At 45.9% G+C, this 72,089-nt stretch overlaps 1 pseudogene; it reads right to left on the bottom strand.

Annotated features, from left to right (window-relative positions):
* Nucleotides 1-47,753: 47,753 nt before the first annotated feature.
* LOC141112205 (rho GTPase-activating protein 1 pseudogene) lies at nucleotides 47,754-49,599 on the bottom strand (annotated as a pseudogene).
* Nucleotides 49,600-72,089: the final 22,490 nt, after the last annotated feature.

Genomic DNA, 72,089 nt, shown 5'->3' with positions numbered 1-72,089 from the left:
TCCAGGGCGGCGTGGACTCCAGTCGGGAGGCGGGGTCTCGGAGGTCGGACAGGTCATGTCCCAGTGGGGATGTACGGCTTCCAGGAGGGATGCGCCTGGGGGGCTCACTACGCTGGCAAGCCCATCTCAAGGGGACCGGTCGGAAGATGAGGAGTCGGAAGAAGGTGAGGTGGAGACACGCCAGCAAGATACGGTGGTGGAAACCAGATCAGCGGCTGATGGGAGGTCTCCGGGTCGGCCCGGTAAGTCCAGTAATAATGTTTCTGTCACCAATGATTTACAAAATATATGGGCCATGGTTACCTCGGGTACGGCAGGGGTAGTCGCCTACCCGCCACGTTTGCCGGGACAGGGCCAGGACCACCAATTGGCGGGACCAGGATCCGCCGGTTCGGGGTCCGGGGGACAACTTCAGGAGCTGTTGGAGGGCCTGAGGGCACTAGTGGGGCGCTTTGGGGAACAACCTCCTCAGGCGACCACGAGTTCAGTATCGCAAGGAGCGCAAGGAACTGGTGGGGGTGTGTCTGCAGGGGGGGAGGTAGAAGTTTCCTCAGGGGTGTCTGCTGACAAGACCCCGGAATCGGGGGTCGGTAAGGAAAGGACGGGAGAAAGAGGGGCAGCGGAGGCTGCGGGTAGAACGGACATAGTCAGGATCGCGGACGCAGCGAAATGCGAGGTATACGTCTGTTTTGAAGGCCCGCTGGGTGCGCATCTGAAACAGGAGGTTCGGGAAAAAATTCAAAAAGGGGAATACGTGGAAATCTTTTCCTTGTTGCCGTTGGAAAAGTTTAATCTGGACAGGGTTAGGCCAGATGACTCCAAGAAGGAAGAGGAGGAGAAGAGGAGATACAGGTTGATTCCAAGGACGTTTGTTAACTGGTTACAAGCGTTCGCTATCATGGCCAGCATCATTGGCGAAAAGAATCCCGAACATTGTTCGGGGTTGTTTTGTTATATGGATGCTATTGGGGAGGCTCACAGAGTTTATGGGGGAACGGCTTGGCTGCGCTATGACGAGCAGTTCCGGCAACGCAGAGCGGTTCGTCCGGCCCTGCGTTGGGACCATAAGGACATTAGCCTGTGGATGAGACTGATGTCCTCGGCCAAGGCCTCGCCTCAGTTTTTTCAAGGGGGGGCCGGGGGTACACACTCCCCAGGACTACCGGCCGGCAAGAAATGGGGAGTGTGTTGGCAATACAATGAAGGGAACTGTAAGTTTGGGGGATCGTGCAAATTCAAGCATGAATGCTCAGATGCTTCAAAAAAGGGAAACGTACCGGGGAGCCTGCTAACAAGAGGGATGACGCCGGTGAAGGTGGAAAGGATGCTGCCTTTCCTAAGTAAGTATCCGGATAAGGAAGCGGCATCGCTAATTACCGCAGGTTTTCGGGAGGGGTTCAAAATACCATGTGCCCCATGGCAAGAAATTTAAAATCAGCGTTGCAACACCCGAGGGTGGTGGGAGAAAAATTGGCAAAAGAAGTGGCATTAGGCCGCATGGTAGGGCCATTTATGGAGAAGCCATTACCGGATTTAGTGGTGACCCCACTGGGGGTGGTGCCCAAAAAAGAACCAAATAAGTTTCGGTTAATTCAGCATTTATCCTTTCCAAAAGGGGGCTCGGTCAATGACTTCATTGACCCTGATGCCTGCGCTGTATCCTATACTTCATTTGATGCAGCGGTGCGGTGGGTTAGGAGGTATGGAAAGGGGGCACTGATGGCAAAATCTGACATAGAAGCGGCGTTTCGGCTACTCCCAGTGCATCCGGACAGCTTTAGGCTGCTGGGTTGCCACTGGCAAGAACAGTTTTATGTTGATAAATGTTTGCCCATGGGTTGCTCCATTTCTTGCGCCATGTTCAAAGCGTTCAGTTCCTTTTTGGAGTGGGTGGTTAGGGATGTGTCGGGGCTGGACTCGGTTATCCATTACTTGGATGACTTCCTTTGTATAGGTCCTCCTTCCTCCAGTGTGTGTGCGATTTTATTGGCAACGTTGCAGCACATTGCGGGAAGGTTCGGCGTGCCATTGGCAGCCGAGAAGACGGAAGGCCCGACAACCGAGATTAGTTTCCTGGGTATCGTTATCGACACTATAACAATGGAATGCAGGTTACCGCAAGAAAAATTAGTGGATTTGCAGAAGGAGATCCGGGAGATGCATGGAATGCGGAAGGTGCAATTGCGGACCCTGCAGTCATTGCTAGGTAAGCTAAATTTCGCTTGTAGGATCATACCCATGGGTAGGGTGTTTTGTAGAAGGCTGTCCGCAGCCACCGCGGGAGTTAAAGCCCCCACACATTTTATTAGGCTGACTCGGGAGCATCGGGAGGACCTGAAGGTATGGTATCAATTCCTGTCAGTGTACAACGGAAGATCAGTGTGGATGTCAGGTCCGGTAAGTAACTTTGATGTGGAGTTAGTTACGGACGCGGCGGGGTCTACGGGTTACGGAGCATATTTTCAAGGGCAATGGAGTGCTGAACCTTGGCCACAATCATGGGTGAAGGCGGGGTTTCTTCGTAACCTGGTACTGTTGGAACTGTTTCCAGTGGTGCTGGCTATGGAGTTATGGGGGCGGTCTTGCCAGAATTTAAAGTTGAGGCTTAATTGTGATAACATGGGGGTTGTGCAGGTCGTCAATCGCATGTCAGCGTCTTCCCAACCTGTCATTAGGCTGATGCGACAGTTGGTATTGCGGTGCTTGCAGTTGAATATCTTTATATGTGCTGTACACATACCGGGGATTGACAACTCATTGGCTGATTCGCTGTCTCGCTTTCAGTGGGACAAGTTCAGGGAACTAGCTCCGGCAGCAGAGAAGGAAGGGATTCCTTGCCCGGAGTGGATCTGGGAGCTGGCATTGGAGTCGCCGCAGGATGGATCCAGCAGTCAGTGAGTAAGTCCACTTGGATGGCTTATGTGAAGGTATGGAGAGAATGGGCGGGTCTAATCCAAGAAGCTGGGGTGGATAAGGATGGGTCCGAGGTGAGATTAATGGTCTTGTATTTTGTGTCCAGAAATATGGAAAACGGGGTTGCGGTGTCGTCCATCGAAAAGAAGATGGCGGCTTTGTCATTCCTTTTCAAGTTACAAAGGAGGGAGGATTGGACTAAGGAATTTTGGGTTAGGCAAGCCCTCAAGGGGTACAAAAAAAGGACAAAAAAGGAAAGATACAAGAAGGCCCGTCACTTTTGCAAACCTGATGTCCATTTGCGGGCAGTTAGGGTCAATATGTTCTTCCAGTTATGAATGTTTGCTGTTTACAGCAGCTTTTTCGTTAGCGTTTTTTGGGGCTTTCAGGATTGGGGAATTGGTTAGCCCGGCACGGGGGACTGCGGGTGGCATTTTGGTGCAGGACGTTAGGTCACACAGGGATAAAGTGTGTTTGCAATTGCGGAGGTCAAAGACTAATCAGACGGGGAAGGGGGTGGACGTATGGTTGTTTGCTCTGCCAGGATCTACGGTATGCCCGGTAAGGGCGGTCGAGGAATTGGCATGGGTAAGGCCGACGGGTGGAGGGCCATTTTTGCATCATGAGGACGGGTCCTATTTATCTAAGTTTCAATTTGTAGTAGTATTTAGAAAATGTTTGATGAAGTTGGGATTGGATGGGAAGGCTTACGCTTCACACTCCTTCCGCATCCGGGGGTGGCTACTGAAGCTGCCAGATGTGGGTTGGATGAGGCAGCCGTGAGGAGGATCGGTAGATGGGAATCGAGAAGGTTTCGCACCTACATACGACCTCAGCTGATCGTAGAATAAAAAAAAAAAAAAAAAAAAGAATGTCCGGGTAAGTGGGGGGTTTTGTTAAGTTCGTTATAAATGACGTTACCTTGGTTTGTGATCTTTATATTTCAGAGGGAGGTGCTCCACGCCTCGTTTGGATTCTTGGGCACTCTTATGTGTGTTGGGGGGCCCGGAGAGGTGATGCGAGACCCGATGGGCGGCAGCTGGGAATATCAAGGAGAGAGGCATATATCAGGTGGCTGGGGAGACCGGGTATGATGTGGGGTAGAGTCGTTACGGAAGTGGAACGTTATGCGTGGTTAGACAGACCACCATATGTGTTGGTCATTCATGCAGGAGGAAATGATCTAGGGGTACGTACGGTCAGAGAATTAATGGCAGACGTTAAGTCGGATTTGTTATATATCCGCACGGTTTTTCCCAATACCCTTCTGTTATGGTCCGACATGGTGGCACAAACCACTGGCGGATGGCAAGGTCTGTTGAACGGCTTAACAAAGCACGTATACGCGTTAACAAGGTGGTGGGGAGGTTTTTGGTGCAACAAGGGGGCATGGTGATAAGGCATAGAGAGCTGGAGATTAATGTTGGCCTTTATTTACGCAGGGATGGTGTTCATCTCACGGATGTGGGGATAGATCTGTGGACCATGGGGCTGCAGGATGGAATCCAAAGGGCATTGAGGGTGTGGAGGGGCCCTTAAGGATAAGGTTTCATCCTTTCGGGCTGTGGCTGTGTTTTTCTGTTGGTCGGTGGCGGTAGCGGTAAACAAATGTGGTAAAAAGGGGTGGGGGGTCATCGATAGTATGGCCCCTCCGGTGTATTCCCGAAATGGAATACCGGTATGTTTACACTGCGGGCAAGGGGTTGTCTCCGAGCGGCACAGCTGGAGGCCTATCAAGTTGGAAATGGTTTCAGCAGTGTATTGTTTTGATATGTGGTAAAAGGGGGTAGCTCCGCCATTGACCAACAGATTGCGGTTAATAATATGTTGTTTGCACTGAAGTTATATGGTATTTATATATTTAAGGTTATTGGAGTTATTTATTCATTTTGTTTAATAAAAAGGCTGTTGTGGCCAGTTTATACTCCAGTAAGTTGGTGTGGTCTCGTTAATTAAGATAAAGAGGTAAAAGGGTTCGGAGTAAAATGGTATAGCAGTAAGAGGAAGTAGGTGGGTACATCTGGAATACACTGGTCAAGGCTCAACCTATGTGCTAATCTATACAATCTCTAAATGTGATGGCAAAGTGATCTGTTTTATAGGCATCCCATATACCCCTTTCCCCAACCAAGTTGTACCCTCAATAAACAAAAACAAAGCAAAGCAAATGACTGATCATTGTCTCTGAGGTGATATATGGGAGTCTGGCAGTGGGGTGATATGGTGGATATTTGTTACTAGTGGCAACTACTCTCCTACATTTGGAGGTCCCACCGAGATCCGACTTCACAGTTAACCTGCTGGCCGTTGCCCCTAGCAACCGCAAATAGCCAAGGGGGGACTTTGCCTGTTTTGCCACGTTTGGGGTACAATAAGGAAAGGACTATGTTTGCTTCCAAAATTGACTTTTGCCACATGCCATTGCCCATAGCAACCAAATTCAAACTTGTCGCCAAGTGTTGTCATCCATAGCAACCGTCCAGGATCAGCGCTGCTATCACGCCCCTGCACTCAGTTGTCGCAATGGACACTCACCACCGCGATAAGCCCTGCAACCAGTGACTGTAACCATGTGCTATCACCCGTGGCAACCACCGCGAGCAATCGCGCTCTGGATTACAAATATGTCCAGCGCTCTGCATTGTACATTGCATTGCATTGCAGAAAAAAAAAAACATTTTGACTTTATTAACCCTTTCATAACTAAGCCTATTTTTGAAATTTGGTGTTTACAAGTTAAAATCCGTATTTTTTGCTAGAAAATTACTTAGAACCCCCAAACATTATATATATTTTTTAGCAGAGAATCTAGAGAATAAAATGGTGATTGTTGCAATATTTTATATCACGCTGTATTTGTGCAGCGGTGTTTTAAACGCAAATTTTTGTGAAAAGGGACACTTTCATGAATTTTTAAAAATCCAAATAGTAAAGTTACCCCATTTTTTTTGTATAATGTGAAAGATGATGTTACGCAGAGTAAATAGATACCAAACATGTCATGCTTTATTATTGCATGCACTCATAAAATGGCGACAAACTACAGTACCTAAGAATTTCCATAGGCGACGCTTTAAATTTCTTTTATGGTTTACAGGTTAGAGTTACAGAGGAGGTCTAGTGCTAGAATTATTTCTCTCGCTCTGACGATCGCGGCGATACCTCACATGTGTGATTTGAACACCGTTTATATATGCGGGCGCGACTTCCATATAGATTTTCTTTGCTGTGCGAGCTTGCGGGGACAGGGGCGCTTTAAAATTTTAAAATTTTTAAATTTTTTTCTTATTTATTTTATTTATTTTTATTTTTATAAATTGTGTTTAAAAAAAAAAAATTTTGATCACTTTTATTGCTGTCACAACGAATGTAAACATCCCTTGTGACAGTAATAGGTGGTGACAGGTACTCTTTATGGAGGGATCGGGGTCTAAAAGACCCCCGATCTCTCCTTTGCACTTCACAGTATTCAGATCGCCAAAAACAGTGATTCTGAATACTGTGTATCTTTTTAAAACCGGCGCCATTGGCAGCCAAGCAAACGGGAAGTGACATCATGACGTCGCTTCCGCGCTTACAATTAGAAGGCTGGAACGAAGCTGCCCACAGCTTCATTCCAGCCCGCCCCCAGCCACCGGAGGCACCCGATTGGTCAGCGGGCCCGATAAGAGCAGCGGGAGGCGGCGGGAGGGGGGGACGTCCCCTCCCGCTCCTCCGGTATAACAGCCGAGCGGCTTTTAGCTGCATCGGTTGTTATATCTGGATAGCCGATCGCCCGCTGTAAACAACGGTACCGGGATGATGCCTGCAGCTACGGGCATCATCCCGGTATAACCCCGGAAAGCCGAGTACGCTCATCTGCATATGGTCAGCGGGAAGGGGTTAATCCTGCTTACACTGTAAAAGGAGTTGTGAATGTCTGCTGTTGCCCCTAGTAACAGAATGGGGGTGTCTTTGACGGGATGCTGCACAGTCAGTCCCACACAGTAGGATGTTACAGGAGAGACTTTACCATGTTAATAGTGATCGCTGTCTAGTTTTCCTGCCTTCAGTTCCAGCTTCTGTGACGCAGTTTTAAAACTTTAGCCTGGACAGTGCCTGCAGTTCTACAGCACCTGCCACTAGGTGTCACTACAGCGCACACTACCTGAAGCTTGCTTACAGTTCCTCACACGCTGAACCAACTAGCATGTGGGGGGAGTTACACCCCAGCGGAGGACAGTGAGGAGATCAGCGTGCTGCGCGCCAGACACGAGGCGGATGAAGATGGAGGAGGGTGATCAGAGGATGCCCGCTATTCAGCGATTACCTGAGATGCAGGACCAGGACCGGGTGCTAGTAGACACTGGCATCTGACTGGAGCTCTGTGGAGGACTTGCCTTGGGGGTGATCAGAGGAGTGGAGCGGTTATGCATGCTATGCCCCAGGTGCCACTTGCCCACAATCTAAGTCAACGCCTGGGCCCAGTGCAGTCATTGTGGGGAGCCACTAACCCACTTAGGGCTGGTGCAGCGGGAGTCAAGATACTACACTATTCAACCGCTCACAGGACTATGTACGCTGCAACCGCAGGAAGTTCGGAGGGCCGGAGAGGGCCGAGGATCACCTGCCAGTGATGGAGGAGAGCTGCCATCAGGTATGTCCACTGCAGAGGTCCAGGACATATGGGAGGAAAAGACTGCTGTAGAGACCCGTGGCCTGGCCAAGGGCCCGGAGGTTGCAGGAGTCAGTGTGTAGCCTTCGGTTGATCTCCCTGAAGAGCCGGCTCCAAGTAAGACCCTTGCTGTGTCCATCCAGAGGGAGCCCATGCTGCAGGAGGGAGAACCTTCAGGTGAGAAGGATGAGGTGAGCGAGGGCCGGGTCAAAGACTGGGGTTCGCCCAGAGTGCTGGAGAGGTTCGGGTCAGTGGAGAAGCTGTTTTCCTGGTCTTCCCCAGAGGAGGGCTCCAGTGAGGAGGAGTGGGAGACCGGAGATTCCCCATCTGTAGATATCCCATCCGAAACAATGGAGGAACCGCAGTCCCCATCATGGACCTCAGTACAAGCCAGCAGACTTTTCATCAATCAGCCATCCACTACCCAGACCAGGGCACCCACATACAGGCAATGGGTCATCAAGGCCCCAGATGCCTGCGTCCTGCCTGGAAAAGGAAAACCCATAGAGTTACCCGACTCTCACGTTTCCAGCGGGAGGGTCAAAGGAGGGTTGCCTTGGAGTGGGGCTTAGATTATCCCTATGTCCCAGCCCAAACCATGGACATCATTGAAGACTCACAGGGACAGTGGGAGGATGACCTGATTTGGGACTTCTTGCATGTGCCCAAGCCACTCCGGGTGCCAGAAAACGATGTCTGTTTAAGGCTATCCAGCAAGAATGGAAATTGGGCCATGCCATACACCGAGACCGAGTCCTGGTTGTAAAGGCGGGTCGGCCTACCAGCAGTCACTCGGGCTCCTGGTAGGCCGACCCTCCCTGGTAGGAGAAGGGGATAGCCGGAAGAGGTTGCTGGATCTACATTTTTATATGTAGGAGGACTGCTGTGCTGTGCAGCTCATATAAAAGCAGCCACAAGGACTGCATGGATAGGGCAGGGCCTGTGTAGTTTTTCTTCTCTGACAAATCTCATGCAGGTAGTACAAGTGAATCTCTTGCAGGGACAGCCTTTGCCCGCCATTCAGGGTGCCTGATGGAAGTACAAGTGTGTCACAGACACTAGGGTGCACTGTCCCTGCCAAACCTTTTCCTACCTAACTTTCGGGAGGGGCCCCTCCACCCAGGAGCAATTAGTAGGTTTTTTATTGCCCACCGGCATGTCTGTTTGGACTGTGCTCACCAGGAGGTCCCCTTAGATCCCTTCTGAGGGAGTGACAGAGAAACAGGGAAAAACATGCCACCTTTTTAAATTTTTTGAAGAATGTGTTTCTTCTTTTCATCACGTGGAGGATTGTAACCCCCTTTGCCTAGTGTACTACTTGTATAGATAGATTGTATGTTGTTTGTGTCTTCTTTTAGGAATGCCAGGGATGTGCTGGCTGTCCATCTCCACCGCGGGAACAGATGAAGACCTGTGACAGGCAGAGTATTACTCCTAAGGGGGTAGTGCTCTGCTTTTCACTTGTATGTATCTAGCTGCAGGGACTTGTAGTTAGGCTGTGTATAAAATGTGCAATGTAAATATATGATCAGAGTGTATATATTCTATTTTTGTATTTTTATACAAAACCCCTGTTCAAGTTTTCACCCTTTCCCCCATCCAACTAATTTATATGGGATGCCTTTACTCCTGGGTCCAGGAGGTATTTTTGAAATGTATTTTCCACAGCTGAGGACAGCTGTGATTTTTGGTGGGGGGTGAATGTAGCATCCTCTACCAATAGGTAGGTGCTGGTATAGGATTTTTACTAGGAAGACTGTCAGCACAGGTAAATTTAGGCAGGCCTATGCTTAGAGCTAGGCCTGTCTGTTTTGATCTGGGGGAAGGGAGTGGTTAGTGTAGCAGTGGGTATGACCACCTGTGCTATAGTTCTGAGGCGCCTCTCCTACTTCCAGGGAGAATGTCCTTGAAGAGGGGCAGGGCCTGGAACTGGAGTGGCAGGCAGCTCATGTGGGAGCCCTGACCAATCCCCAACTGGTATTGTCAGGGGGCGGGCCTCCTATATAAGCTGAGGTAACATGCCACTGGGGGGAGTTGTCGGCCGGGTGAAGTGGAGAATGGAATACTAAACAGCAGCAGGAGGGCACCACCATCTGCACAGTGATGCAGGAAGAGGACTGTAGTTATTAAACATGTGCAACATTCCTTCAGGCTCAACCTATGTGCTAATCTATACAATCTCTAAATGTGATGGCAAAGTGATCTGTTCTATGGGCATCCCATATACCCCTTTCCCCAACCAAGTTGTACCCCCAATAAACAAAAACAAAACATAGCAAATGACTGATCATTGTCTCTGAGGTGATATATGGGAGTCTGGAAGCGGGGTGATATGTTTGTTACTAGTGGCAACTACATAACACCGCTACAGTGGTAAAAGGTTAGAAACTGTTTTAGGTTTTTACTGCTGTCTGTATCCCCATTAGGAAGCTTTACTCAAATGACTTGTCCTACTATTATTGGGACGATAAGTGAAAGAAAATCTTTAAAAAAAGTCTAGCAGATCCAACGATTCAAACAGGCTTTTTGCACTAAGTGTCACCTTCCAAATGTACTTATCTCATTTTGCTTGGCTTTAATATGCGTGTAGCACCCTGAGGTTTAGTCAGGGAGCTCCTCACACATTTACTTGCCAGGAATAGTTATCGATTGATAGAGATCTATTGAATTTTCCCTAAATTTGGCCTTTTCTCTTCTACCACTAGGTGGCTGGGTACTTGGTGGTTAGGGATGAGCTTCGAGTTCGAGTCGAACTCATGTTCGACTCGAACATTGGCTGTTCGCAAGTTCAACGAACAGCGAACAATTTGGGGTGTTCGCGGCAAATTCGAATGCCGCGGAACACCCTTTAAAAGTCTATGGGAGAAATCAAAAGTGCTAATTTTAAAGGCTAATATGCAAGTTATTGTCATAAAAAGTGTTTGGGGACCTGGGTCCTGCCCCAGGGGACATGGATCAATGCAAAAAAAAGTTTTAAAAACGGCCGTTTTTTCAGGAGCAGTGATTTTAATAATGCTTAAAGTCAAACAATAAAAGTGTAATATCCCTTTAAATTTCGTACCTGGGGGGTGTCTATAGTGTGCCTGTAAAGGGGCGCATGTTTCCTGTGTTTAGAACAGTCTGACAGCAAAATGACATTTTGAAGGAAAAAACTCATTTAAAACTACTCGCGGCTATTGCATTGCCGACAATACACATAGAAGTTCATTGATAAAAACGGCATGGGAATTCCCCAAAGGGAACCCCGAACCAAAATTAAAAAAAAAAAAATGACGTGGGAGTCCCCCTAAATTCCATACCAGGCCCTTCAGGTCTGGTATGGATATTAAGGGGAACCCCGGCCAAAATTTTAAAAAAAAAATGACGTGGGGTTCCCCCTAAATTCCATACCAGACCCTTCAGGTCTGGTATGGATTTTAAGGGGAACCCCGTGCCAAAAAAAAAAAAAAAAAAACGGCGTGGGGTCCCCCCAAAAATCCATACCAGACCCTTATCCGAGCACGCAACCTGGCAGGCCGCAGGAAAAGAGGGGGGGACGAGAGTGCGGCCCCCCCTCCCTCCTGAACCGTACCAGGCCACATGCCCTCAACATTGGGAGGGTGCTTTGGGGTAGCCCCCCAAAACACCTTGTCCCCATGTTGATGAGGACAAGGGCCTCATCCCCACAACCCTGGCCGGTGGTTGTGGGGGTCTGCGGGCGGAGGGCTTATCGGAATCTGGAAGCCCCCTTTAACAAGGTGACCCCCAGATCCCGGCCCCCCCCCCCTGTGTGAAATGGTAAGGGGGTACATAAGTACCCCTACCATTTCACGAAAAAAGTGTCAAAAATGTTAAAAATGACAAGAGACAGTTTTTGACAATTCCTTTATTTAAATGCTTCTTCTTTCTTCTATCTTCCTTCATCTTCTGGTTCTTCTGGTTCTTCTGGCTCTTCTGGTTCTTCCTCCGGCGTTCTCGTCCAGCATCTCCTCCGCGGCGTCTTCTATCTTCTTCTCCTCGGGCCGCTCCGCACCCATGGCATGGGGGGGAGGCTCCCGCTCTTCTCTTCTTCTTTTCTTCTCTTCTTCTCTTCTTCATTTTCTTCTCCGGGCCGCTCCGCAATCCATGCATGGAGGGAGGCTCCCACTGTGTGACGGCGCTCCTCGTCTGACAGTTCTTAAATAACGGGGGGGGGCATTTAAATAAAGGAATTGTCAAAAACTGTCTCTTGTCATTTTTAACATTTTTGACACTTTCTTCGTGAAATGGTAGGGGTACTTATGTACCCCCTTACCATTTCACACAGGGGGGGGGCCGGGATCTGGGGGTCACCTTGTTAAAGGGGGCTTCCAGATTCCGATAAGCCCCCCGCCCGCAGACCCCCACAACCACCGGCCAGGGTTGTGGGGATGAGGCCCTTGTCCTCATCAACATGGGGACAAGGTGTTTTGGGGGGCTACCCCAAAGCACCCTCCCAATGTTGAGGGCATGTGGCCTGGTACGGTTCAGGAGGGAGGGGGGGCCGCACTCTCGTCCCCCCCTCTTTTCCTGCGGCCTGCCAGGTTGCGTGCTCGGATAAGGGTCTGGTATGGATTTTTGGGGGGACCCCACGCCGTTTTTTTTTTTTTTTTGGCGCGGGGTTCCCCTTAAAATCCATACCAGACCTGAAGGGTCTGGTATGGAATTTAGGGGGAACCCCACGTCATTTTTTTTTTTTTAATTTTGGCCGGGGTTCCCCTTAATATCCATACCAGACCTGAAGGGCCTGGTATGGAATTTAGGAGGACTCCCACGTCATTTTTTTTTTTTAATTTTGGTTCGGGGTTCCCCTTTGGGGAATTCCCATGCCGTTTTTATCAATGAACTTCTATGTGTATTGTCGGCAATGCAATAGCCGCGAGTAGTTTTAAATGAGTTTTTTCCTTCAAAATGTCATTTTGCTGTCAGACTGTTCTAAACACAGGAAACATGCGCCCCTTTACAGGCATACTATAGACACCCCCCAGGTACAAAATTTAAAGGGATATTACACTTTTATTGTTTGACTTTAAGCATTATTAAAATCACTGCTCCTGAAAAAACGGCCGTTTTTAAAACTTTTTTTTGCATTGATCCATGTCCCCTGGGGCAGGACCCAGGTCCCCAAACACTTTTTATGACAATAACTTTCATATAAGCCTTTAAAATTAGCACTTTTGATTATTCATGTTCGTGTCCCATAGACTTTAACGGTGTTCGCATGTTCGAACGAACTTTTTTCCTGTTCGCATGTTCTGGTGCGAACCGAACAGGGGGGTGTTCGGCTCATCCCTATTGGTGGTACTAGATATGAGAATGGCAACCCAAGGTCAGGTTATGAGTACATGGGGTATCTCAGCCAATCGGCAGGCTGCTAGGCCGGAGATTGGGCCCATCCTGGGGTTTACTTGCCAAGAATAGTTATCGATTGATAGAGATCTATTGATTTTTCCCTAAGTTTGGCCTTGTTGCACTTTTCTCTTCTACCACTAGGTGGCCGGGTACCTGGTGGTACTAGATATGAGAAGGGTCAGGTTATGTCATGTGTATATGGAGTATCTCAGCCAATGGGCAGGGGTTTTCTTGAATCCCTTGGCCTGCTGGGAGAACCTATATATTCGGTGGAGGTCAGGTGATCTATGTTTTGTGCCACCTGGACGGCTGTCTGGGTGGATGTGTATCATACGCCCCAGGCTGCTAGGCCAGAGATTGGGCCCATCCTGGGGGCATCTGGCTGGCAGGCTGTGTGAGAGCCTATCCAGAAGTAAGAGGGCAGCGCAGGGTTGGGATTGCGGCATGCAGTCCAACCAAAAGTGACGGTTCTGCCGGCCGGAGAGCCTGTCAGTGATCGGAGGTTGAAGGGAAGCTGTCGCCACAAAGGAACCAGCCACCTTTACCAGGGACCACAGTGAGTAACTGAAGCAAGTACCGGAACCAAATTCTTACTGAAAGGGCACATTGGAGAATCTGGAGACTTCAGCCTTGTGAGTCAAGCCAGGGATCTCACCGGTTAGCAGGGGTGAAGCTCGAGAAGTATCTGGAGTGCCAAGCTAGGGACCCAGCAGGGAAGCGTGGGCGACGCTTGAGGGGATACCACCGCAAACCTTGGAGGAGCTCAAGGGATTCAGAGTCAGTGAATCAGTAGGTCTAGTGAGAGACGGGGAGCTCAGTGTTGAAGAACTACAAGAGGCATTTGTAGTGAAGCTGAAAGGACTGTTACGTTTGAGTTATGATTGAGTTAGGAACTGTTGACATAGGAGACAGCAATCCTGCAAGTGCAGATGTGGCTTCTTGCTGGAGCCTTTCCCTGCACGGCTGTTCTCTTATTGAAGTCTCAGAGTCTGCCAATTGAATTTGCAACTATCTAAGGGTGTCCTGGCCCTAACCCTCTATCCTCCAAAAATACAAAAAGAACTGTTAAGAGAAATAAAAACCTCTTTTACATCCAAGAAGTGTCTGGCGCCCAATAACTTTGTCCATCTTGCACCCACCATGCCTCACAACCCACCACAGACAGAAGGATGTCACCTATCTTTGACTTGGAAAGTTCTCATTAGACTGGACAAGGCAAGAGACCTTGCTACATGCGTAATATTAAAATTAAACTCCATCTGGACTAGTACGGCCCTTTAGTTATAATGGACCTTCAGACCCTCTTAGCCCATCTTCTCCTGTTGCCAACTTTTTGTTGAACTCAACCCCCAAAAAACATACCTGGCTGGGATAAATTCTGGATTCAATTTCCTTAAAGCTGTATTAAACCTGAAACCAAAAATGTAGTTTACCAATCCTGAGATATGGTGGCCGCATTCATTTTCAAGTTTCAATAAACTGTATCCCTTACCAGAGTCGGGAACGCAGTTGTTAAACTCCATGCCAGTGGTGGACGCATCGGTGGTGCGACTCGCAAAAAATATAACTCTGTCAATGGAGGATTCTGCTTCTTTCAAGGATCCTCTTGACAGACGAATCGACCTGGACCTCAAGAGGAGCTACTTAGCCGCAGGAGCAGCGTGTAAGCCAGCGATCACCCTCACCTCTGTGTCTAATGCCATCAGAGCTTGGACAGATAATATCGAGACGGCTCTGGGTCAGGATGTCCCCAAGGAGGATATAATTAAAGCCTTAGAAAAAGTTACGTTATCGGCAGACTTTGTCGGGGTAGCAGCTATAGACATGATTAGGTGCTCAGCAAGGTCTATGCTGCACTCAGTAATGGCAAAAAGGGCCTTGTGGCTGAAACCCTGGACGGCTGACTTAACTTCCAAACAAAACTGGTGCAAAATCCCATTCGATGGGAAGGCATTATTTGGAGACAAGATGGATAAGGCTATCTCCAGGTTGTCAGGAGGAAAGTCCGGTATGCTTCCCCAAGACAGAAGTATGCGAAGATCCAGAGGGAGTTCTTCTAGATTCCGCCAGACGAATCCTAGGGATTTTAGACAATCAAGGCAGCCCAGAGACAGCAGAAGATGCTGGAAGGGCACTCAGGCATCCTTTTTGAACAGAAAGATGAAGGCCCTTCCGACTCCACAGGAGCAGAAGCACTCCTTTTGACGCCAAATTAGCCCAGACACTCCCGGTGGGAGCCAGGCTAAAGTTCTTTTTTCCAGTCTGGGCCGTCCAATGCCAGGATTCCTGGGTTCTGTCAACAATTCAATGGGGGCACTTTTGGAGTTTCTCTCAGCCTCCACCTCAGAATTCTTTCAAAAGAACAGAGATTCCATCCTCTCCGTTGAAGGTTCAAGCCCTAAAACACTTCATATCGTCACTCCAGCTTCAGGGGGCAGCTGTGCCGGTTCCCTTGGAAGAGCGCTTCGCAGGCTTCTACTCCACCCTATTTCTGATCCCAAAGAGAACAGGTGGGTGGAGGCCTGTGATAGATCTAAAGAGGCTTAACAGGCACATACACCCCGAAAGCTTCAAAATGGAATCTCGGCAAACAATTATTCAGGCAGTTCAGCCATCAGATTGGATGATTTCAGTCGATCTGCAGAATGCATACCTACACGTTACAATTCTACCTGCCTTTCAAAAGTATCTAATGTTTGCAGTAGGATGGACCCACCTGCAGTTTCAAGCCCTTCACTTCAGTCTGTGCACCTCCCCTAGGGTATTCACCAAGATTCTAATATCCCCTCTGGTTCCCCTGCGGGAGAGGGGTTTGAGGATATACCACTATTTAGATGACATCCTCCTTCTAGCAAGCAGTCCGGATCAGTTGGTATATCACCGAGACATTCTTCTCCAGTCCCTGAGAGAGCTAGGGTGGCTGATAAACTCCGAAAAAAGTCAACTTGCACCTACACAGCGGATGATCTATCTGGGTGCAATGTTCAACACTCAGAAGGGGACAGTATCATTACCATCTCCGAAGATGAGGATCATCATACAGAGAATGGTCAAGGTCATCCGGAGCCCGTATCTAACAATGTCACAATGTCTGAGCCTCATTGGCACAATGTCTTCCTGCATACCAATGATTCCTTGGGCCCATTGGCACTTGAGGTATTTCCAGATGGTTTTCTTGGCACAGTGGAAGAAACAACGACTCTCTCAGACGATCCTGCTGATGGGGGCAATGCGCAGGAGTCTTCATTGGTGGACCTTTCCGAAAAACCTCTCCAAACCTCGTCATCTGGGCTTCCTGGATCACAAATACGTCCGACGCAAGCGGACAAGGCTGGGAAGCCCATTGTGGGGAAACCAGGATACAGGGAAGATGGTCCTGTTCCACCCAGGGAGTGGTATCCAACATCCTAGAGATGAGGGCAGCATTCTTGGCATTGACTTTGTTGGCATTTCAAATCAGAGGCCAGAGAATACTTATACGCATGGACAACAGGGCAGCTGTCGCATATCTGCAGAAGCAGGGGGGCACTCGCAGCAGATCACTCCTCAGGGAGGTAGAGCCAATTATGCTCTGGACAGAGAAGAACCTCCTAGACCTCAGGGCGATGTATCTCCCGGGTAGGTTGAACACGGAAGCAGACACTCTGTCAAGGAACTTCCTGAACAACAACGAGTGGGCCCTTTATCCCCATGTCTTCTATCAAATTGCCAGCCTTTGGGATCCTCCTCAGGTAGACCTGTTTGGCACTCCGGAGAATGCCAAACTGACCAGATTCTTCTCTCGCTTGCCGTATACGCAAGCCGAGGAAGTGGATGCTCTGTCATGCCCCTGGAGGTTCACCATGGCATATGCCTTTCCCCCATGGCCATTAATATTCAAGTTCCTCCGGAGGCTTCTCAGAGACAGTCCAGGTACTGGCAGTACTTCCATATTGGCCGAAGTTTCCTCTAGCTATGTGCCTCAGTGTGAGCTCTCCAATCAGGATCACTCCTTTCCCTCAACTTCTGGCACAGGGCAGTCTAGTTCATCCAAACCCTCAGAAGTTGAATCTTCGAATCTGGAAGTTGAGAGGCGAAGGTTTGAGTCCCTAGGATGTTCCCCAGGGGTCATAACAACCCTCCTAGGAGCCAGAAAGCCGGCAACCAATGCCATATATTCAAGAATATGGGACAAGTTCTTGTCATTTGCTACCACAAATGAGTTTGATCCAATCCTTCCTTCTACGTCAAATGTTCTAGGTTTTCTCCAGACAGGACTTGATCTGGGGCCTGGTCTAAGTTCCCTCAAAGTGCAGGTAGCAGCAATCTCTGCCGCAACAAATAAAAGATGGGCGGAAGAGCCTTTAGTAGTCACTTTCCTCAGAGGAGTTTTAAAGATTATCAGATGGTCTTTTCCTAAATGGGATTTATCCCTGGTCCTTGAAGTCCTATCTGACCATCCCTTTGCTCCAGTGGAACAAGTAGCAATATGGAACCTGACACTGAGGACACTTTGCTGACACTTTCCTGCTAGCCATTACATCTGGCAAAAGAATTTCAGAACTTCCCTCTTTAGGGATAGGTGATGACCACATCTCTTTCTTCCCCGATAGAGTGGCGCTTCGTCCTCTTCACACCTAAGATCGCTACTCCAAGCCACCTTTTGGAGCCTTGGGCACTACTAGTATTTACTGAAACAGATTCGGAATCTTGTCATGAGCTGGACATATCCAGAGTGCTCAGGGCCTACCTAGAGGCCACCAGACCCTTCAGGATCTCGGACTTTTCATTGTACCATTCTGTAAATACAGGGGCAAAGAAGCTTCCATTAGAACTCTGGCATCTTGAGTTGTAAAGTTAATCCAGAAGGCCTACAGTGTGAAGAATATGGAGCCTCCATCCTGAGTGAATGCTCATTCTACAAGGGCAGTCTCAACTTCCTGGGCAGCAAGGGCTAATGTTTCATTGGAGACGATGTGCAGGTCCGCCACCTGGTCTTTTCACAATACTTTCCTCAGACACTACCATATTGATCCAGGAGCTCTCACGACTGTTGAGTTCAGAAGGAGGGCATTTCAGGATGCAATGTCCCTTTCTAATTAAACATTTATTGTTAAGCATTATCCCACCCGTCAGCTAGTTATTTATCACCAGTATGCTGCCATGGAGGCACCAGGAAAACGGAAAATTGTATCATATTTACCGCAATTTTCCTTTCCTGGTGCCCATCCATGGCAGCATACGCTCCCACCCTTGGTATTCTATTTTACGAAGAATGTTGGGGGAGGGACTATGCCTTTAATTTATGCTATTCACTAGTCCTGAGGTAGGAGTCAAGGCGGAGCTCTATCACCAGTATGCAGCCATGGATAGGCACTAGGAAAGGAAAATTACGGTAAGTATGATACAATTTTCAGATTTTTTTTGATAGAGTAAGGGAGGGCACATTTTTTTTTGCCCTCTTTGTCCCAGATATTTCCCTTCACTTCCTTCCCATAGCCGAAACAGGAAGTGAGAGGAAATCCCTCGAATGTAAGGGAATCATGGGGTGTCACCAGGGTCACTAGAACTAGTGTCCCCATTGAAAGATTTCCCCGCTATTACTGTTCTAGTGCCATCCCTAAATTAGGGATTTAGTTTTACTTTCACTTTCTATTATAACGATAAACAGGACAAACAGAGAGGGTGAATATCCCAAACAGGGGCACAAACATCAATAAAACCTGACAGGTTTTTGCCTTTAGTTATATTTTAACTGATTAGAGTCTGGAAAGCAAAAAGTTTTAATAAGATCTTGTTGATCAAAGTCATGCTGGTGACAGAACTTGATAGAATCCCTCTGCTCTGTCTGAGGTAGTATGACATGCTATATAACCCATGTTTGTGTCAGAGAAAACCCCATGTATATGTTTACTGTGTTCTCTTAAGCTGCATTCACACATGAGCGTGGGCGGAATTGCCGCAGTCCAGCCCCGAGATTTCAAATGGCTGCAAAATGCAGGTCGCGATTGTGAGGCCATTACTTCTAACGACATCAAGATAAAAAAACAAAAATTGTGTACACTCAAGTTTATTAAGCATATAAAAGATGAATAAAACAGCACATCATCAAAACACAAACATTTCCCAGTCCTAACGTTCCCCGCCTGCCCCAAAACTATAAACCCCCCCACCCACTAATTCCTCTACCCCCTAAACCTATGCATTTACTCGCTGGGACCTCCCCAAGGAGCTGACACTGTGTGGCTGTACCGCTGACCCCTCACAAAGATGAAAAATCCACCCGGTGACTACACCTGCAAAAATTGTGTATATTAAACGGTGGGGACACAAGCATCCACACAGGAACCTGAATGGAGAGCATTACACCTTAAAACCGCTATGGGTGAATGCAGTGCAATCTATCTAACAGGTAAACCTGGGGGATGAATGCTAAATCTCATAAATGAAAAAAGCCCCGCTAATTTTACCTGTATTCAAACACAATGAGTCCGTATCCAATCCCAAATCTCGGGTAAAGATAGGTGCCTGTAGGACCTAATCACAGAGATAGATGGTGCTTAGAGGTAATATCAAGTAATCTGCTAAAGGTATGTGTATAATAGAACACCACATAGGGGATGATAAATGTATCCACTACTTGCTCTGCTTAATTGGAAATATAAATAAGGCAGTAACTTCTATGCTTAAGTCACCACTTGGTAGTGGCATCGAGAGAGGGGGGCTTAGGGGGGCTGGAGCCCCGAGTGGGCCCCCAAAAAGCCCCAGCTCTCAGGCATTCACAATTCTATTATAAGCCCCGAGCCTGAGCGGGGACCGATCTGACTCTGAGCCCAGCCGAGTGATATAGCAGGTTCGACCTCCTAGAGCCTGCAGCGCCTATGATGGACGTCCCACTGGTCCAATGCCTGGACCACGGGACATGTGACGTCCATTATAGGTGCCGCAGGCTCCAGAAGGCGGGATTTACATTGTGGCCGCTTCAAGCACAGGTAGGTCAGTGTGTATCAGGTGGGTCAGGTAGGTCAGTGTGTATCAGGTAGGTCAGTGTGGGACAGGTAAGTCAGTGTGGGTCAGGCATGTCAGTGTAATGGTCAGTGTGGGTCAGGTAGATCAGTGTGGGTCAGGTAGGTCAGTGTAAAGGTCAGGTAGGTCAGTGTGTGTCAGGTAGGTCAGTGTGGGTCATGTAGGTCAGTGTGTGTCAGGTAGGTCAGTGTGGGTCAGGTAGGGCAGTGTAATGGTCAGTGTGGGTCAGGTAGGTCAGTGTGGGTCAGGTAGGTCAGTGTAATGGTCAGTGTGGGTCAGCTAGGTCAGTGTAATGGTCAGTGTGGGTCAGGTAGATCAGTGTGGGTCAGGTAGGTCAGTGTACTGATCAGTGTAATGGTCAGATAGATCAGTGTGTGTCAGGTAGGTCAGTGTAATGGTCAGTGTGTGTCAGATAGGTCAGTGTGGGTCAGGTAGGTCAGTGTAATGTTCAGTGTGGGTCAGGTAGGTCAGTGTAATGGTCAGTGTGTGTCAGGTTGGGATGAGCCGAACACCCCCCCGGTTCGGTTCGCACCAGAACATGCGAACGGACCGAAACTTTGCACAAACGTTAGAACCTCATTGAAGTCTATGGGACTCGAACGTTCGAAATCAAAAGTGCTAAATTTAAAGGCTAATTTGCATGGTATTGTCCTAAAAAGGGTTTGGGAACCCGGGTCCTGCCCCAGGGGACATGTATCAATGCAAAAAAAAGTTGTAAAAACAGCTGTTTTTTCGGGAGCAGTGATTTTAATGATGCATAAAGTGAAAAAAAAGTGAAATATTCCTTTAAATATCATACCTGGGGGGTGTCTATAGTATGCCCGTAAAGTGACGCTTGTTTCCTGTGCTTAGAACAGTCCCTGCACAAAATGACATTTTTAAAGGGATAAAAGTCATTTAAAACTGCTTGCGGCTTTAATGTAATGTCGGGTCCCGGCAATATGGATGAAAATCAGTGAGACAAACGGCATGGGTACCCCCCCAGTCCATTACCAGGCCCTTTGGGTCTTGTATGGTTATTAAGGAGAACTCCGCATCCAAATTTAAAAAAGGAAAGGCGTGGGGCCCCCAAGCCCTATATACTCTGAACAGCAGTATACAGGCGGTGCAAACAAGACAGGGACTGTAGGTTTGTTGTTAAGTAGAATCTGTTTGTAATTTTGAACTGGTACATTTTTAAAGTGTAGCTCCAGCCAAAAAATCTATTTTTAAGCTTTTTGGAAAACAAAGGGAAGGGTTATCACCCCTGTAACATTTGTTTTGCTGTCTGTGCACCTCTTTAGAAGATTTCACCTCACTTTCTGTCCAAATTACAAATGTTTTTTGAAAATTTGGGGTTTTTAGTGAAACAAGGATTGGTGATAAAGCATTAGTGGAGAGGAGACACGTTTTTCCCATTCCTAGGGGTAGATTTCATCTCGCTTCCTGTTGTCTCCTTCCGTTTGCAAGTAGGAGTCATTTGCATGTTGGATGTTTAAAAGTAGGGGCCTGCCCTATATACTCTCGCAGAAATTGCGGCCTTAGGTGTTGGTGTTGCCACAACACTGTAAGTCCTCACAGTTACTCTTGGTGGGCGCAGGAACGGGCTCTGCTGTGAAATATTAGATCAAGTATTGTAATTACATGCCCCTGTTGAACAGGGTCAGAAAAATTTGGCCTTTGGTGGTGGTGGTGATGGTGGTGGTGCCGCAACACTGTAAGTCCTCACAGTTACTCTTGGTGGGCGCAGAAACGGGCCCTGCTGTGAAATATTAGATCAAGAATTGTAATTACATGCACCTGTATAACAGGGGCAGAAAAATTGGGCCTTTGGTGGTGGTGGTGGTGGTGGTGTTGCCACAACACTGTAAGTCCTCACAGTTACTCTTGGTGGGAGCTGGAACGGGCCCTGCTGTGAAATATTAGATCAAGAATTGTAATTACATGCACCTGTTGAACAAAAAAAATTTGGCCTTTGTTGGTGGTGGTGCTGGTGCCACAACACTGTAATGCCCTGTACACACGGTCGGACATTCATCGGACATTCATCGGACATTCCGACAACAAAATCCATGGATTTTTTCCGACGGATGTTGGCTCAAACTTGTCTTGCATACAGACGGTCACACAAAGTTGTCAGGAAAATCCGATCATTTTGAACGCGGTGACGTGAAACACGTACGTTGGGACTAAAAACGGGCAGTAGCCAAAAACTTTTGTCTCTTAATTTATTCTGAGCATGCGTGGCACTTTGTGCGTCGGATTTGTGTACACACGATCAGAATTTCCGACAACAGATTTTGTTGTCGGAAAATTTTATAGCAAGCTCTCAAACTTTGTGTGTCGGAAATTCCTATGGAAAATGTGTGATGGAGCCTACACACCGTCAGAATTTCCGACAACAAGGTCCTATCACACATTTTCCATCGGAAAATCCTATCGTGTGTACAGGGCATAAGTCCTCACAGTTACTCTTGGTGGGTGCAGAAACAGGCCCTGCTGTGAAATATTAGATTAAGAATTGTAATTGTTGAACAGGGGCAGAAAAATTGGGCCTTAGGCACTGGTGCCACAACACTGCAACCCCTCACAGATACTCTAGTTGGAGAGCAGGAATGAGCCCTCCTGCAAAATATTGCATCAAAAATTGTAATTACACGCCCCTGTTAAACAGGGCTGAAAAATTGGGCCTTAGGCATGGGTGCTGGTGCCACAACTGCAACCCCTCACAGATACTCTAGTTGGAGCGCAGGAACAAGCCCTGCTGCAAAGTATTGCATCAAAAATTGTAATTACATGCCCCTGTTAAACAGGGGCTGAAAAATTGGGCCTTAGGTACTGGTACTGGTGCCAAAACACTGCAACCCCTCACAGATACTCTAGTTGGAGCGCAGCAACGAACCCTCCTTGCAAAATATTGCATCAAAAATTGTAATTACACGCCCCTGTTAAACAAGGGCTGAAAAATTGGACCTTAGCCACTGGTGGCGGCGCCCAGAAACAAAAATATTCTTACAAGCTATCAGCATGATCATTGAGGAGGAAGAGGATAGTCACTCAGCATAACAGGATAGTCACTGAGCATCAGCATAGGCAGTCTTGAAGGGATCTGATATTTAAAAAAAAAATATTCGGTTACATCAGCATCAGGTGCTTGGTAGCTGTTGGTGATCCAAGACCGATTCATTTTTATGAAGGTCAGTCGATCGACCGAGCCGGTGGACAGGCGCACCCTCCAGCACTGAATGTGCGTTCCGAAAGAACGCTGGGTGCAGGACAGGCCAGTAGCTCAATTGCATACTGTGCAAGCTCTGGCCAGTGATCCATTCTAGAGACCCAGTAACCCAGAGGATTTTCGGTGGGAAAGGTGTCCAAGTCAAATCTTGCCCCTAGGTATTCCTGCACCATGCAAAACAGACGCTGGCGATGGTTGCTGGAACCAATCATACCTTGGGGCTGCGGACTAAAAAATTGTCTGAACGCATCAGTCAGACGGCCACCTTCTCCACCGCCCCTTCTTTGACTGACCGAAGCCTCAGCAACACGTTGTCCAGGAACAGGAGTTTGTAACCTCCCAGTCTCTGGGAACGCGTTGCACAGACCTTTCTGCAAGGCCTCCCGAAGATGTTTCATCCCCTGCTCCCTCTGCGATGGCAAGATAAGGTCCGCAGCCTTACTCTTGTAATGTGGATCAAGGAGGGTTGCCAGCCAGTATTGATCCCTTGATACCACAAATACGAGTATCCTTCTGCAGGTTTTGCAGGATCAGGGAGGCCATGCAGCGTAGGTTTGCTGAGGCATTTGGTCCGAAATCCTCTGGGTCACTAAGGACGACATGATCCACAGCCACCTCCTCCCAGCCATGTACAAGTCCATGGGTTTCTTGGGACTGTAAAGACTGCTGCTGATGCTGAGTGCCAGGCTCCACCTCCATGCTGACACAATCGTCCTCTTCCTGTGTGATCGGCGGGCACGCAGGAACACTGTCTGGATAAAGGGGGCCTTGAGAGCTTCCTGCCTCTGTTCTGCCTCAAGTACCCTGTCCATTATTCCACTCAGCGTGTGCTCCAACAGGTGGACAAGGGGGACATTGTCACTGATGCATGCACTGTCACTGCTCACCATCCTCGTGGCCTCCTCAAATGGTGACAGGACAGAGCATGCATTCCTGATCATGGCCCACTGGCGTGGGGAAAAAAAACAAGCTGCCCTGACCCTGTCCTGGTGCCATAGTCGCACAGGTACTCATTGATGGCCCTCTGCTGTGTGTGGAGCCGCTGCAGCATGGCCAACGTTGAGTTCCACCTGGTGGGCATGTCACAGATTAGGCGGTTCTTGGGCAGGTTAAATTCCTTTTGGAGGTCAGCCAGCCGAGCACTGGCATTATATGACCTGCAGAAATGCACACAGACTTTCCTGGCCTTGCCTCTGGACATCCTGTAAGCCCAGGGACCTGCCCAAGAACCGCTGCACCACCAAGTTAAGGATGTGAGCCAAACAGGGCACATGGGTCATTTGTCCCTGTCGGAGGGCGGAGAGGAGATTGGTGCTATTGTCACAAACCACCATACCTGCCTTAAGCTGGCGTGCAGTCAACCACTTCTGAACCTGCCCCTGCAGAGCTGACAGAATACCCCTGTCCCCCAAGCACACCAGCTCAAGCACCGCAGTGCATCTTTTGGCCTGCGTGCTTGCGTAGCCCCTTAAATGCCTATGAAGAACCGCTGGTTCCGAAGACAAATCAGCACAGGAAGAGGCCATGGAGGAAGAAGAATAGGAGGGGTGGAGGAGAGAGGTGTGGAAGAATCACTACTAGTAGTATTTTGGAGGTGTGGTGGCGGAACAACCTCCAACACTACTGCACCCTGTCCTGCATCCTTCCCAGCTGCCAGAAGAGTCACCCAGTGCGCGGTGAAAGATAGGTAATGTCCCTGTCCATGCCTACTGGACCATGAGTGAGCGGTAATATGCACCTTACCGCTAACTGCCCTGTCCAGCGAGGCCAAGACATTGCCTTCCACATGCTGGTAGAGAGCCGGAATCGCCTTCCGTAAGAAAAAGTGGCGTTTGGGAACCTGCCACTGAGGAACCGCACATTCCACAAACTCACGGAAGGGGGCAGAGTCTACCAACTGAAAAGGCAGCAGTTCTAGCTAGCAATTTAGTCAAGCTAGCATTGAACCGATGGGCATGTGGATGGCTGGGAGCGAACTTCTTTCGGCGGTGCAGCAGCTGGGGCAGGGACATTTGCCTGGTACAATCTGACGTTGGTGTATGGATAGCAGATTGGCCCCAAGTACTTGGCTGTGACACACCTAATTTTACACCTTCATTCCTCTCAGTGCAGGTCTCAGAAAGGACTGAAGGTATAGTGGGGTTGGAGATCCCAGCTGATGAGGAGCAAGGAGAGGTCCTCTTTGTTCTTTGGTGTGGGTCTTTTAGGTACGCTTGCCAACGAACTGCATGGCAGGTCAACATATGTCTGGTCAAGCATGTGCTGCCCAAGCGGGAGATGTTTTGGCCACGCGAGATACGCTTGAGACATATGTTGCAAATAGCAGCGGTGGGATCTGATGCACTCATCTCAAAAAAGGCCCACACCAAAGAACTTTTGGAATAGAGAGCAGAGACAGCAGCGCCCTGCACATGCGGAGCTCTGCAGTGTGATGCAGCCGGTGTGCTGCCCTTAAGCTGGCCCCTGGAGGGCATCCTGCCTTGTTGGTGATGTGCTTCCTCCTCCTCTTCCTCCTCCTCTCTCCTAATAGGCACCCACATGGAGTCAGTGACCTCGTCCTCCCCTCCCTCCTCATCACTGGAGCAAAGCTGGCAAAATGCTGCAGCTGGGGGAACATGACTGCCAGATTGCTGTCCTTCTTGGGCACCCCCCCTCTCTGGGCTCACGTTACTGCCTTCCTCTAGCTGGGTACCATCATCGGAGCCTTCAAAACGCTGGGCATCCTCCTGGAGCAATTACCCAACACTGTGGTCAAACAGTTTGGGGGATTCCTCAGGAGGACATGGTGGGGCTAGGAAAGGAGTGACTGATGCCATTGAGCCGAGGGAAGAGCCCGCGTTGGCAGCTGCTTTGCCAGACAAAGTACCCTGAGCCTGGGTGAGAGAGGATGAGGACGGCTTGGTCATCCACTCTACCAAGTCTTCCGCATGTTGTGGCTCAACACGGCCAGCTGACGAAAAAAAGGACAAGCGTGTCCCATGGCCACGTGCTGATGAGGATGCATCATCTCTACGACCAGCACTGTTGCCTCTAGACGCAGAGCCTGCTTGCCCTCTTTTATTGGCTTGTGACTGTCTACCTCTCCTTGTTGGCCTTCCAGTTATACTAATGGCCTGCAGTGAGATGTAGCTGCACAAAGCTGGAATGTACATATATACTGATACTGCAGCTAGCAGAATCAACTGCCTGCCTGTATTATTATTAGTATGAGAACACCAGCAATTGTCTTCACAGGTAGCTTTAGGTGCACACTGTGCAGAGGACGCAGTACACTAACTGTAAATACTGTAGCTGCCTGCCTGTGGTATTAATATAGGATCAGATAGAACACCACCAATTTTCTTCAGGTAGCTTTAGGTGCACACTGTGCAGAGGACACAGTACACTAACTGTAAATAGTGCAGCTGCCTGCCTGTGGTATTAATAGAAGCAGAACAACAGCAATTTTCTTCAGGTAGCTTTAGGTGCACACTGTGCAGAGGATGTAGTACACTAACTGTAAATACTGTAGCTGCCTGCCTGTGGTATTAATATAGGATCAGAAGAACACCACCAATTTTATTCAGGTAGCTTTAGGTGCACACTGTGCAGAGGACGCAGTACACTAACTGTAAATACTGTAGCTGCCTGCCTGTGGTATTATAATAGGATCAGATAGAACACCACCAATTTTCTTCAGGTAGCTTTAGGTGCACACTGTGCAGAGGACACAGTACACTAACTGTAAATAGTGCAGCTGTCTGCCTGTGGTATTAATAGAAGCAGAACAACAGCAATTTTCTTCAGGTAGCTTTAGGTGCACACTGTGCAGAGGATGTAGTACACTAACTGTAAATACTGTAGCTGCCTGCCTGTGGTATTAATATAGGATCAGAAGAACACCACCAATTTTATTCAGGTAGCTTTAGGTGCACACTGTGCAGAGGACACAGTACACTAACTGTAAATACTGTAGCTGCCTGCCTGTGGTATTAATATAGGATCAGAAGAACACCACCAATTTTATTCAGGTAGCTTTAGGTGCACACTGTGCAGAGGACGCAGTACACTAACTGTAAATACTGTAGCTGCCTGCCTGTGGTATTAATAAAGGATCAGAAGAACACCACCAATTTTATTCAGGTAGCTTTAGGTGCACACTGTGCAGAGGACACAGTACACTAACTGTAAATACTGTAGCTCCCTGCCTGTGGTATTAATATAGGATCAGAAGAACACCACCAATTTAATTCAGGTAGCTTTAGGTGCACACTGTGCAGAGGACACAGTGCAGTAACTGTAAATACTGTAGCTCCCTGTCTGTGGTATTAATAGGAGCAGAACAACAGCAATTGTCTCCAGGTAGCTTTAGGTGCATACTGCGCAGAGGACGCACTACACTAACTGTAAATACTGTAGCTGCCTGCCTGTGGTATTAATAGGATTAGAAGAACACCACTAATTTTCTTCAGGTAGCTTTAGGTGCACACTGTGCAGAGGATGTAGTACACTAACTGTAAATACTGTAGCTGCCTGCCTGTGGTATTAATATAGGATCAGAAGAACACCACCAATTTTATTCAGGTAGCTTTAGGTGCACACTGTGCAGAGGACACAGTACACTAACTGTAAATACTGTAGCTGCCTGCCTGTGGTATTAATATAGGATCAGAAGAACACCACCAATTTTATTCAGGTAGCTTTAGGTGCACACTGTGCAGAGGACGCAGTACACTAACTGTAAATACTGTAGCTGCCTGCCTGTGGTATTAATAAAGGATCAGAAGAACACCACCAATTAAATTCAGGTAGCTTTAGGTGCACACTGTGCAGAGGACACAGTGCAGTAACTGTAAATACTGTAGCTCCCTGTCTGTGGTATTAATAGGAGCAGAACAACAGCAATCGTCTCCAGGTAGGTTTAGGTGCACACTGCGCAGAGGACGTACTACACTAACTGTAAATACTGTAGCTGCCTGCCTGTGGTATTAATAGGATTAGAAGAACACCACTAATTTTCTTCAGGTAGCTTTAGGTGCACACTGTGCAGAGGACACAGTACACTAATGCCCTGTACACACGGTCGGATTTTCTGGTGGAAAATGTGCGATCGGAGCTTGTTGTCGGAAACTCCGACCATGTGTGGGCTCCATCGGACTTTTTCCATCGGATTTTCCGATACACAAAGTTTGAGAGCAGGCTATAAAATTTTCCAACAACAAAATCCGATTGCGTCAATTCCGACCGTGTGTGGACAATTCCGACGCACAAAGTGCCACGCATGCTCAGAATAAATTCTGAGACGGAACTGCTCGGTCTGGTAAAATTAGCGTTCGGAATGGATATAGCACTTTCGTCAGGCTGCAATGTTTTAAATTGTTTAATGCAGTGCACTCTGTTCTTCTTTATAATGCTAGAAGAATTAAGTAGTTTTGCTGCTCATATTCACACAGACTTCTCACAAACTTCTTTCTTTATTATTTCTCGTGATTTCATCAATATAATATTTTTATTTGTCACATCTCCCGAAAAAATAATATTTTTGGGATGTTTTTAGATTAAATATTTTGTTTTTGGATTTTTTAAAATCCTGATCTTGTGTTTTATTCTTAATTTTTATTTTATTTTTTGCTCCAGAATATTTTTGGGTGTGTTTTGTGTGTCAAGTTACCACAACACCATTATTATCTTGTATTATTTTATCTCAAGGAGGTTGCTTGGTGTCTCTTGTTAATTTCACATTGTATTTTTGAAATGTACCTGCTTCCTCACAAACAAACTGTCCTTTTTGAAGGAAAACACACAGAGGCGAGTATAATAAATCAAACCAAAAATGTATTAAGGGCTCATAGCCAAAGAAAGAGGGAGGCAACACTGGAGAAACTGCAGAAATTGGCAAAGCCTTTGGCCCCCAGGGCACACATCAATTATTTCCAGGCAAAATTGGTGGCCTGAGGAGTCCTTATCTAAGGGAGTTCAATCTGGTCCAGAAGTCCAAGAGAATCATGAAAAGCAGCAAATGACATGTATGTCCCCAGGCTGTGGTCATACAAGAGCCTGAATCTTTTGTCAGATCAGACTGAACCCAGGTCATCACTCTCTAGTCTTCCTTCCACGCTTCCTTCCACGCTGTGTCAGTGGTGGTGGAGTTGTGGCAAGAGGAGGAGGATGATGCAACTCACTCAGGTGGGTATTGGGTGTGATTTCGCCCCTCAACCCCTTATTTCATGTTTGATAAAAGAGTTCCTCACACATGAGGCATTGCCCCTCCTGCATGTCCTGCAGTTTTGTGGCAGCCATGGAGGCAAAGGCCTCTTCATGAGTGGGGGTGGCTCTGAGGGACGCAGAAGCCTCCTGAATCAGCCTGAGCGCTGAATCCTGCACGTTACTCCCCTTCCTGGGTCTTTTGTTTGGAAGGCGGAGGGGAGGGACCTGCGATTCTGTCAGGCTCCTACTGGGCCCAGCCTCCTCCTGGCTGCCACTTAGCCCCGCCTCCTCCTGGCTGCCACTAACCCCCGCCTCCTCCTGTGTGCCACATTCATACAAACATCATTTATTTATTGACCAGAAATCTGTAGAACAATGCTATACCTGGCTCCAGCTGGGCTTCACCACTTTTTCCTGGCTGGAAGTCCCAGGTTGGACATCGGAAGCCTCAGCTGGGGTGGAAGATAGGGTGGAAGGAAGAGTGGAAGGAAGGGTTGAGAGGGATCCCCTGACTTCAGTCTGGTCTGACAGAAAATTAAGTCTCTCATAGTACCACAGCCTGGGAACATAAACGTCATCTGCTACAGCTCCGGATCTCTGGGAATCCTGGACCTTCTTGCGCTCCCTAAGATAAGTGCTCCTCAGGCCACCAATTTTGGCTTTTAAATAGGGGATGGTTGCTGTGGGGACCATCGGCTTCACCAACTCCAGCAGTTTCTCCAGCGCTGCCTGCCTCTTTTGTTTATGATTATAATGTGGATGTTTCACCTGCCACAGACAGGGCAGCTCCCTGTACCTGTCTATGAACAGGGGGAGGAAGTTGTGGTCATTGAAGCCATCCATTTTATCTGCAATACACAAGACAAACCCTAATGTCAGGCTAAAGTCTCCTAATCTTGTGCCAATATAGGCCTCAATCTATAAGCAGTATAGGCCCAAGTTTAAATGTTACCTTCGTTATCACGATCTGCGCTTCCGATACTCCTTCCTCCGCTCACAGATCGTACGTACTACGCACGCGTGTTGCACTTTATATACACTGCGCATGCGTGAAACTCCGCCTGCCCCTGATGTTCTTTCTAGTCTATTCCCTGCCCCTTCTCGTTCGGCGCAGTGGGGGAAGAACACATGGCGGAGATAGAGCAGGAGCGTGCTAATTACAGCAACGAGGAGGAGGAGGAAAGCCCAGAGCCAGAAACATCACGATCCCGGAGGAGACGATTTAAGGCCTCAAATATGTCCTTTGTAGAGATGGTGGAGATGGTCGACATACTGAAGAGGGCCGACTATGACGGGAAGTATGGACCTTATCCCAACCCCAATGTCAGAAAGGCCAAGATCATGGCAAAAGTTGTGAAGAGTCTGCACAGAAATTTTGGGGTACGTCGATCCAAGGATCAACTCAGGAAGCGGTGGTCGGACCTCAAATTAAGGGAGCATGATAAGTATAGAAGGATCAGGAGAGTGCTGCAAAAAAGTAAGTAGTTGTCCTGTGTTCCTATTCTTTATTTTTATTTCGTTCGTGCTGCTCCATGTGCTTTTCTTTACTGTAGTACAGTTTAAAATGGCATCTTTCATGCTCATGGACACATTATTCGTTTGTAGGAAACATTGTTCGTTCAGCCTATAAAACACCATGTTTTGTCTAGATGCAGTTCAATACATTTTTTCTGGCCTACTTCTCTTAAAATAATGTTCGTGTCTAGATGGGTTTGTAACTAGAATGAAATGTAAACTAGATTCTGTGTAAGGAGAGGACACTCAGCAGCTGTTTACACATCTGGACATTGTAGCACTAGTGTGGGACACCAGAACACCCTTTTTATTAGGGGGCCCACACAGGTGCTCCAGTGTATACTATAGGGGTGACTCCATCTGTGAAGCTTGTACAAAACAGGTAAGTATTCAAGCTTGAATAAACGGTCCTTTTATGTGTAACGTCCTACATACACACAATTAACCACCACTGCGCCTTGGAGCAAATCAAATAAATGATGATAAACATCAATTGGTGAAGCCTATCTAAAGCTGCCACTTAGTGTATAATAGTATATGAAGAATATTTTTAAATCTTGTGACGTGATAATGGTGTATTGCAACCCACGTGAAGAATAAAAATGTGGCGCTATTCTAATCACTCTTTCCGTAGTATTACCATTACAAGTGAATATCCTAAACTAATAACCCCTTTGTTCAAAGTGTGTGAATCAAACAAATAGTTAGTGAAAAATAGTGATAATAAAAATCAAAAAACAAAAAACAAAAAACAAAAAAATAAAACAAAAAACACCAAAAACGCTATGAAATGACTTTAGTGACTCAGTGATATTGCTGAAAATCGCAGATGTGTCAATCCTATAATTAAGTGTGCAGTTGATCAATAACACACTCAGCATGAACTTCGTGACTAAATAACATAAAAGTCCAATAATAGGTGCACATATGTGGAATAAAGAAAGTCCGTGATGAAGATGCACAATAAATAGTGTCACAGCAAATCTTGGAAGTTCCTGAAGTAAACTTGAACTCTCCACCACACCTCTGTGTTCAGTGTTCCCTCTCCCAATAGACAGTCTCTTACCAACTCTGTATGCCTCCACTTTCGTATGAGGCTAGCAAGCATAAGAATATCCAGGCAATCAGAAGGGGTTAAATGTATTCCATTCAGGGACTCGTTCCATATGTAAATGAGAAAGAACTCCCAATAGTGTGATAACGTAAAAACTTTTAATATACACACTACGAAATACACTTCAAAGGATGCACTCACATTGTGTCAACTTTATAACAGCACATCAAAAAAGTATTCAAGCTTGACAAAGGAAAACAATATTTCTTCATCTTGGAACTCTGCCAAAACAGACAATTGTACCCCACTTCCAAGCAATGTTTCATATTCCTATTTCTGCCATCAAATATCTGTGTGCTAAGTATACCTATTTTTTTTTACATGGGGAGAAAAGACTCGGAGGACACCACTCATCAGAGACCACAGACCCCCCACGTCAGGAAGAAGGGGAAATTCCACAAAGCCAAGCAGAGGAGGAGGAGGGAGACGTGGTGAAAATAGTCACCACAACAGGTGAGTGTCTGCGACCACAGGCTCAGGTAAGAGATGGATGCCTGCATATTTATAATACATGGTGTGTTTTTGTTTTTATATTTTTAGGTGATCGTGATGTTGTGGAAGAAGGTCATTTCACCAGTGAAAGTGCCCAGATCCTGATCGGGAAGATCATGGGGTGTAATAGGGACTTGGAAAACATAAAGCAAAACATCAATGATGTTCAAAACAAAATGAAGAACATCATTGATGTTTTAGGGAGAATTTAAAACCCCTCGAAATCCCGAATTATTGCAGTTTTTTTGTCTGGAAAATTTTTTGAACTTTTTTTGACATATTCTCAAAAAGCCAACTTTTGAAGATGCACACAGTGTGTCAACATGTGCTATCTGCCATCACAGGAGATCAATGTATGCGCTTTGGGGGTGCAACCACTTCCTCAATAATAAAGTAGCTGAGAGGAAGGGGTTGCACCCACAAAACACGTCCCTTGATCCCCCATGATGGCAGCTAGTACATGTTGACATTCGGCAATTTGTGTGCATCTTCAAAATTTGGCTTTTCCAGGGGTGACATCACCCCATCTGAACGCAATATCATACACAGTTTGTAAATACTCATGTCTGATATTGCCTTCAATTTCTATAAAAGTTGAACTTTGTAAGTCCCAGATTTGTGTATTTCTTGTTGGTTTTAAACATGCCTGTTTTACCTTAAAAGGACATTTCTACTTTTAATCATGTGACCTAAAAATTTGTTATACAACAAACCTGTTGGTTTGTTTTAAAAACCTTTTATAAATGCACATGTGATTGTGCTTGTATTAAAAAGATTGATAATCAACAATGTGTGGCTTCTTCTTTCAATGCCCATAAACATTTTTTGTGGTAAAATTGGTGTTTTCAGTGACAATGGGGGTTATTTCCTAAGGGCAAATCCACTTTTCACTACAAGTGCAGATTCAGTGCAGTCTCAAGTGCACCCAACAGTGCTTTATAATTTTACAGAATCACGCCATTTTCACAACTCCCCAAATTTCAGTCATGTTCAGCTAAAAGAAACACAAGCAGTAAAAGTAAGCAAATATTTGTTCAGTTTAAAAAAAAAAATGTATTTAAAAAATGTCTCAGACATTGTCTGGCATATTGATGGCCCCCCTACCCGCAAAGTATTCCATGCATCTTATACAGACCTCGCGGGCACTCAGGGGGGGCAAGCCAGGAGGGCCAGCTTCAAGCACCATCAGGGTTGGTTCATTGAGATTAATTCCGGCTTCAGGTCCAACTAAGCCAGCATAGTTCACAGAATTTCTCCTTAAAAAGTTGTGGAGAACACAGCAAGCCAGGATGATTTGATTGGGTTTATACTCTGCCATGTGTATTGGTGGCCATTATTCCAAATGTGTTCTCCACCACTCTTCTGGCTCTGGCCAGCCGGTAATTAAAAACCTTCTGGTCCGGGGTGAGGGTCCTCATAGGGAATGGCCGCATAAGATGGTCCCCCAGCGCAAACGCTTCATCCGCAATGAAGACGAATGGGAGTCCTTCCGCATTGTCTTCTGGAGGTGGCAAGTCCATGCTGCCATTCTGGAGACGTCTGTAGAACTTGGTCTGGGCGATGACTCCACCATCCGACATCCGGCCATTCTTCCCCACGTCCACATACAGGAACTCGTAAGTAGCCGACACCACTGCCAACATCACAATACTATTGAACCCCTTGTAGTTGTAATATTATGACCCCGAGTTGGGTGGTGGGAAGATGTGGACGTGTTTCCCATGAATTGCCCCTCCGCAGTTAGGAAAGTCCCACCGCTGGGCAAAGTGGGAGGCCACAGTCTGCCATTCCTGTGGGTTGGAAGGAAACTGTGGAGTCAAACAAGAAAAAAAATTAATCATTTTGCACATAAACATGGAAAGCAGATTAGACACAAATATTCTTGGCCAACATCAGTATTACATTTGCCCCTCCGCAGTTAGGAAAGTCCCACCGCTGGGCAAAGTGGGAGGCCACAGTCTGCCATTCCTGTGGGTTGGAAGGAAACTGTGGAGTCAAACAAGAAAAAAAATTAATCATTTTGCACATAAACATGGAAAGCAGATTAGACACAAATATTCTTGGCCAACATCAGTATTACATTTTTTTTTTTTTTTTTGTAATGTATCGATTGGCTTTTTACTTAAGTACAAAATGTGAACTTAAAAGCAGAATAAAATTATGTGAGGTGACAGACAGGGAGAGGAATTCATAAAAAGATCATCAAAAACATCAGCGGATACAGAAATGTCCAAAATACAACATGGAAATTACAACAATTGAGTGCAAAACCTCAAGACTGACTGCATGACCGCTGAAAACAGCATTACGAGGTGTCATAACTTAGATGTTTCATTTCAGGTCATGTCAAGCAGCAAGTCACACTGTCGACTCATTTCCTGTCAGCTGACTGGATTAACATGAAGTGATGCTTCTTGTATGTCAGCCACAAAAAATGGCATCAGCCCTTCAAATGTTGAAGAACAAATCAAATTCTGCAGTGCCTGCCAGGAGTTGGCATGGCATGATGAGCCTTGTAGTTCCTCAAAAGTTAGAGGGTCATGGGTTGCCCAAAAAACACCATTTGTAATTATACAGTAAAGCATAACATAAAGGCATGGATAAACATTCTCACAAAAAAAAACAGAGCAAACAAGTGCAAAAAAGGAAAAAAAAGCAAATATACAAGCACACATCTCAGTCTTGCTGCTGAAATGTATTTCCCTGTGCACAATTTCATCTCAAATAGATTCTAATAAAAGCACAGCACCTTGTTGAGAAGCCATAGATGGTAGCCATAATTTCCTACTACCAGGCTGCATGCTTTCATTCCTAGTGAAGTCGAGGAAGTGCTAAAGGCTTCTTGCACACGATACTCCTGTTTGAGCATCTATTTTTTCAGCTGTTTTTTAATGTATGTATTGGCACGTATTTTCGCGCATATGTGTTGGCGCAATTTTGCGCATGCGCGCAAACTTATTCTTATGGTCACAATATGTTAATGAACATTTACGCGCATGAAACGTAAATGACTGACCAAAGATGCAGATTTTTTAAAAAATTTTTACTGAAGAATACACGGCGCTTGTTTATGTGCCTGTGTTTTAGCTCAGTGAAAAAAAATAAGCTGTACTGAGCTTTTTCAAGCTGCAGTGTGCAAGAGGCCTTACTGTTGCAGAACAAATTTGCTTCCTGGAAGACAGAGAATAGCAGCAACTATCTGACTCTTCTCACACAGGTGCCCTGCTTGGTGACCTATTTTAGTGTCCCTTCTGACTACGGTAGGTAGATTTGAAAATGGCTGCGGAGATTGGCACAAGTGTGGAAATAGGCCTAACCTATCAGAACGGAAGGAAGTAAAAGTGTTGCTCTCATAACCATCCAACAGTCATTCGGTCGTTTTTTCAAGCAGAAAGCAAAAGCTTTAAGAGAAGCTGTTACTTTGCCCACGTACAAGAAGAAACCCCTTCCTCTCTGTTGGTTACTTACCCTCACTGCAGTCCCTGATGCTCTGTTAGAGCCCTTGGTAGGTACCTGGTCCTACCAGAGAGAGTATACAGTGCTTGGTTTTTCATACAATCGAACAGGGGAGTTGCCTCCATTTAAAAAAAAAAAAGTTGAACCAACTAGCCAACAGGGAAACAGATCCACAGTTTAAAACCAGTAAAGATAGGCTAAACCTTATAAAGCTCAGCACAGCAAAATATGACAATGCTACTCTCAACTTCGAAAATGGTAGAGCGTGTGTTTGCCAATATACACATTGGCGGATCGTCAACTATGAAATCTGGAAATAATGAATGAAGGAATCATTCACTCACCTTTCAAAACAAATACATTCTGTGAGATTCTAGTTAAAAACAAACTTTGGCAGTCGCATTATCTCTGTTCAAATAATAAAATTAACGAACATGAAAAACCTTTTCAGGGCCTGGAAAGTGCAATAAGACTGGATTCAGAAGCCTCAAAATAGTTATGGAAATAATGTTCTACTTTAAAAGTACCAAAGCAGAACACCTAGTTCACATTCATTACGTTACTTGCACCATACTCTATATTGGCATTTATGGCACACGCAGCCATGAAAACACACCTTGTGTTTCCATAGAGATTACACAGAGGTGGCACCGACCAGGTGGCTGCTCGCTGGGAATTGTAATGGGTTCTACAAGCTTACCTTGCTGCCAGGTAAGTGCTTTCTTGACACTGGTCTAAATCCTGCTTTGTTTCTATTGTGCAGCTGCTACTTGCTGACTCAAGAAAACAGGTTTTCAGAAAACTGTACCACAAGAAGTTACAAAGAGACAACATACGCCCGTTTCCAGGAACAATACCAATTAAAAGCAGTGGTGTACAAGAAAAAAAAAACATCTTAAGAAGGGAGTATTTCCAACTGTATACAAAATGGAGAAACCTGGTTTTAAATATGCAGCCACTACAGTCATTAACATAGCCAATATGAGCACAGTTCACATAAAAAGGGAAAGTTCTCAGTGAGCCATTGGAGCCAAGACTGCTCTTGTACCGCTTCAGACCTGCTCAGCTATGGCACGCTGAGGAGAAAGAGTGGCTACATACAGAGGCTATTATTTCAATGCTTTCACATGTGCCTGTTAAACCGGCCATAGATAGAGTGATTTTTTTTCTTGCAAGCACGGATTGGAAAAAAAAAAAAAAATAGCGCTAGATTCCCCCATCAACGCAGTCCGTGTTTCTGGGGAATCCCTCCCATTGAGCTATTGTGTTCTCCAGGTGGGGGAAGTTGTCACAGGCAGGGAGAATATTGCCAGCGGCTATAATCGCATGTAAAAATCCGACATGTTGGTTGTTGCCCATACATGGTTCGGATCTCAGCCAGTCCCTGCCTACGGCCGGCCTAAGTATTGTCATTTTAGCTACAAACAACTTTAAAAAAGGTTTGTTCTAATTCCACAGCTCCACCATATGAACTGTTTCACAGAGGGCTTCATACAAAATTCATGGTTGCATTGTTATCGCATGCTACCATGTGTAGGGGCATAAAGAGGGGCCCCTCTACTAAACTTTTAGAAGCAGCTCTCACACTTGAACAAATATTAGAAAAACCCTTAAAACACATATGATGTAGTCTGCGCCAAAGAGACGCTATCACTAATATTAATTAAAATGAAAAACGTCTGACTTATAGTTTTGCTTTGTACCATATACAAAGAGATTTGAAATCAAGTGTATTTTGAGGTCCTAAAAAGGCATGTTTCTGCTGAAATTTTTTTGGCCTAAACCTTTAAAAACATCAAACACACACATTTAAGGTGGAAGATGGTGACGGAAGGCAGATGTTTGAATGTAAGTGACCTCCATGTTCCTAGTTATACAGTCTGGTGATCTATATGTTGGGGGCACGTATTTACCCCCCCTGCATTCTCAGGACCTCTGTGTAAGTTGATTAATCCTTAAAGTGGAAGGCCATGCAAAAACCAAAATCCCTGCATTCATAGACACCACCGATCCAACACCAAGCTCTCAAGCCCTGTAAAGAAAAAAAAGAAGGAGTATACATACCTTTTCTGAACCCGATCTTCAGCGGCAGAAGCTCTGCAAAGGACACGGCCGACAACGGCTGTGAAATGAATGGGAAGTGACGTCACCCATAGACTTACTATGGGGCTTCCTTTGTTGTCAGTGTCCTCTGCACCCGTCTCCGCAGCGAAGCCACGGCTGACAGCTCAGCGTGGGATCCGGTCGGAGCGGCTTCCAAAAAGGTATGTATACCATTTTTTTCCCTACAAGGCCAGAGAAGTCAGTGCCAAAATGCCGGTGGCCACAGATGCAGGGATCCCAGTCCCCGCACTGACCTGCACCCTAACTATCTCCAGACAAAAAGCATTAAAGGAGGTGCTGTACAAGAACTAGAAAAGGGCTCAGAGTGGGACATTTATTTCCAACTTCTAGGCAGAAAGTAGAAAACCTTTCCACGGACGTCGCCTCCATCATTGTTGGCTGGTGGGGGTTTCACTTTCAGAACACTCAACCACCAACTGGAATACCAGTACTTCTTATCAAATCTGAAGCAATCAAAGATTGATTATGTTTGGATCCTTATGTACAAAGTAGCCCATCCTTTAAACCCACTCCTTTTCCATAGCCGAGCTCCCACAGTCCTAAGAATGCAAAGCTGCACTCCGAGAGGTAATATTCTCAAAGATCTGCAGCAGCAGGAATAAAACATCTGATTGGTGGAGGTTCCAAGTGCGAAGGACTCCTCACCTCAGTCACTCAGAAGCTACTGGGAAAAGTACATATGCTATCCACTTTCTGTCCAAAACTCTAATAGGGCGTACACACGGTCGGACTTTGTTCGGACATTCCGACAACAAAATCCTAGGATTTTTTCCAACGGATGTTGGCTCAAACTTGTTTTGCCTACACACGGTCGCACAAAGTTGTCGGAATTTCCGATCGCCAAGAACGCGGTGACGTACACCACGTACGACGAGACTAGAAAAGGCCGGTTCAGAACCAAGCGCGGCACCCTTTGGGCTCCTTTTGCTAATCTCGTGTTAGTAAAAGTTTGGTGAGAGACGATTCGCGCTTTTTCAGACTCGTGGCTTTCAGATTGTTTTCTGCCGTTCAGTTTGTGCTTGTGGGTTTGTATCTGCTCTTCAGTGCGTGCAGTCAGTTCGTATCAGAGTTTTCTGTGTGATCTTGCCTGCTCGTTGCTGTTTTTCAGGTCGCTCTTCACAGGCCTTGCTGTTTTTCAGTGCGTTCTGTTACTTCGTTCTGAGCAGCCGACCGTTTTCTAGCCATGTTTCGTATGCGTACTCCTCGTAGAGTTCGTGCTGTGCGGGGGCTTGGTGTTGGGGTCCTGACCTTGACACAAGTCCAGTCCATGAACAGGGTGAGGAGGAGTTCATGGACCAAGAATTGGTTGCTTCAGCGTGACCAGTTCTGTCATATGCCTTTGCTCCGTGAGATCCGTGAGAATAATCCTGATGATTTCAGGAACTTTCTCAGGATGACGGACCCCGTGTTTCACCGTTTGTTGGCTTCGCTGACCCCCTATATCAGCAGGCAGGATACCTGCATGAGGCAAGCCATCACTCAGATGGTTGGTCGCTACCCTGTGGTATTTGGCCACAGGGAGAAGCCTGCAGGACCTCAAGTTCTCGACAGGCATCTCCCCCCAGGCTCTGGGGATCATTTTCCCAGAGACCTGTTCTGCCATCATATAGGTCCTGCAGAAGGAGTATATGAAGGTAAGATTTTTTTCCTTTTATATCACATTTTATTGTATTTAATGTTTGCTAATATATTGTATTTCTTTCCTCATTCCCTAATTACCATGATTGTAATATGCTGTGAATATCCCCTTTGTCCTCACGCATGCTGGATTTTTATGTAATTATTATTTTAGGTCCTTCATACATATTTGCCCTTCACTAACCTCCCCAGCATGGTGTCTCCTGCCCTATATTCACCTCATGTAGTCACTTAACAATGTATTTTATCAGCTCCATAGTAGTGCTTTACCCCAAACACCCCCTAAAATGTTTGTAAATGTTATTTTTGATTTAAATTCAGGCAGAGTGGCAGAGGCTTTTTTTTGTGATGTCCCCAAATAATTTTTACTAACACTCCCTCCCCCCAACTGCTAAGTCAGCTGATCCCAATTCTCTATGTATCCTCAATCATCTATCTGCTGACTTTGCCAAGCCCATACACACTATACCCAGCTATTTTGTGCTCAGATTTATGGATGAATTCCCCAAAGCATGTAGTGCAAGGGCCTGCCTGTATACTTTCAAATTGTACTGTTTAAAGTTTTTGTATCCTATTATTATCTTGATAGGTAATAGCAGAATGTCCAGATGTGTACAGTGTGTATTTATATCTTTGTATTCAGACACTTCTTACCTGTCCAGTGGGCTGCCAATAGTGTAACTAAGGAGGGGCTGTTCCAAGTAATACCCATTATTTAGGCATTCATCTCTCAATGAAGTGAAGAGGGTTACCTGTCCAAGAGTCCCCCCCCCTATAATGTTAGAAATGGCCCATGAGAGGGGGGGAGGGGGAATATGATAGGTGTACCTTATACTTTGGCCTTGTTAAATTCCTCTTAATAAATGCTATCTGGAGGTTGCCCCATAATGTTTGTGTTTAATCTGCTTGCCATGTTTCTGTGAAAAAATAGTAATGTTTATTGTTTTTTCCTCAACAGTTTCCTTCCACGCCACAGGAATGGCAGACTGTGGCCTCCCACTTTGCCCAGCGGTGGGACTTTCCTAACTGTGGAGGGGCAATTGATGGGAAACACGTCCACATCGTCCCACCACCTAACTCGGGGTCGTACTATTATAATTACAAGGGGTTTAATAGTATAGTGATGTTGGCGGTGGTGTCGGCTAATTACGACTTCTTGTATGTGGACGTGGAGAAGAATGGCCGGATGTCCGATGGTGGAGTCATCGCCCAGACGGAGTTCTACAGGCGTCTCCAGAATGGCAGCTTGGACTTGCCAGCTCCAGAGGACAATGTGGAAGGTCTCCCATTTGTGTTCGTTGCTGATGAAGCGTTTGTGCGGGGGGACCACCTGATGCGGCCATTCCCAATGAGGACCCTCACCCCGGAACAGAGGGTTTTTAATTACCGGCTGGCCAGAGCCCGAAGAGTGGTGGAGAACACATTTGGAATCCTGGCCAGCCGGTTCCGACTATTTCTGACACCCATCCATATGGCGGAGTATAAACTGAACCATATAATACTGCCGTGATGTGTTCATAATTTTTTAAGAAAACATTCTGCCAACTATGCTGGCTCAGTTGGACCTGAGGCCGGAATCCTACATCCAACAACACTGACGGCGCTTGAAAGTGGCCGTCCTGGCTTGCCCTCCCTGAGTGCCCGTGATGTCCGGTTACGATACCTGGAGTTCTTTGCGGGTAGGGGGCTATCAATATGCCAGACAATATGTTAAGCCTTTTTCAAATAAAAAAAAAAAAAGAAATTCTTTGTGGACATTTACTGCTTGTGTTTGTTTTAGCTGACCCTGACAGAAATGTTTTGAGTGCAGAAAATGTCGTGATTGGGTAACCTTATACAAAGCACTGTTGGCTGGTATTTCCTAAATGCAAAAACACATTTCACTACAAGTGCACTTGCAACTGCACTGAACCTGCACTTGTAGTGCAAAGTGGATTTGCCCTTAGGAAATAAACCCCATTTTTGCATAAAACAGCTATTACATCACCCCAAAAGTGTTGTAGTGTTGAGACAATAATCCACACATTCTTGAGTAAGCCACTTTTTTATACCTGCACAATCACATGTGCATTTACCAAAGGTTTTTAAAACAAACCAACATGTTTGTTGTATAACAATTTTTGCAGTAGCATTATCAAAAATCGAAATATCCATTTCAGATAAAACAGGCCTGTGTAAAACCAACAAGAAAGCCAAAAAACTTGAACTTACAAAGTTCACATTAGGTAAAACCTGAAGGCTATATCAGACATCAGTATTTAGGAACTGGGTTTGATATAGCGTTCAGATGGGGGGAAATCACCCCTGGAAAAGCCAAATTTGGAAGATGCACACCAATTTACGAATGTCAACATGTGCTATCTGCCATCAGGGGGGATCAAGGGACGTGTTTTGGGGGAGCAAGCCCTTCCTCAACGCGACTTTATAATTGAGGAAGGGGTTGCACCCCCAAAACGCGTCCATTGATCTCCCGTGATGGCAGATAGCACATGTTGGCACACTGCGTGCATCCTCCAAATTTGGCTTTTCAAAACATTGCAAAAAAATTTTAAAAATTTAACCATAATCCAAAAAGTGATTTTGTGGGGTTTAAATTTGCCCCAAAACATCAATGATGTTATTATTTTTTTTAATAACATCATGGATTTTTTGCTGGATGTTTTGCAGTTCAGCATTACACCCCATGATCTCCCCGATCAGGATCTGGGCACTTTCAGAAGTAAAGCGTTGGGGATCCACAACCTCACGATCACCTAAAAAGAGATAAATAAAAAAAAAAAAGGTCTCAAAAATCTGCCACCATCCATCTCGTTTACCTGAGTCTGTGGTCGCAGACACTCACCTGTTGTGGTGCCAATCTCCACCACATCTTCTTCTTCCTCCTGCTCAGCTTCGTTTGGGGGTATTTCACCTTCTTCCATAGGTGGGGGGTCTGTGGTCTCCTCGGATGAGGGGTGTCCTCCGAGTCTTTTCTCCCCTATGTAAAACAAAAATGGTATAATTAGCACACAGATATTTGATGGCAGAACTAGAAATAGGAAACATTGCTTGGAAGTGGGGTACAATTGTCTATTTTAGCCGAGTTCCAAGATGTATTTTTTTATTGCCCTTTGTCAAGCTGCAATACTTTACCTGTTTGGTACAAGCTTCACAGATGTAGCCCCCCTATAGTATACACTGGAGCACCTGTGTGCCCCCCCTAATAAAAATGGTGTTCTTGTGTCCCACACTAGTGCTCCAGTGTCCAGATGTGAAAACAGCTGCTCAGTGTCCTCTCCTTACACACAATCTAGTTGGCATTTCATTCTAGTAACAAACCCATCTACACAAACAAATATTTGGCATCCAAGTTCCAAGTAGGCCCAAAAAAATGTGTGAAAATGCATATGGCCTAAACAATGGTGTTCTAGAGGCCGAAAGAAAAATGTTTGATACGAACGAATAATGGGCCCATGAACATTAAAGTTGCACTTTTAAACGTTACAATTAATAAAAGCATAATGGAGCAGAACGAACGTAATAAAGACAGAAAGAATAGGAACACAGCACAACTACTTACTTTTTTGCAGCACTCTCCGGATCTTTCGGTACTGCTCTGGCTCTCTCAACTTCAGGTCCGACCACTGCTTCCTGAGCTGATCTTTAGATCTTCGTACCCCGAAATTCCTGTGAAGGATTTTGACCACTAGCGCCATGATCTTTGCCTTTCTGATGTTGGGGTTGGGGTAAGGCCCATACTTTCCGTCATAGTCGGACTTCTTCATGATGTCGACCATCTCCAACATCTCCCCAAAGGACATATTTGTGGCCTTAAAACGTCTCCTTCTGGATCGGGTCGTGTCCGGATCCGGGCTTTCCTCCTCCTCCTCCTCGTTGCTAGAATTAGCATGCACCTGCTGTAACTCCGCCATGTGCTCTTCACCCACTGCGCCGAACGAAAAGGGGCGGGGAATAGACTAGAAAGAACGTCAGGGGCGGGCGGAGTTACACGCATGCGCAGTGTGTATAAAGCGTAACACGCGTTCATATTACGTACGATCTGTGAGCGGAGGAAGGAGCATTGGACGCGCCGATCGTAAGAACGAAGGTAAGAGACAAACTTGTGCCTATACTGCTTCTAGATTGAGGCCTATATTGTAACAAGATTAGGAGAGTTTTGTCTGACATTAGGCTTTGTCTTGTGTTGTGTCTTACAGTGAACATGGATATGGTACTCAAAGATAATGACTTCATGTCAGTATTCATAGATATGCTAAGGGAGCTGCCCTGTCTGTGGGGGATTAAACACCCCCATTTCAAGAACCAAGCAAAGAGGAAGGCAGCACTGGAGCAATTGTGTGAAATTGTGAAGCAGGTGATCCCCACGGCAGACGTCACCTATTTAAAGATATTAATTGGTTGCCTGAGGAGCACATATCTGAGGGAGCGCAAGAAGGTCCTGGATTCACAGAGATCAGGAGCAGCAGATGACATCTATGTCCCCAGGATGTTGTACTACGACAGGCTGCATTTTCTGGCAGGCCAGACTGAACCCAGGTCATCCCTCTCCAGTCTTCCTTCCACGCTTCCTTCCCCACCGGCTGAGGCTTCAAACGCCCAACCTGGGCCTTCCAGGCGATATGTGGAGGAGCCCAGATTGAGCCAGGTATAGCATTCCTCTAAATATTTCTGCTTGTCCAATCAATGATGTTAACTAGATGTTAGTTGGGAGTACTAATTTAGGATTGTGATTGATGATGCAAAAACTAAAACCATGTCCCTTTTTCATACACAGGGAAGTCTCAGCCAGGAGGTGGCCGGGCCGAGCTGGCTGGCTGATCTGCAGGTCCCTCCACCCCCCCTGAAAAGAGAAAGTGGCAGGAGGAGGAGTGCCCTAGAGGAGGCTGCTATAGGATTCTTTTGGAGGGCTACAGAGGTCCTGGGAGCACCCCACACCATGGAGGAGAACATTGCTGCCTTCATTGCATATAAAATGCAGAGGATGGAGAAGGGCCAAAAAGTCATGTGTGAGGCCCTCATATCGGAGGCTCTGGAGAAAGGTATGAGGGGCCAAATGAAACCTCAGACACACCTTTGTGATGGTCCTCCTCCTCCTCCTGCAGGTCCTCCTCCTCCTCCTCCCTCTCCTCCAGGTCCCCCCAGTCCTCCTCCAGGTCCTCCCAGTCCTCCTCCTCCTCCAGGTCCTACTCCTCCTCCTACCACATCTCCAACTGCACAGCCACAGCCCGGAATGAAGCGTGGAAGGAAGACCAGACAGTGATTGCCCTGGGTTCAGTCTGGTCGGCCAAAAGATGCAGCCTCTTGTGGTACCACAGCCTGGGGACACAGATGTCATCGGCTGCTATCCGGATCTCTGCGAATTCTGGACCAGACTGCCCTCCCTTACATATGGACTCCTCAGGCCACCAATTTTGATGTTGAAGAATTGATGTCTGCCGTGGGGGTCCCAGGCTTCGCTAATTTCTCCTGTTGATCCAGTGTTGCCTTCCTCTTTGTTTGGTTCTGATCCCTTAATAAAGGATTTTTGTTTGGAATTATACTCTCCTATGTGTTTTACTTCAAAAAGGACAGTTTGTGAAGATTCAGGTACATTTCAAATATACAATGTGAAATGAACAAGGGACACCAACACCAAACAATCTCCTGGAGATTAAATAATAAAAGATATCAATGGTGTTGGGGTAACTTGACACACAAAACACACCCAAAAATATTCTGGAGTAAAAATAAAAATAACATTGAACAAAGATCAGCCTTGGAAAAAATCCAAACATTAAAGAAAAAAAAAGGCTGAAAATCCAAAAAAAAAAAAAAAAAAAAATATAAAACTGTCAGATGTGACAACTAATAACAAAATATTCAGGGAATCCCACTAAAAAAACACAAATCAAACTTTGTGAGAAGTGTGTGTGAATATGAGCAGCAAAACTACTTAATTCTTGTCACATTATAAAGAAGAGATTGCGCTGCATTAAACCATTTTTAACATTGCAGCGTGACGAAAGTGCTGTATTCATTGCGAACGCTAAGTTTACCAGAACGAGCTGTCCCGTCTCGGAATTTCTTCTGAGCATGCGTGGCACTTTGTGCGTCGGAACAGGCCACACACGGTCGGAATTGACGCGATCGGATTTTGTTGTCGGAAAATTTTATCTCCTGCTGTCCAACTTTGTGTGTCGGAAAATCCGATGGAAAATGTCCGATGGCGCCCACACACGGTCGGAATTTCCGACAACACGCTCCGATCGGACATTTTCCATCGGAAAATCCGACCGTGTGTACGGGGCATAAAGGTCCCACAACGAACGACTGCTCTTGTAGCCCAAAAGTAAAAGTGCATTTTAAGGCCCAATCTAAAGCCGGCCATACATGGGTCGAATTCCAAAATAATTTGTAACTAAAAATTTGTGTTTGAATTTCGCACCATTAGTGGGCCGCAGCAACGGTCGATTTTCATGCAGCCATCTAATTTAAGTGATCGGGCATGTTGGAAATTTTTTGAAAAACAAACAAATTTCTAAGCAATGATGGGGGAATCGTGCGAGAAATATACTTGAAAAAGAAATGCTAATGAGCTGTGACCTAGAAAGAAAAGAAGATTTTCGGCCACAAAATTTTTCTGTAGCAACATGAGGTGAAATTGAAGGCTTGGTCAAATTTCGAAATCAATGGTGGCACCATCAGATTACAAAACGCACACATTTTCTGATTTTCAAAGGAAAATTCATTTGGAGTTCAAACCATGTATAGCCTCTATTACTTTTAGTTGAAATCAACTAAACACATTCCAGGTGCATCAAAACAATACAGATACTCCTCGTTTAACAACTTAACTGTTCAACGACCACTCGGACTAATGACCAGCTCTCCCCACCCGAACGACACGCTTTATATCATTGTATTGAACAGTTCAGAATTTTCATTTGTGTTCTGTACTCATGCAAATTAAAAACAACGTTACTGAGCTGGAGTTTTGTGTTTAGACCTTTTTTTTCACAATACAGTACAGTACAGTAGTTAAGAATGCTTAAAGTAGTGTTTGTTTTCTTTAGAAAGTATCCGCAGCCCGAGTAGAAAAACCAGTCCCCTGCCAGCATGCTGCAGAGAAGGACTTCTGCTCTCTGTGTGAAAGCCGTGATCTCTCTGCAAAAGGTCCAACATGCCCGTGCTGAATCAGAGGCTAGAGTCTTCCAATCAGCAGAGCGCATGAGTTTTTGACAAATGCAGAGCTTTAGGTCTGGCTCAACAGGCTTTGAACAATCCAAAAAGACCAAGCATATTAGATGGTACCCTTGCTCAATGTGGGAAAGCAGTAGTTTCTCTGCAGAGGTCCAAGACATCCCTGCGGAGTCAACACTAGAGCTCTCAAATCAGCAGGATACATAAGCTTTGATTATTATAGAGCTATACGTTTAACCTAGTAGGAGGTATAGACAAAAATAGGACCAATCCCCAACGCTCAAGAGAAGTGCACTAGCAAAAAACAAACAGACATCTTTGGCTTGTCCAATAGTTGCACCGGCATTGCTGCCCCCCTATGGGCTGCAGAATCCCAGAAGAAATACTGAAAAGACCAGGAACAGAGGGCGTAGAAATGTGTAGATGTGTCAAACCTTTGCAAAGAGACCACCGATTCCACACAGAGGGCAATAGTTCCTATCTGCAGCATGTTGACAGGCGATAGTTTTTTCTATTCAGACTGCATCCAAAGGAAAACTGACTGCACACCTTTCACCCTGATGCACCTGGAATGTATTTAGCTAATTTAGCCTGCTTTAAAGACTTACACCAGATTACTTTTTCCCAAATTTCCAGGGGAAAAAACCCACATAAAATGCACATGCATTATTGTGTTTTAAACGTACACATTGGGCGTTACATATACAAATCTCTGCAACAGCAGTGCAGAGAAAAGTCATAACTAAACCCTGACTTTCAGCATTGTGATCCAAACTAAGCATTTGGGAGGAGTTCTCTAGACAGTCCAGCAACCAATCAGAGTTTAGCATTTATCTCCTAATGTGAATTCAAAAGTGGACACTAGAACAGAATTGGCAGCTATGACAAATCTGGAGTTCCTGGGGGAAGAAAAAAAAGAAAAAAAAAAAGAAAAAAAACACAAGATAAACTGTCAAAAAACATGTATTCCAACTAAGGGCAGAGGCGTATTATGGGATAGAAGGTTTCCCTTCAACAATCATATGAGGTCTTTACACCACAACACACCAACTCACACCCAACATCCCACTGAACATCACAACAATCACATAAACACAAAAGTGCTTAGCCTGCCAGAGGCATCAGCTGTCACCGAGCGGCATACACTGACTATAGACACATGGGCGGAATCAATTAGAAGGGTCTTTGTGCTGTAATTGAAGATGGAGATGCCAGCTCCAACACGTCACACATAGGTGTTTACATACAAAACACAAATGAGAATGGAAAGGAGAAGTGCTGTGGGACAGGTGGCTGTGTGGTGTCAGATTGGCAGTGGCGGAGTGTTGCAGTGACAACATACTGGTTTACAAAGAACGTTCTTCAAACAGCTCCTTCTGGTTCTCCAGCATGAACTTAGTGAAGGTGTTGATGGGATTAATGGCTTTTAAGGTCATGGCCACATCTTTGGCCCACATTAAGTTTGGCCCGAATACCACCGCCAGATTAGTGTTGGTCATCTTATTCTCAGAGCTCCGAGCAGATACCTCCACAAGAAATGCTGTGAGGAACCGCAGAACCTCATAGTTTTCCTCAGGCAAAGACTTCAGAACTTCACGAGTGGACTCCACTTGCTTCTCTGGATCTATACTGGAGAAGCTCACAACATAGTTGTAAAGGTGAAAGGTCAGCAGTGGCTCTGGCAGCTCTCGGAGGAATGTCTTGAGAATAACTGCTGTCAAGTGAACATCATTGTACTCCAGGAAACTAATGGGAGTTCCTGTGTTGTATTTTTGCTGAATTTCTCGCACCACTTGAGTGCTGGCCGACCTCCGAAATATCCCCTCAGTTTCGAGAGCATTCTGCCGAAGATAGCTCACTGTTTCCTGTACAATCTGGGGAATCTTCTCATTGCCTGGGTGCTTCTCCCTCAGCTGCTGCAGAGAGATACCAAACTGCTGGTTAGGCAGAGGCGGCCAAGGGGGAGCAGCCTTTTGGTTGGCGGCTGGGGGCTTCATTGTAGAGCGGATAAGCTTGTCATACTCTAGTACTGATTTTGGAATCCCCAACTGCTCCAACTTGACAATCTCATCCAATTCAGTCAGATAATTTGCATAAAATATCTTTCGTCCAAACTTGAAGCTGATAATAGGTTTAAACAGAACCAGTAAGGTCTTGATAAACATGGTGGGGTGGACAATGTACAAAGCCTTGATGTTCTTCTTGTATTTGCGGTCAAACTCTCGGTACGCATCTCTTAGCCAACCCAGACAGGGCTTGTTATCACTAGTTAGGCCATGGTGCAGGTAGATCAAAGTGTAATCACTTTCCACATACTGGTCCAATGTGTGCTTCAGATACTGTAGAAGTTTAACATGATCGAGCTGATGACACGGAGGCAGGCGGCAGGCACTGAACACGATGATCTTGCGCCCGAATTTGTCATCGCCTGCTACTTCCACAATTTGATGTCTGGCAATGTCATAATAAGGATCATCCCAGCGAAGGTGGATGATGGGATCAGGGGATGTCTTAGAGTCTGACTTGGGGAAGTCCTGAACATCATCGGAGGGCCAGTTCTGATCATCTACAGATGCCAATTTCAACTGCTCCAGGGAATGGGTGGTTTCATCTTTTTCCAAATCATCACTTAGGTCCACAAGTGCATCGGAGTTCATCATGTCTCAGCCCTTGGCGGCGGCTCTCGGCTAGCTGCTGTACGTGTATGAGCCCCAGCCTCTCCTCTCGCTTCAACTCCTCCAGTCCTCCCCTAGTCACTGTCCGTATTACATTTTTTTAGGGAGTATTTAAAGACAAAGGTATAAGGTCCACCTATCAGATCCCCCCCCTCATGGGCCATTTAAATACATTTATGGGGGGGAGATGTTTTGGACAGGTAACCCTCTCCACTTTATTGAGAGATGAATGCCTAAATATTGTGTATTACTTTGGCCAGCCCCTCCTTACTTATACTACTGGCAGCCCACTGGACAGGTAAGAAGTGTCATAATACAAAGAGATAAATACACACTGTACACATTTTAGCACATTTTTACATTCTGCTATTACCTATCAAGATAATAATAGGATACAATAACTTTGAACATTACCATTTGAAAGTATTCAGGCAGGCCCTTGCACTACATGCTTTGGGGAATTCATCCATAAATCTGACCACAAAAGAGGTGGGTATAGTGTGTATGGGTTTGGCATAGTCAGGAGATAGAGGATTGGTATCAGCTGAGTTAGCAGTTGGGGGAGGGAGGGTTCCAAATGATTTTGGGACCCAAAAAAAAAGACTCTGGCACTCTGCCAGAATTTCAAGCACAAATCACAATTTTCAACATTTTAGGGGGTATTTAGGGTAAAGCACTACTATGGAGCTGACAAAATACATTGTTAAGTGACTACACGAGGTGGATATAGGCCCAGGAGAGCATGCTGGGGAGGTTAGTGAAGGCAAATATGTATGAAGGCCAAAAAAAAATTACATAAAAATCCAGCATGCATGAGGACAAAGGGGACATTCACAGCATATTACAATCATGGTAATTAGGGAATGAGGAAAGAGATACAATATATTATCAAACATTAAATACAATAAAATGTGATGTTAAAGGATACAAATCTTACCTTCATATACTCCTTCTGCAGGACCTGGATGATGGCAGAGCAGGTCTCTGGGATAATGATCCCCAGAGCCTGGGGGGGAGATGCCTGTTGAGAATTTGAGGTCCTGCAGGCTTCTCCCCATCTCCAAGTACCGCAGGGTGGCGACTAGCCTCTGCTCCGGAGTGATGGCTTGCCTCATGCAGGTATCCTGCCTGCTGATATACACTCCAAGAGTGTTAGGGAAGAACTTAAACGAATTATCCAATATGGTATCAATAACCAACTGCTCAGCAAAAATGAAGCCGAATATTTAATCCCCACGGTCAGCAAAATTCCGGTAATCTATTACTTACCAAAAATTCACAAGAACAGTATCAATCCCCCCGGAAGACCAATAGTAAGTGGGATTGAATCATTGATGTCCAGGTTGGGAGAATACATTGATCTTCATCTGCAACCCTTAGTCAGAAAGACTCCAGCTTTCCTCATGGACACTAAGCACACGTTACAATTATTGAGGGAATGTGCAATAAACGAGGATACTGTTATGGTCACTGGTGATGTAGCAAGTCTGTAAACCAATATTGACCACAAAGGAGCCATGGATGCGGTTAGATGGGCCCTTGAGAATGATGACAATAGGACCGATGAGGGGCTATGTATATTCATTTTAAAGTGTCTGGAATTCTGTTTACAAAATAATTTTTTTGGTATGATAACAAATTTTATTTCCAAATTAAGGGTGTCGCTATGGGCGCTAAATTCGCCCCCAGTGTAGCGAACCTGTATATGATAATGAGATCCATTACACACACAGATTTATGTAGTATGAGTAGCTATACTGTACATTTACCTTCGAGCATCACTATTGTTTCATTCATATCCAGAACTAGAGTGTCCGCAGTCTACAACAAGATGGCCGCCGGCACACTATATATTCACTATGTGATATGGTTTAATATCCATTCACCTCCTAACTGCTCTAATATTTATTACACTCTTTCCTCGTGCGTCAGAGGAGTAATGAGATTCATTACACACACATATTGATGTGGTTTGACTAGCTACACGTTACCTTCGAGGATTACTATTGTTTTCATTCATATCCAGCACTAGAGTGTCCGCGGTCTACGGCAAGATTGCTGCCGGCACACAATATATATTTGACTGACACAACTACCGTCCAATCACATTCCCCCTGATGATGAAACGCAGAGGCGTCACTAGGGTGTGGCTATCGAGGCTGGAGCCCCGAATGTGCAGCCCATAGCCCCGAGTCTCAGCGGGTCACGGCTTTGAAGGTGGAGAGACGAGCGGGCAGACGAGCAGAGATGACACAATCTCTCTCCGCCTGCCTGTCACCACTCTTCCGCCCTCACTGCTCGCCACACGCAGTGCCCTGCACCCCGGCGCGCCGGAGGTGGGGGCGCCCGAGTGCCAGAATGCTCCCCTCCTTGTGTGTGTCACACACACTGGCCCGGACTGTGTCTGCTCTCCCACCCCACCAACGATGTCATCCTCAGTTGGTGAAGAGGACAGAGGCGGAGATGTCAGTGTCCAAATGTACGGAGAGGAGGGGGAGGGGACACACACACAGTCATCCAATCATCTGGCTGGCTTGTGGAATGTTTTTTCAACCCGTTGATATCCCCTTGCTGACTGAGCACTGAGGAGCAGTGGACGTCTGGAGAACCACAAGCCCCGCCCCATGTATGTTATTGGAGCAGTCATCAGCTCCTTGTATCTAATCACTGCAGGCTCCTCCAGGTCTTACAAACACTGATTGGTTTGAGGGGCGGAGCGCCGAGTCTGATCCCAATGTGCTTTACACCAGTTTCCATGCCCAGGTGACATTTGAGGCACAGGGGATTTGATTTCATGGGGAGGAGCTGTACAGGGTCTGAGTTAGTCTGGAGGGACAGAAGTTGAGTATAGGGGGTGTTAGTGTCTTGGTGAGTGTGGGTCTGTCAGTCTGGGGGGGTTGTCAGTCTTGAATGAATGGGGGTGGAGGGTCAGTCTGGGGTAGATGGGGCAGGGGGGGCAGTCTGGGATAGATGGGGCAGGGGGGTCAGTCTGGGGTGGATTGGGCACAGTCTGGTGTAGATGGGGCAGGGGGGTCAGTCTGGGGTAGATGGAGCAGGGGGGTCAGTCTGGGGTAGATGGGGCAGGGAGGTCAGTCTGGGGTAGATGGGGCGGGGGTCAGTCTGGGGTAGATGGGGTGGGGGGTCAGTCTGGGGTAGATGGGGTGGGGGGGTCAGTCTGGGGTAGATGGGGCGGGGGGGTCAGTCTAGGGTAGATGGGAGCGGGGGGTCAGTCTGGGGTAGATGTGGCGGAGGGGTCAGTCTGGGGTAGATGGGGCAGGGGGGTCAGTCTGGGGTAGATGGGGCAGGGGGGTCAGTCTGGGGTAGATGGGGCAGGGGGGTCAGTCTGTGGTAGATGGGGCGGGGGGGTCAGTCTGGTGTAGATGGGAGCGGGGGGGTCAGTCTGGGGTAGATGGGGCGGGGGGTCAGTCTGGGGTAGATGGGGCGGGGGGGTCAGTCTGGGGTAGATGGGGCGGGGGGGTCAGTCTGGGGTAGATGGGAGCGGGGGGTCAGTCTGGGGTGAATTGGGCGGGGGGGTCAGTCTGGGGTAGATGGGAACGGGGGGTCAATCTGGGGTGGATTGGGCACAGTCTGGGGTAGATGGGGCAGGGGGGTCAGTCTGGGGTAGATGGGGCGGGGGGGGTCAGTTTGGGGTAGATGGGGCAGGGGGGTCAGTCTGGGGTGGATGGGGCGGGGGGTCAGTCTGGGGTAGATGGGGCGGAGGGGTCAGTCTGGGGTAGATGGGGCGAGGGGTCAGTCTGGGGGTAGATGGGGCGAGGGGTCAGTCTGGGGGTAGATGAGGCGGGGGGGTCATTCGGGGGCAGGGGGGGCGGGGGGGTCAGTCTGGGTTAGATGGGGCTGGGGGGTCAGACTCGACATGGATGCATGGCACACCTGTGTGTCCCCTGTGCAGGTAACCACAGACCTCCATGGGCATAGACTTTAGTATGCCCCTGTGAGCAAGGCCTAAGGCTCCCGGCACACAGCTTCCTGGAAGAAAAAGTCTGACCCGTATAGTGCATGCGTTTACTCCGATGTGTAGACATCCATGTGAGTATTAATGTGTTCAATTTCTCCACCTCCCATGTGGCTCTTTTGTATGAAAATCTTATTATTCTAATTGATAATCTTGTTCACTTTTCTTGCATTTTTATTTTCAAGGGGGTAGTGCTTTGTGTGTACATGTGTGTATGAGTAGTCAGTAGTACCCATGGAAAATACTGACCAGGAATTATTTAATGTATTTTTTTACAGATCTGAATGCAATGCTAGGAGCTGGAGATCTGCACACAGAGTATTTTCATTTTAGCAAGCATGTAGTCACCCGCTTGTTAATATGATCCAGATCTGCAGCTCCTCTCGCCCGTGCCCTGCTGATACGTCGGGGGGGTGGAAAAGGACACACAGGCTGACTCCTTACGATGCTCTGCAGAAGATAGGACTTTGCAGGGGAGGCAGAGAATAAAAGGGGCCACTGTGAGTAGAGTGAAAAGGGGAGGGGGGCAGAACAGCAAGGGGCACTGTGATGGGGGGGTTGTGATTGCTAGGGGCACTGTACTGTAAAGGGGCATGTAATCATTACAGTGCAGTCCCCTTTTACAATACAGTGCAGGGGACCGGCTCCGCACTATCCGTCACTAGCCATCCCCAAAAACATCCGACCAACCCCCCCCCCTGGAAAAATTGGTTGCTCAATCTAAAATAGCGGGCCTAATTTTTGTCCCAGTCCGGGCCTGCACACAGAACACAAGCTTTGGTCTGAAATGACCGGTGGCGCTGTAACAAAGTCCCGCCTCCTAGACTGGGTCCTGTGAGATAGACAAAACACTGATCCAATGCAGTAAAATTGAATCAGTGTGATGTGTATCATAGGAACAGCGAGATGGTCTAGGAGGCGGGACTTTGTTACAATGGTTGCCCAGGTGATTCAAATCCAAGCTCCAAGATCATCACCGCTCTGTGTGATCCAGGGGCACTGGTAGACTGCAATTGATTGGCACTGGTAGGCTGCAGATGGTGGGCCCTGGCAGGCTGCAGTTGGTGGGCACTGGTAGGCTGCAGTTGGTGGGCACTGATGAGGCTGCATTTGGCAAGTGACAATCCACATGTAGTGGCAGGTGATGGTGGCAAGTTACACGCCCAAGGCTCCCACTGATTCTGCATTATGGTGAGTAGAACTACTTCATTATATATTACAATGTAATGTAATGTAGAAATAATGCGATTCAATCATCCTGACACCATAACAACCATGGTTCCATGATGATTGAAACGCCAACACCAGCCTTCCTTTGCCCGTGAAAAATTGCTTACCACCAGCGTGCCCCCCCCCCCCCCGGTTGGTGACCGGTGCTATGGGCTCTAGCCCCAGATCTTTTTTAGACCTAGCAACGCCCCTGATGACACGTATGCCCTGTGTCGAAGACGCGTAGGGGAAGGGCCAGGACGGAGTGTTAGGCAGCAGCAGCTGTCTGTGCTGGGACGGTCTCCATAACGTCACTGCTACATCTATTACCTCATTGTTTTATCCAAGATATATGCCTCTTCTGAGTGGTGCACTGACGCACCCTCAAAATGTGAGTACTCCCTTCTGAGGGAGAGTTTCTTTATCTGACCTTGTAAATAAACATTTTTTAAACGTTATCACACCAAATGGTTCCTTTATCTTTTTGCCTATGATTTGAGCCTATGCTGGAGCCTGTTTTCCTGTGATCCATACTGAGCGCTGGGTGGCTCAAAAGCGTCTCCTGACTCTGTCTAGCGACTTAGTCACATTCAATAAGGTGAGCGCTTTACCTTGGGGGGGGGGGGGTTCACCTTTTGTTTCACCATCGCATGATATGTGTCACATGGAATTGCAGCACGTTTGAAGACATCATCACTGAAGCACAGTTGTCATCACTTTCATTAAGGACTTTTGTGTTTAATATATGTCTAGTTCATGATGAACGATTAATTATATGTATTGTGTGACACTCTGCACTTTTTGGCTGGCACATGTCACTTTTCAGCATTTGTTTGCATATACAAATCATTTATGAAGTAACATTATTTACCTTATTACTTTATATGTTTATTGCACCTTTAGCACCTGTTTAGCACCTGTTTTGCACTTAATTTTCTTCAGGTAGATTTAGGTGCACACTGTGCAGAGGACGCACTACACTAACTTGTAAATACTGCAGCTGCCTGCGGTACTGTACTAATAGGATCAGAAGAACACCACTAATTTTCTTCAGGTAGCTTTAGGTGCACACTGTGCAGAGGACGCATTACACTAACTGTAAATACTGTAGCTGCCTGCCTGTGGTATTAATATAGGATCAGAAGAACACTACCAATTTAATTCAGGTAGCTTTAGGTGCACACTGTGCAGAGGACGCACTACACTAACTTGTAAATACTGCAGCTGCCTGCAGTACTGTACTAATAGGATCAGAAGAACACCACTGATTCTCTTCAGGTAGTTTTAGGTGCACACTGTGCAGAGGACGCACTACTCTAACTTGTAAATACTACAGCTGCCTGCGGTACTGTACTAATAGGATCAGAAGAACACCACTAATTTTCTTCAGGTAGCTTTAGGTGCACACTGTGCAGAGGACGCACTACACTAACTTGTAAATACTGCAGCTGCCTGCGGTACTGTACTAATAGGATCAGAAGAACACCACTGATTCTCTTCAGGTAGTTTTAGGTGCACACTGTGCAGCGGACGCACTACTCTAACTTGTAAATACTACAGCTGCCTGTGGTACTGTACTAATAGGATCAGAAGAACACCACTAATTTTCTTCAGGTAGCTTTAGGTGCACACTGTGCAGAGGACGCACTACACTAACTTGCAAATACTGCAGCTGCCTGCGGTACTGTACTAATAGGATCAGAAGAACACCACTAATTTTCTTCAGGTAGCTTTAGGTGCACACTGCAGAGGACCCACTACACTAACTTGTAAATACTACAGCTGCCTGTGGTACTGTACTAATAGGATCAGAAGAACACCACTAATTTTCTTCAGGTAGCTTTAAATGCACACTGTGCAGAGGACGCACTACACTAACTTGTAAATACTGTAGCTGCCTGCGGTACTGTACTAATAGGTTTAGAAGAACACCACTAATTTTCTTCAGGTAGCTTTAGGTGCACACTGTGCAGAGGACGCATTACACTAACTGTAAATACTGTAGCTGCCTGCCTGTGGTATTAATATAGGATCAGAAGAACACTACCAATTTAATTCAAGTAGCTTTAGGTGCACACTGTGCAGAGGACGCACTACACTAACTTGTAAATACTGCAGCTGCCTGCGGTACTGTACTAATAGGATCAGAAGAACACCACTGATTCTCTTCAGGTAGTTTTAGGTGCACACTGTGCAGAGGACGCACTACTCTAACTTGTAAATACTACAGCTGCCTGCGGTACTGTACTAATAGGATCAGAAGAACACCACTAATTTTCTTCAGGTAGCTTTAGGTGCACACTGTGCAGAGGACGCACTACACTAACTTGCAAATACTGCAGCTACCTGCGGTACTGTACTAATAGGATCAGAAGAACACCACTAATTTTCTTCAGGTAGCTTTAGGTGCACACTGCAGAGGACGCACTACACTAACTTGTAAATACTACAACTGCCTGTGGTACTGTACTAATAGGATCAGAAGAACACCACTAAATTTCTTCAGGTAGCTTTAAATGCACACTGTGCAGAGGACGCACTACACTAACTTGTAAATACTGCAGCTGCCTGCGGTACTGTACTAATAGGTTTAGAAGAACACCACTAATTTTCTTCAGGTAGCTTTAGGTGCACACAGTGCAGAGGACGCATTACACTAACTGTAAACACTGTAGCTGCCTGCCTGTGGTATTAATATAGGATCAGAAGAACACTACCAATTTAATTCAGGTAGCTTTAGGTGCACACTGTGCAGAGGACGCACTACACTAACTTGTAAATACTGCAGCTGCCTGCGGTACTGTACTAATAGGATCAGAAGAACACCAATAATTTTTTTCAGGTAGCTTTAGGTGCACACTGGGCAGAGAACGCACTACACTAACTTGAAAATACTGCAGCTGCCTGCGGTACTGTACTAATAGGATCAGAAGAACACCACTAATTTTCTTCAGGTGCACACTGTGCAGAGGACGCACTACACTAACTTGTAAATACTGCAGCTGCCTGCGGTACTGTACTAATAGGATCAGAAGAACACCATTAATTTTCTTCAGGTAGCTTTAGGTGCACACTGTGCAGAGGACGCACTACACTAACTTGTAAATACTGCAGCTGCCTGCAGTACTGAACTAATAGTATCAAAAGAATACCACTGATTCTCTTCAGGTAGTTTTAGGTGCACACTGTGCACAGGACGCACTACTCTAACTTGTAAATACTACAGCTGCCTGCGGTACTGTACTAATAGGATCAGAAGAACACCACTAATTTTCTTCAGGTAGCTTTAGGTGCACACTGTGCAGAGGACGCACTACACTAACTTGTAAATACTACAGCTGCCTGCTGTACTGTACTAATAGGATCAGAAGAACACGACTAATTTTCTTCAGGCAGCTTTAGGTGCACACTGTGCAGAGGACACACAAACACTAACTTGTAAATACTGCAGCTGCCTGCAGTACTGTACTAATAGGATCAGAAGTACATCACTAATTTTCTTCAGGTAGCTGTAGGTGCACACTGTGCAGAGGACACACTACACTAACTTGTAAATACTGCAGCTGCCTGCAGTACTGTACTAATAGGATCAGAAGAACACCACTAATTTTCTTCAGGTAGATTTAGGTGCACACTGCAGAGGACGCACTACACTAATTTGTGAAAACCACAGCTGCCTGCGGTACTGTACTAATAGGATAAGAAGAACACCACTAATTTTCTTCAGGTAGCTTTAAGTGCACCCTGTGCAGAGGACACACTACACTAACTTGTAAATACTGCAGCTGCCTGCGGTACTGTACTAATAGGATAAGAAGAACACCACTAATTTTCTTCAGGTAGCTTTAGGTGCACACTGTGCAGAGAACGCACTACACTAACTTGAAAATACTGCAGCTGCCTGCAGTACTGTACTAATAGGATCAGAAGAACACCACTAATTTTCTTCAGGTAGCTTTAGGTGCACACTGTGCAGAGGACGCACTACAGTAACTTGTAAATACTGCAGCTGCCTGCGGTACTGTACTAATAGGATCAGAAGAACACCATTCATTTTCTTCAGGTAGCTTTAGGTGCACACTGTGCAGAGGATGCACTACACTAACTTGTAAATACTGCAGCTGCCTGCGGTACTGTATTAATAGGATCAGAAGAAGACCACTAATTTTCTTCAGGTAGCTTTAGGTGCACACTGTGCAGAGGACGCACTACATTAACTTGTAAATACTACAGCTGCCTGCTGTACTGTACTAATAGGATCAGAAGAACACCACTAATTTTCTTCAGGCAGCTTTAGGTGCACACTGTGCAGAGGACGTACTACACTAACTTGTAAATACTGCAGCTGCCTGCGGTACTGTACTAATAGGATCAGAAGAACACCACTAATTTTCTTCAGGTAGCTTTAGGTGCACACTGTGCAGAGGACGCACTACACTAATTTGTAAATACCACAGCTGCCTGCGGTACTGTACTAATAGGATCAGAAGAACACCACTAATTTTCTTCAGGTAGCTTAAGGTGCACACTGTGCAGAGGACGCACTACACTAACTTGTAAATACTGCAGCTGCCTGCGGTACTGTACTAATAGGATCAGAAGAACACCACTAATTTTCTTCAGGTAGCTTTAGGTGCACACTGTGCAGAGGACGCACTACACTAACTTGTAAATACTACAGCTGCCTGCTGTACTGTACTAATAGGATCAGAAGAACACCACTAATTTTCTTCAGGCAGCTTTAGGTGCACACTGTGCAGAGGACGCACAAACACTAACTTGTAAATACTGCAGCTGCCTGCAGTACTGTACTAATAGGATCAGAAGTACATCACTAATTTTCTTCAGGTAGCTTTAGGTGCACACTGTGCAGAGGACGCACTACACTAACTTGTAAATACTGCAGCTGCCTGCAGTACTGTACTAATAGGATCAGAAGAACACCACTAATTTTCTTCAGGTAGATTTAGGTGCACACTGCAGAGGACGCACTACACTAATTTGTGAAAACCACAGCTGCCTGCGGTACTGTACTAATAGGATAAGAAGAACACCACTAATTTTCTTCAGGTAGCTTTAAGTGCACACTGCAGAGGACACACTACACTAACATGTAAATACTGCAGCTGCCTGCGGTACTGTACTAATAGGATAAGAAGAACACCACTAATTTTCTTCAGGTAGCTTTAGGTGCACACTGTGCAGAGAACGCACTACACTAACTTGAAAATACTGCAGCTGCCTGCAGTACTGTACTAATAGGATCAGAAGAACACCACTAATTTTCTTCAGGTAGCTTTAGGTGCACACTGTGCAGAGGACGCACTACAGTAACTTGTAAATACTGCAGCTGCCTGCGGTACTGTACTAATAGGATCAGAAGAACACCATTCATTTTCTTCAGGTAGCTTTAGGTGCACACTGTGCAGAGGATGCACTACACTAACTTGTAAATACTGCAGCTGCCTGCGGTACTGTATTAATAGGATCAGAAGAAGACCACTAATTTTCTTCAGGTAGCTTTAGGTGCACACTGTGCAGAGGACGCACTACATTAACTTGTAAATACTACAGCTGCCTGCTGTACTGTACTAATAGGATCAGAAGAACACCACTAATTTTCTTCAGGCAGCTTTAGGTGCACACTGTGCAGAGGACGCACTACACTAACTTGTAAATACTGCAGCTGCCTGCGGTACTGTACTAATAGGATCAGAAGAACACCACTAATTTTCTTCAGGTAGCTTTAGGTGCACACTGTGCAGAGGACGCACTACACTAATTTGTAAATACCACAGCTGCCTGCGGTACTGTACTAATAGGATAGGAAGAACACCACTAATTTTCTTCAGGTAGCTTTAAGTGCACACTGTGCAGAGGACACACTACACTAACTTGTAAATACTGCAGCTGCCTGTGGTACTGTACTAATAGGATCAGAAGAACACCACTAATTTTCTTCAGGTACTGTAGCTTTGGGTGCACACTGTGCAGAGGACGCACTACACTAACTTGTAAATTCTACAGCTGCCTGCGGTACTGTACTAATAGGATCAGAAGAACACCACTAATTTTCTTCAGGTAGCTTTAGGTGCACACTGTGCAGAGGACGCACTACACTAACTTGTAAATACTACAGCTGCCTGCGGTACTGTACTAATAGGATCAGAAGAACACCACTAATTTTCTTCAGGTAGATTTAGGTGCACACTGTGCAGAGGACGCACTACACTAACTTGTAAATACTGCAGCTGCCTGCGGTACTGTACTAATAGGATCAGAAGAACACCACTAATTTTCTTCAGGTAGATTTAGGTGCACACTGTGCAGAGGACGCACTACACTAACTTGTAAATACTACAGCTGCCTGCGGTACTGTACTAATAGGATCAGAAAAACACCACTAATTTTCTTCAGGTAGCTTTAGGTGCACACTGTGCAGAGGACGCACTACACTAACTTGTAAATACTATAGCTGCCTGCGGTACTGTACTAATAGTGATCCAGTGCAGAGGACGCACTACATTAGTGATCCAGTGCAGAGAACACCCTACTCTAACTTGTAAATACTATAGCTGCCTGCAGTACTGTACTAATAGGATCAGAAGAACACCACCAATTTTCTTCAGGTAGCTTTAGGTGCACACTGTGCAGAGGACGCACTACACTAACTTGTAAATACTGCAGCTGCCTGCGGTACTGTACTAATAGGATCAGAAAAACACCACTAATTTTCTTCAGGTAGCTTTAGGTGCACACTGTGCAGAGGACGCACTACACTAACTTGAAAATACTATAGCTGCCTGCGGTACTGTACTAATAGTGATCCAGTGCAGAGGACGCACTACATTAGTGATCCAGTGCAGAGAACGCACTACTCTAACTTGTAAATACTATAGCTGCCTGCGGTACTGTTCTAATAGGATCAGAAGAACACCACTAATTTTCTTCAGGTAGCTTTAGGTGCACACCGTGCAACTAACTGTAAATACTGTAGCTAATAGGACTAATAGGATCAGAACACCAGCAATTTTCTTCAGGTAGCTGTAAATACTGTAAAAACACCTGCCTGCCTGTCAGTAGTAGGAAGAGAATAAAAGGAACGGATCTAGCTAAACTGAATACAGTATATATATATATATATATATATATATATATATATACACACAACACCTAGGATGTATATGTATATATATATACACAATACACTGTAAGTGCAGCTAACTGACTCGCCTGCCTACTCTGTCTAACTTAAATCAAATGACACTGTCTCTCTGTCTATCTATCTCTCTCTCAACGCCGGCCAATTACGGACGGCGCTGTGATTGGCCAAGCATGCGGGTCATAGTGCATGCCTGACCAATCATCAGCCAGCAATGCACTGCAATGCCAAAGTGAATTATGGGCCGTGATGCGCCACTCGAACTCAAACAGCCCATATCTTTCGTAATTCGGCGAACGACCGAAAACACGATGTTTGAGTTGAACATGGGTTCGACTCAAACACGAAGCTCATCCCTAGTGTCAGGTAGGTCAGTGTATGTCAGGTAGGTCAGTGTAATGGTCAGTGTGTGTCAGGTAGATCGTGTGTGTCAGGTAGATCAGTGTGTGTCAGGTAGGTCAGTGTAGTGGTCAGTGTGGGTCAGTGTAATGGTCAGTATGTGTCAGGTAGGTCAGTGTGTGTCAGGTAGGTCAGTGTAATGGTCAGTGTGTGTCAGGTAGGTCAGTGTGGGTCAGGTAGGTCAGTGTGGGTCAGGTAGGTCAGTGTAATGGTCAGTTTGTGTCAGGTAGGTCAGTGTGGGTCAGTGTAATGATCAGTGTGTGTCAGGTAGGTCAGTGTGGGTCAGGTAGGTCAGTTTAGTGGTCAGCATTGATGGGCACTGCTAAGCCAGGCAACAACCAGCAAGTGGATGGCACCACCCATTAATTACCACATCGTAAGTATTCCAGGTTTTTATGGTCAGTGTAAATTAGTACTGGATGCGTAGCCCCCTCCAACAAGTACCTCCACTCCTCCAGTGCAGTCTTAATAGCGAGAAGCTCTCGGTCACCAACATCATAGTTTTTCTCCGCAGGAGAGAGTTTTCGGGAGAAGAAGCCTACAGGATGCATTACATCTTTGCTACCTTTACGTTGCGAGAGTATCGCACCTACCGCAATCTCAGAGGCACCAACCTCTAAAATAAACGGTAAAGATGGGTCGGGATGACTGAGGATTGGTGCTGAGGTAAACCGTCTTTTGAGGTTTTCGAAGGCATCTTGGGCTAGTTGATTCCAGGAAAAACGGGTATTTTGTTTGGCCAACTGCGTGATGGGTGCAATTATGGCTGAGAACCCCCTGATGAACTTCCTGTAAAAATTTGCAAACCCAACAAACCGCTGAATTCCCTTCTTGTCCAGGGGTACCGGCCAGTCCAGAACAGCGGAAACCTTCTGTGGGTCCATTTTGATGCCAGTAAAAGAGATTATTAACCCCAAAAATTGAATGCTCTGTTGCTCGAATTCGCATTTTTCCGCTTTTGCATAGAGTCTGTGTAAGCGGAGACGACCCAACACTCTGCAGACATGTTCTCGATGCAGCTCAAGAGATTCTGAAAAAATCAAGATATCGTCCAAGTATGCAATCACAAATACATCTAGAAAGTCCCTGAGAACATCGTTAATCAGGTGCTGGAAGGTTGCAGGGGCGTTGCAGAGTCCGAAGGGCATAACTAAGTATTCATAATGCCCGAATCGGGTTCGGAACGCTGTTTTCCACTCATGCCCGGCCCGGATACGGATCAAATTATATGCCCCTCTTAGGTCAAGTTTAGTAAAAATGACGGCAGTCCTTAACTTCTGGAATAGTTCAGGTATCAAGGGTAGGGGATACCGATTCTTGATCGTGATTTTGTTTAGTTCTCGATAGTCTATACATGGACGGAGAGACTTGTCCTTCTTGGTGACAAAAAATACTCCGGCACCAGCTGGGGAGGTAGAGTGGCGTATGAAACCCTTGGCCAGGTTTTCATCTATATACGTCTTCAGTACTTCTTGTTCTTTTTCTGATAATGGAAAAATGCGTCCAAATGGAATTTCGGATCCTGGCAGCAACTCGATGGGGCAGTCATAGGGGCGATGAGGTGGAAGAGAGTCTGCCCCCTTTTTACTGAAAACATCAATGTATTCATGGTATTGTTTAGGTATAACCTGGCAAAGTTTCTGGTCAGTGTCCAGACACAACAGAGTGGCTGAAGGATCCGGATCTTTCTTTAAACAGTGTTCTTGACAGTAAGATGACAGGAATTTTACTTCTCCAGATGTCCAGTGAATGTGTGGATTGTGGGCCTGCAGCCAGGGAATGCCCAGGATGATGGGAAACATAGGAGAGCTGATGGCATCAAGGACCAGCAGTTCCTTATGTTGGGAGGAAGTGGTAGCAGACAGAGGCAGGGTTTCCTGAGTTACTTGTCCTGATCTGATGTGGGATCCATCAGCTAGGAATACAGAGAGTCCATGGGCTTTAGTCCGTAAAGGGATGTTATGCTGGCTGGCAAAAGTTGAATCGATAAAGCAGCTGCATGCTCCGGAGTCAATGATGGCGTTGACTGGTATTGTCCCTTCTTGGAGCTGTAATGAGAGAGGAAGGGCAAAGTGGGTAGAATTCGCAGACAGAGCAGAGAGACTGGTATACACAGGAGATGGCCACTTACTTATTTTGACTGGACAGTTAAGGACATAGTGCCCAGATCCACCGCAATAGAGGCACAGATTAAGTTGCCGGCGTCGAGCACGTTCTTCGGACAACAAGGCAAGTCGCATCAGTCCTAATTGCATAGGTTCCAAAGTGTCAGGCGTGGCATTGACTGGATTCAAACTAGGTGGGGGTAAGTAGCGTGCTGCAGGAACCGGTGCTCGTGCTGTCATCCAGGTCGGGCGGGACTGTAGGGTAGAGCGTTCAGATCGACGTTCCCGGAGACATCGGTCGATTTGAATGGTCAAGGAAATCAAGGCCTCAAGAGTATTTGGTATACCCACTCGAGCGAGTTTGTCTTTTAGTCCTTCAGATAGGCCCATGCGGAACTGATGACGCAGGGCCGCATCATTCCACTGAGTGTCCGCGCTCCAACACCTGAAATCAGTGACATAGTCCTCAGCTGGTCTACGGCCTTGCTGGAGCGCGAACAGAGCTGATTCAGCTGTGGCAGTCTGTTGAGGGTCCTCATATAGTTGCGCCATGGCTTCAAAAAAAGATGACAAAGATTGGGTTAGGGCTGAGTCCCCCTCAAGTAATCGATGAGCCCAGGTCTGAGGTTCCCCTTGTAGGAGGGAAATCACGAACCCCACCTTGGTGACTTCCAGTGAGAAGGTTCGGGGCTGTAATGTAAAAAAGAGCTGGCAGGCGTTGCGAAAGGCCCGGAACTTAGCCCGGTCTCCAGAGAATCTCTCAGGGATGGGGACCCTCGGTTCAGGTGGAAGCATCACAACTGAAGGGGCTGGAGCAGTCTGTGCAGGAGTTGCGGCTGAAGAGGGGGCCAGAGAGTTAGACCCTGCAAGGTTCTGAACTTGTCCTTCCAATCTGTTGTAGTTATCCTGGAGGGATTGCACAGCTTGAGTGAGGGCCGCAAGGTGTGTGCATATTTCCTTCAACGAAGAGGTGTCTCCTGCAGACTCAGTCATGGCTGCTTCGTACTGTTAGGTACCTGGTAGTAGAGCCTGACGAGTAGGAGAAGACCTCTCATACAACGCTGGTTCAGGAGCCACTGGAGTGGGGACAGTGGTCTTCTGAGCGCAGTGGGGTAGGAGTGCCTGTTGGTGTATTGTCTCTGATGCTGAGGTAGAGATCCCTCCAGGGATGGCTGGACTGCAGGTGAGGTGGTAACTGGAAGCAGCAGGCTGACACACTGGAGGTGAGAGATCACAGGAGCTGGAGCTGGGGATGCAACAGCAAGAGCAAGCAGCAGGCACAAGCAGGGTCAGACAGTCCGGGTCGGCAGGTAGATAAGACAGGTATTCACGGCAGGCAGAGGCAGAGTCGGTAGGCAAGCCGAGGTTGGCAACGGTATCAGGTAGAGACAGCAGAGTAGTCAGGCAGGCCGGGTCGGGTTGGAGCAGGATGGATGGTCAGACAAGCCGGGTCAAATCAGGTAGCAGACAATCAGATGCAGGTTCAAACAGGAATCACAGAGCTGAGACGAAGCAGCAATGCACCCAAGGAACAGGGGAACTTTTATGCGCTCTTTGGCGCCAAAACGGCGCTGACGCGAACGCGCCGTGCACCCGCGCGTGCCCGAGCGCCGTGCTGATGCACAGAAACAGTAGCAGTTTGATGCCATGTTTGTACAGGGGCGTGTCGGCGCATAGGTGCATGCAAGCGCCCAGGTCTGGCGCTGGTAGATCTCTGACACTCACCTACAGTATAGCAACCTGCAGCCAGGTGCTTGTGTAGGCTCATTGAAGTATTTCCAGCTACTGTACTGTGTACCCTGCACAGTCTCACCTACAGTATAGCCACCTGCAGCCAGGTGCTTGTGTAGGCTCATTGAAGTATTTCCAGCTACTGTAATGTGTATCCTGCATAGTCTCACCTACGGTAAAGCTACCTGCAGCCAGGTGCTTGTGTAGGCTCATTGAAGTATTTCCAACTACTGTACTATGTACCCTGCGCAGTCTCACCTACAGTATAGCAAACTGCATCCAGGTGCTTGTGTAGGCTCATTGAAGTATTTCCAGTTACTGTACTGTGTACCCCGCACAGTCTCACCTACAGTATAGTGAGGGTCCCCCATAAGAAGGTTGGGACTTTAGAGGCAACTGGATATCATAGAAAAACAATGAATTTAAAATTCAATATATTTTAATGTTTGATTAATAATAAAAAGTCAGTGCATAAGATTATTGCAAGTCTGACGCGTTTCAGGAAATGATCCTTTCTTCAGGGGCTTGTTATATGTAGAGACAGGTGTACATCTATAAGAAAAACATATCATCAGGATTGAACAATGTGAGGACAGGAAATAAGAGGAGCATCGATGAGGCGAAAAAGAAAAGTTGGCCATGAAAAAAGCCCCCAAAAAAATGATGATGAAGATTTAATGCCTTTTACCAATAACATCACACTATGGCAGCGTTACATAGATGATGTTTTTATGATTTGGGATGGTCCCATAGATGCATTGCATGCTTTTCTATCAACCTTAAACAAGAATATCTTTAATCTCCAGTTTACTATGTCATACAGTGACACCTCGATTACCTTCTTAGATGTCACTATTCACAAGAATGAGATGGGTGGCCTCACTAGTGGACTTTTTAGAAAGCCCACCGCTGGAAACACAATCCTTCACGCATCAAGCGCCCACCCACAATCTCTTATCAAGTCCATCCCTTATAGTCAATATATTAGAATTCAAAGAAATTGTTCCACAATTGAATCCTTTGAAGTAGAAGCAGCCCTTCTGAGAGATTGACTGCTTTTATCAGGATGTTACCACACCTGCCTTTAAAAAGGCATACAGACGAGCTTGCAATAAATCCAGACGAGACCTATTGGCTCCACTACAAAAATATAATACTACCAAACCACAATACACTAGACTAATAACTAAATACAGCAACCAACACCAGGAGATTAAGAATATCCTTTCAAAACATTGGAAAATCTTGCAGACCGATCCCACTCTCTGTCAACATATTTCACCACATCCCAACATCACATTTCGCAAAGCCAGTTCTTTGAAAGACAAATTGGTTACGCTTTGAATTCATGAAAGATCCGTGCAAGCGCTTTGGCACATTCACCTGCGGTGGTTGTGCCATATGCCAATACATAGATACAAGATCCCATGTCGTCTTACCCAATGGAAAAGTATTTAAACCCCAACATTTCATTAATTGTAAGACCCCGGGTGTGATCTATATGCTTCAATGCCAATGCCTCAGCTTTTACATTTACATTGGTAAGACGAAACTGGAGTTTCGCACCAGAGCAGGTAGACATATAAAAAGTATGAAGACGGCCAACCCTGACCTACCCCTTGGGAGACATGTCAGGGATTTGCATTTACACTGTTTTGAGCTTTGGACCATTCCTTGAAGGGTTCAGTTCTGGGGTTTGTGAGAAAGACATGTAACTATAAAGGTGTTATGTTTCCCTGACATTGAAACTACCGCAATTTTTTCTCATGTTCTATACAGAATCTTGTTTTGTTATAGTTTATATAGATGCAATTTATGATGACAGTCTGTAATTTGAATAAAGATACGTTATAGTAATATCACACATATCTGCAGGCTGTATTCATGCTCTGTAAAAAGGGATGTTCATTTGTTTATTATCAAGTGCTATTTGTTTTTCATTCATTATAATCAGAAAACATTATCTCGCATGGACTGTTTTAAGCAAAAAATTAATCTTTTTTCCCTCTTTCTTATTTCTCAACAGAACATGGCCCTGACTGTGAGGCTTCCGGCCATTTTGTCTATAACTGAATGATCGCTTGAGGAGAGGAAGACAATCTGGCCACACGCCCAAACGATTTTCATTTTTCCTAATTTCCCCCTTTTTTTTTTTTTGACATGGATACTAAACATTGATCCATTCTATGTTATCATTGCAGTACAAACTTTATTATAATCTTTTTTAATTAATCTTGATCTTTAATTCATATATGATATCTTCCCATACAGAAAAATGTCCTGTGATGACTTGGATTCATGTTGCGGTGTCACCACGCAAGCGCACTTCGAATCTATGTGCCCCTTTTGGCTAAATGCAGTAGCTTGTGTTCGGCATCGGCCGTCTTTGATGCCGACTATTTCCACTGCGCATGCGCGCATGGTACATTCCACTGCACATGCCCGCACAGTACATTCACCGAGTACTGTGTGTGCGCACCTAGTAGTACACATGTATTGTTGCCATAGCGGCAACATTCCTTCCTTGCTGTGACACATTGCGTCACATGTTTTCAGAGCTCCGAGGCTGATAGAAATCAGCTGTCTTCGGAGCTTTGAGGCTGATACAAATCAGCTGTGTTATTGATTAGCACGCAGACGCGGTAGACCTCTTACACCTTATAAAACCAGACATCAACACAGCCACAATGCAGACCGCTGGCTGATGTGATGAAGATGCTGTAACTTTGATATCTTTTTTGACTTTAATCATTGGTATGTACCTTGATCAATATATGTCATGAGAAGCTTTAAACCTATTGGCACTTGATACTGTTTGTATTATCTGGACATATTATAATAATAGGCGCTAATAATCTTTTAGAAGTTCTGCCATACTACAATGAAGGAACAATCTGTCTCATAGAGACATTTTGTGGTTTCATAATTATGATTTATATAAGAGTGTATTTTTCCTTTCTTGTTTGTTGTAAACTATAATTTTGATTCTCAGATCAGTTGTATTTGTCTATTTTAGATGAATATACAATTGCATGTCTCAATATCTACTTTCAATAATTAGACTAAATACACTTGCCTATGCCAAATAATCAACTTTCTTCTCTTTGAAGGTAAGCTTATGTATGACACTTGTTTACACTCTCCTTTTTTCTGATCATACAAGTACACCATATGCAAATTTTGAAACCCTTATGGTGGGGCATTATTCAGTGCCATACCGCACTCCGTGGTCCATATACAATTTACATCAACTAAGTGTTACCTCATTTTGCCATACCAGAGTGGATTACTTCAAAAAAGTTCTTTTTCTGGACCAGATCCCTGTCCAATTCTGTCCAGCGAACATTCATCAGCAAATATGTCCAAGTTTTGTATTAGGTCTTTATCCTTAATCACTTTTTCATTTTTATCCCCTCCCCCCCTTTTTTTTTTTTGGGCTTTTTTCATGGCCAACTTGTCTTTTTGGCCTCATCGATGCTCCTCTTATTTCCTGTCCTCACATTGTTCAATCCTGATGATTCATTTTTCTTATAGATGTACACCTGTCTCTACATATAACAAGCCCCTGAAGAAAGGATAATTTCCTGAAATGCATCAAGCTTTCATTCTCTCTTCCAAGAGGAGACCAAACTGTGTTTGTACACTGATATTTGTATTCTTTTAGGAGACACTTGTTGTTACTTTGTATTTTGTTATCCTTTTTTTTTTCTTTGTCACTGTTGTTAATAATGAGTCAGTTGCAATAATCTTATGCATTGACATTTTATTATTGATCAAACATTAAAATATATTGAATTTTAAATTCATTGTTTTTCTATGATATACAGTTGCCTCTAAAGTCCCAACCTTCTTATGGGGGGCCCTCATTATGTAATTTTGCACTAGGGATGTTGGCAACATTTTTTTCTAGTTTTGGTGAAATACTCAATTTAACACCTACAGTATAGCTACCTGCAGCCAAGTGCTTGTGTAGGCTCATTGAAGTATTTCCAGCTACTGTACTGTGTACCCTGCACAGTCACACCTACAGTATAGCAACCTGCAGCCAGGTACTTGTGTAGACTCATTGAAGTATTTCCAGCTACTGTACTGTGTACTAGACATGTGCACACTGAAATATTTCGTTTCAGAATTTCGTTTTCGTCCGAAAAATAAATTTATTTAGTTACTTCCGAAATTCGTTTTTATTCATTTTGTTTTTTGTTAAAAATTGCATTCGTCCGAAAATCCAAATTAAGGTCGAATCTGTCATTGAAGGCTTATGGTGTCTGTTGAATGTTCAAAGAAGATTCGACGGAGCAGCTAAACTGTACGACGCCCTATAGTTTACCTGCTCCGTCGAATCTTCTTAGAACTTTCAACAGACACCATAAGCCAAAGTACGTGTATACTTAATTCTAGCTATTTTACTGCTCCTCCTCTTTGGTTACAATCAGCCAATAACATTCATCATCATCATTATTTTTATTTATCTTTTCTCCCCTACATCGAATCTATTCTCCCCTACGTCAAATCTTTTCTCCCCTACATCAAATCTTTCTCCCCTACGTCGAATCTTTTCTCCCCTACGTCGAATCTTTTCTCTCTATGTCAAATCTTTTCTCTCTATGTAGAATAATCTTGGACTAATAGAGTTAAGGTTAGGCACATTCGACCACAGGTTTGATGGACACAGATTGTTATTGTCATCATCATGTCGAATCTCCTATCTATATTGAACTGTTGTAGCAACGAAAATGAAAATAAAGCATTTGTTTATGTCGGATCTTTCATTTTTCGGATCCTGCACTTTCGTTATCGTTTGTTAAAACAATAACAAAAATACCTGAAATTCGGACAAAAACGCATTCGGACGAAAACGAATACACATGTCTACTGTGTACCCTGCACAGTCTCACCTAGAGTATAGCACCCTGTAGCCAGGTGCTTGTGTAGGCTCATTGAAGTATTTCCAGCTACTGTACTGTGTACCCTGCAGTCTCACCTACAGTATAGCAACCTGCAGCCAGGTGCTTGTGTAGGCTCATTGAAGTATTTCTAGCTACTGTACTGTGTACCCTGCACAGTCTCACCTACAGTATAGCAACCTGCAGACAGGTGCTTGTGTAGGCACATTGAAGTACTTCCACCTACTGTACTGTGTACCCTGCACAGCCTCACCTACAGTATAGCAACCTGCAGCCAGGTGCTTGTGTAGGCTCATTAAATAATTTCCAGCTCCTGTACTGTGTACCCTGCACAGTCTCACCTACAGAATAGCAACCTGCAGCCAGGTGCTTGTGTAGGCTCATTGAAGTATTTCCAGCTACTGTAATGTGTACCCTGCACAGTCTCAGATACGGTAAAGCTACCTGCAGCCAGGTGCTTGTGTAGGCTCATTGAAGTTTTTCCAGGTACTGTACTGTGTACCCTGCACAGTCTCACCTACAGTATAGCAAACTGTAGCCAGGTGCTTGTGTAGGCTCATTGAAGTATTTCCAGTTACTGTACTGTGTACCCTGCACAGTCTCACCTACAGTATAGCAACCTGCAGCCAAGTGCTTGTGTAGGCTCATTGAAGTATTTCCAGCTACTGTACTGTGTACCCTGCACAGTCTCACCCACAGTATAGCAAACTGCAGTCAGGTGCTTGTGTAGGCTCATTGAAGTATTTCCAGCTACTGTACTGTGTACCCTGCACAGTCTCACCCACAGTATAGCAAACTGCAGTCAGGTGCTTGTGTAGGCTCATTGAAGTATTTCCAGTTACTGTATTGTGTACTCTGCACAGTCTCACCTACAGTATAGCAACCTGCAGCCAGGTGCTTGTGTAGGACCATTGAAGTATTTCCAGCTACTGTACTGTGTACCCTGCACAGTCTCACCTACAGTATAGCAACCTGCAGCCAGGTGCTTGTGTAGGCTCATTGAAGTATTTCCAGCTACTGTACTGTGTACCCTGCACAGTCTCAGCTATGGTAAAGCTACCTGAAGCCAGGTGCTTGTGTAGGCTCATT

Source organism: Aquarana catesbeiana, linkage group LG11 (assembly GCF_042186555.1).
Source record: "Aquarana catesbeiana isolate 2022-GZ linkage group LG11, ASM4218655v1, whole genome shotgun sequence".
Taxonomy (NCBI): Eukaryota; Metazoa; Chordata; class Amphibia; order Anura; family Ranidae; genus Aquarana; species Aquarana catesbeiana.
The sequence above is the reverse complement of the archived record's forward strand: the minus strand, read 5'-3'. Positions and strand labels throughout refer to the sequence as shown.